Source organism: Ambystoma mexicanum, chromosome 2p (genome assembly GCF_040938575.1).
Source record: "Ambystoma mexicanum isolate Mex_15411 chromosome 2p, UKY_AmexF1_1, whole genome shotgun sequence".
NCBI classification, from domain to species: Eukaryota; Metazoa; Chordata; class Amphibia; order Caudata; family Ambystomatidae; genus Ambystoma; species Ambystoma mexicanum.
This window is the reverse complement of record NC_090923.1, coordinates 1236885163-1236957251: the sequence shown is the minus strand read 5'-3', so window position 1 is coordinate 1236957251 and position 72089 is coordinate 1236885163.

The following is a 72089-nucleotide window of genomic DNA, read 5'->3' as shown; positions in this document are numbered from 1 at the left end:
TTACAGCACTGGAGTCCTTTTGCACCTTGGAATCTCACTAAACGTTCAGTAAGAAACCTCCAATGATGCGCCTCAAGTGGGCGATTACAGGTAAGTTCCTATGGTTGCTCAGTGGTAAGCGTGAGCTGTGCTATAAAACCGCTCGCTGATTCTTAATGTTACTTCTCCTTTTGCTTTACAGATACACATAAAGGTCCCTTGAATGTAAATGAAGTGTTCGCAAGAAAACGCCTTTGTGGTAAGGTTTATATTGCTGAGACAGAAAGTGAACCCAAACTGCAGTAAAGCGCGGCCAAATGATATCTTGTAACTTTTCTACGGTGATGCTCTGTGCACACTATGATCGCCCGCACTTGCGTCCCTTATTGGAATGTTCAATTCTGCAGGGCACAATAAGAGGCAGAACCCAAGTGGTCTATATTTTGCGGGTTTTCAATGTTGATTACTCTCTGTGCGGACGTTAAACAAATGCACACTTGTTGCCCAGTATAAAAGACAAACTCTCTGTACCTTTTTTTTTCTCCATAGGTCATCGGGCTAGGAAATGGAAGGGGAACGTCAGAGTGCGGGAAGCAGCAGTAACAAGGGACTGGAGTTCGAGGAGTTTAACGAAGCCAGCAACGCTGCAAACGCTGCCACAGAACTGGAGTGAATCTTTTCGGATGACTTCTAAGGTGCATAACCTCTACAGAGCTAATGAGTTCCTTTCCGGATTACTTTGATTTAGCTTATAAATGCAGGTAGTGTCTTTCTTCTTGCACACAGGTCAGAAAACAACAGTAAGCATTGCACTACTGACTCGAAGAAAACAAGACAATGCGCAGGCTTGTTCTCGAGAGTGGCTTAAATAGGAAGCCATGCTCGATGACTAGAGCTCCCACTGAAGGTGTTTGCAGCCCACTGGGTGGCCATCTTAGGCATACCAGGAAGTGGCTAAAACACCCTGTTAATGAACTTCTGCGAATGCCAGGAATTCTGCAAATGCTACCGTCAGGCTAATAGCCATCTAGTCCCCACGTTGGTAACGTGGTCCCTCTTGAAATCCTGTCAAGATGTATTACCTGTCATTTTTGTAGTGATCATGACACTCACACCTGTGGTCTCAAATCACAGCAAGGTCCCTCCAGTCATTTCTTTGGTCTCTCTCTCAGATAGGACTCCCAGCTTCCAGGCAAAAGTCCCCAGCAAGTGTCCCAAGGTCTCCTGTCTATCTGTTCTCCTGGGTGTCAGCCTTCCTTTTATCAGCTCTCTGTTGTTGTCAGTCTGCTCTTTCTCTTTTTTCCCTCTGTCTCTTTTACATGGAAAACTGATATTTTATAGCGCTGATGACACTTACATATTATGAATATTCCCACGCTATGGATTGGACATCTCTCTTTCTCCCCCTCCCACTACTCTGCCCACTGTCAGCTGATAGGACAAGGAGTTTAGAGGTCTGTATTATGGATAATGGGGGAGGCGGAAGAAACATAATTTTAAAATGACATGTTTTTGCATTTCTTTTTTTACACAAAATCTCACTACATGGCAACTACCTTCATTTTTCAGATAACTGCATTAACATATATATTTTTGAATTCTACATTTTAAGGTGAATCTGGGAATACTAATTTTATTTTGGCACCACCTTCCTTGGAGGAGCTATTGTTTTTTGCGATTTGCTCCTGAGCCGAAATAGTGAAAAATATGCCACTTCACAATTCAAACATTAATTTCACAATCTATCACCTCACCAACTTTCAAATTCCTCTGAATTATGAGAAGGTCAAGATCATGGTTTTCTTCCTAACTCAAATTCTATACATCACATGTGGTTAATATTCACAGGGATCTGATGTGCTTTTTGTGCCTTTTAATGTGAGTCCTGGATGAGCTCAGTGGGATGCACAAACCTCCTTTTATTCAAGAAAGGGGACCCATTGTTAATCAATAGCAATTCATACATATTGAAGGTCGTAGTTTCATATTGCCAACAAAGCCCCTCCTGAATTTAATTTCTCCCATTATCATATGACCTGAACATCTGCTTATCAGTAGATGCCTGTTTCTACACAGTGTTCGAAGATCCATTAAGGCTCTGAGATTCCATTGATTGGGGACAAGTCGGCCCTAAAGGTAATTTATCTAGGCTGGCTTATCTGCAACCTCCACAATTCTGATCCAATTGTTTATATTTCTTTGTATTTTAAACTGAAAACCAGGCCTGTTTTCCTAGTTGGCCTCAGCCAAAGGTCTTGAGGTCAAAGTTCCAGATGTACAGCAGTTCAGTGGGGGAAGAAGCAGCAGCCAGGTACATGCAGAATTCTGAGAAAGATAGTGTTTTAAATTGAAAAGATATGTTTTAACATGTAACTTTTGGCATTTCACCTGGTCCTGTTGTTCATAACTACAAGCTTTCTTTAATACAATTTTTGAACAGATATAAGTTCACTTTTGGATTTATTGACCCGTAGGCCACAGTTAACTATTGGTGATTTCTACAGCAAGTAGGCCTTTCCATTTAAATGTCAGTTTATTTGTGGAAAGTGTCTTTCTCTGTGTCAAATGAAATATGTCACTTGGCTTCACTTTTTAAATGTAAGGCCCAATTCCTCCTTTTTATTTTTCAAATGTACCCTATTTCAATGTATCTTTTCCCATGTGAACTGCTGCAGTTTTGAATCTGTCAAAATGTGCGTTTTCCAGTTTACACGAAGTCATCATCTGCCGCACCACGTGTCTTTTTGGAATCCATTGGACACAATTAGCAATATTACAGTTCTGAGGCACACTCTCCTTCAGCTGAGTGCCTTCTCATTTTGACAAGGTTCAGGGAGGCCCATTTTCATTCCTTCACTAGGCATCATGTTGGAAAAGAAGTGTTTTGGACTGGGCTGAATATTTCAATAGTACCAACATCACCCAGCTTCATGCTTGTAATGGGGCCTTGCATGGCCTCTCAAACTCTGTACAACTCTGGGGCTGTATTTTCACCCTACAACACTTAACCTAAGTGTTCAATTGTGGACATTTCATTTAATCTCATAGTGCCTACCCTGTCACAATTGCCATTTCCCAGATATGAAACAATCTTCAGCCCCAAAGAGTGATTTACTTCTCAGGGTACTCTCTTCAAAAAAGGCTCACTAACAATGTATCTGGATATACTGTTGCTTCATAAATAATAATAGTAACCATTAACGTGTATTACACAAAAGCAAGTCATTCTGTTTCTTGCTTCACTCATGGCAACAACACTTGCAGTTTATAGGTCTATATTATGGATAATGGGGGAGGAGGAAGATGCATCATTTCAAAATGACATGTTTTGCATTTTTGTTTTACACAAAAGCTTGCTACCTTCATTTTTCAAATAACTGCATGAACATATATATTTTTGAATTCTACATGTTATGGCGAATCGGGGAATACTGATTTTATTTTCGGCACAACCTTCCTGGGAAGAGCTATAATTTTTCATGATTTGCTCCTGAGCTAAAATGGTGAAAAATATGCCCTTATTTTTATTTATTTTTGTTTATTACATTTGTTACTCACCCAGACCCGAGGGTATCATGGCGAGATTGGAGGCATGTTATCACATATCTTATACAATGTTACAATACATCAAAACAGTGAATAGCAGTTCTTTTAAAACTCTTGTTGCAGGCCTGAGGGGCCGCTGGGCATACAAATAGGCCATAGTATCAGCATTTGGTACTGCAATTAGTAAATCAGGTAAATCAGGGGCGTTCTGGTGCTATGGTTAATTGGGAGTAGCTGAATTTAGTATTTGTTGAACAACCATGTTTTCAGCGCTTTATTGAATCCTGTTAGTGTGTCCTTATTTTTTAACGCTAAGTGGTAAAACATTCCAATGAGTCAGGGCTAGGACTTTGAAGCTACTTCCTCCAGCTCTCTTGTATTTATATTGCAGTACTTCCAAGAGAGCCAGTTTATTGGATCTAAGTGTCCTACAGGGAGTTTTTTTCTTGATAGTATTGTTAAGGTAGCTAGGTGCTTTATTTGTGATGCATTTATGAACGACACTAAGTGTTTTGAAAATGATTCTGGCTTCAATTGGCAGCCAATGATTTTGTCGCCTAATGTTGGTTATATGTTCAGATTTCTTTAAACCTAATGCTGCTCTGAGGGCTTTGTTCTGCAGTAATTGTATCTTATTGATGTTAGTTTTGGTTGTTCCTAAAAGAAGGATGTTGCAATAGTCCAGTTTCATTAAGATCAGCGCTCTAGCCAAGGTAATACAGTTTGTAGGTGTAAGGAATTGGCGGCTGAGTGGGATAGGTTTAGCTGTGTGTGCTGTAGAGGAGGAGAGGGCTGATATTTGTTTATGCATAGTGAGGTTGGCGTCTATATATACTCCAAGAGTTTTGACTTGCTTGAGTACTAGAATCTGTGTCCCGTCTATGTAAATGTGTGAATAGTCGGGATGGAGGGTGCTTATTCTTTTTTGTGAGCCCACGATGAGAACCTCTGTTTTCTCATCGTTAAGACAAAGACTGTTTAGGGCCATCCAATTTCGAATTATGGCGTAGACTTTATTGATGGTATGGGTGTCTTGGTGTCAAACTTTACACAAGACTTCTCAGAATCAGAACTGCTTTGTTCCTGAACCCATTCCTCCTCACCTGAATCTTCTGAGGAGGACTTGCGTCTTTGCCCCTTTCTCCTTGTAGCCTTCATTTTTGTGAAGAGGTATGGCCTTCAACGGTTAGAAGCCCCCCTGCCCCCTGATAGAACAGGAAAACAAATGGCCCCTTCCCGAAGAGACTGAGCCGAGAGGAAAAAAGTGGAAGCTTAAAAAAACCTCTCAAGGATGTTGGGTCTTGATTGCAGAGAAAATTTGCAGAAACTCCAGGTACGTTTAACTCCAGGTAGGTTGATGGAACTGGCAATAGGACTCCTGGTCAAGTGATGCGAGGAGTCGAAAGCGGACTGTGTAGAATTCCGGCAAGGCTGGAATCCCGTGGACAAGGGAACCAGGATCGCTACGGGGCGAATAAAGGCAGCCAGAGGTAGTGGACACAAAAGGAAGAAAGAAGAACAGGTAAGAGACGGAAAGCCGAGATACAGAGAGTAAAAGTGGGAGGGGCAGAGGAGCCGTAAGAAAGAGGATAGACACGGCTGGGAGCATAGTTAAACGGAGAAAGAAAGCGAGAAGGAAAGGAAAGGCTAGAAAGGAGGAGCACAAACCAGAGGACTAGAATGCAACAATAAATATGACAGGGAAGGAAAAGGTACTGGGCTGGGACTGCTAAACAACGATACTTGGTAAAGCCAGTGGAAAGCACAGAACGGGTATCGGAGCGTAATGCAAAAGAGTTGCAACGCGCCGGCCAAGAAAAAGGGGCATGGTAAAATACGGAAGCAAGAAACCGGAGGACAGAAAGACTAGAGCAAAACAACAGGAAGTAACAAACAGAAGTGGAACATTCTAATGGTGGCGAAGCTGCCATCGGCTCCATAGCCTCCAGGGAATCCTTCTTAAAGACGGTATGACACTTGGGTGTAGTCCCCTGTAATGGGGATGAGGATCTGGGTGTCATGTGCAAAGTTTGTGTAGATGAAACCCATATCGTCAAGGGCTGAGAATAGGAGTTTTGCATATACATTATAGAGGGTGGGGGAGAGGCAGGATCCCTGGGGAACTCCTATAGGAACTGCTATAGGGTCAGCTGCATTATTTCCGATGGCAACTCTGGATGTTCTATCCGATAAAAAGGATTTAATCCAGAGAGTGGTGTTGTTTGAGAAGTTGAAGTCTTTTTTTAGAGTTTCACAAAGTTTGACATGGTCTACCAGGTCAAATGCTGCTGATAGGTCAAGCAACAATAGGGTAGCCATTTTTCCTGTATCTCTGATGGTGTCTAATTGGATTTTTAGATCCAAGAGAGCCGTCTCAGTACTGTGGTTGGGGTATTACCCAAATTGTTTGTTTACAATTGTTCGAATGAACAATTGACCAAATTTAAAGGGTCACAATTGACCTTTTCACAATTGACTGTATATATATATTATATATATATATCGGTTTGGTAATATATATATATATATATATATATATATATATATATATATATATATATATATATATATATATATCAGGGTTTTGGGGGGTTTGGCGTTGGGTGGGGGGTTGTGGGGGGTTTCCCCCCACATATACATTACAATTGACCTTCACAATTCAGTCAATTGTGAAAAGGTCAATTGTAATTCGAACAGTTATAAAACGAACAATTCGTATACAACCGTGGTTGGGCCTGAAACCAGATTGTCTATCCCCAAGGTGGGTTTGTATTTGGTTGTAAGCTATTTTATCAATGATTTTGAGTAGGAAGGGGACAGTTGTTATAGGCCGGTAATTTGTATGAGCTAATGGATCTAGTGTGGGCTTTTTTAGTAGTGGGGTGACCCACGCTTCTTTGATGCTAGCTGGGACCAGATTAGTATTGAAAGAGGCGTTCACGAAATTAGTGATTATGGGTGTTAAGGTAGGGGTGCACAGTTTAACTAGATGTGCTGGGAAGTTATCTCCTTTACAGTTTGATGCTTTGAGTTTGGTTATAGTACTATGTACTACATCTTGGGAGACTGGGGTGAAATTAAAGGAGGGAGTAGTGTCTCCTATGTGCTTAGTAATTTGGTTCGACGAGGGGTGTTTGTCAGATAGGAGATTTCTTTTGGAGATAATTTTGTTTTGTAATAGTTTGATTTTATTGGCAAGAGCATCTTGAATGGTGTTGCACCATTCTTTACTTGGTTGGGCAGAGTTAATGATGGGGATTGGGTTTTCCAGCTCTTTAAGTATGGTGAATAACTCTTTTGTATCAGAGGAGGCATTTCTGATTCTGGTATTAAGGGCATCTGCTTTATGAGAAATGATGGCTGCTTTATAAATTTTATTTGCGATATTGGAGGCACCCATGGCTTCTGGAGTGTGGGTTTTATTTAGACGGTGTTCAAGCGATCGTTTAATCCTTCTAAGAGAAACTAGTTCCTCATTAAACCATAAGGAGGACTGTTTGTCCTTACGTTTGGTTTTGGTGACACAAGGAGCCAAGGTATCTATTGTGTTAGTGAGGCATTTGTGGTAAGTGTCAGCCAAAGTACAGGGGTTCTAATTTTTGATACTTTTGTCGTTGAGGGCGAGTGCTAGCAATGGGTTAAGGTTTTCTGCTGAGAGTTTACGGATATTTCTGGTTACACAAGATTCTGCTATGGTAGTTTTGGGTGGGTTTGGTTCATTGCACAGGATTGAGAAATGTACACTGTGATGGTCTGACCAGTTCAAACATGTCAAACATTAATTTCACAATCTATCACCTCAACAACTGTCGAATGTCTCTGAATTATGAGAAGGTCAGGATCATGGTTTTCTTCTAATCTCAGTCTATGTTGAGATATGCATACTTTACTGGTCACCTCAAAATAAAATCCTCTATCTGTGCTCTGTGCACCATCCTCATTGTTGCTTGACCACATGTAGATGTTGTGAGGCTGGTAATCGGTGTCCTACATATATGATGGATCTACATGTACTTTGCTCATAGCCTATAATTCCTGTCCTGTATTTTTGCTGGAGCACAAATTGCTTTCTCATGGCTCCCAATATGTATCCTATCTCAAGCCTGGGGGACACGTACCTTGCTTGTGTCTTGTAAACTCATAACTCAAAGCATACACTCTGGTATAGGTGCCTTTTTCATATGGCTACTGATCTGTGTCCTGCATCTATACTGCAGAATTCACACCTTCCTCGTAGCTGCTATTGTTAAAATCTATCCTGTAGCTATGCTAGAGCGCAAGTAACCTTATCATTGACTACCTTGAAATGCCACTTGTTAATTATTCTGAGTGCATTAAAGCAAACAACGGAGGTTGTGTGGTGTGGTGTCTCCTGCAGAGAATTGAATCAGATGTTTCACTTCCTTTACAATGATCCGATGACCAGGCCCACAGCTCGAAGAAAAGGCTGATAGAATACAGAGAAAGTAGTCTTAATCATCATCATCGAGTGGCGCAGGAGTTCAAGGTAGGCTGTTGTGGAGATATAAGCAAGAGGACCATTGAGAATCCAGCAGGTAGGAGAGGATGGATGTCAGACACAGAGGCAAAGGCAGTGGAGTAGCGACAGATTCCGGCAGCCTGGGAGCCACATGAATGGATTCTGGTGACAATATCTGTGGGAGATAAAGAGAAGTGGGTGAACGGCACTGGGAAAAAAGCAAAGCTTTTTGGACAGATACCAGAATCGAGGGGGAGAGACAGGGTCATAGGCCATGGGAGAGAGAAAAGAATCTGCGGGCTCAGCCAAACCTCGATGGATGGTAATAGCGAGAAATTGGCCATGACGAGAAATAACACCATGATGTCATTGAGGCTTGAGTTAATTTGTCGTTGGCGGTGGGAGGTGTAACAATTACCATGCATCTGGCTTCCTGGTTTTGCGTGCATGGGCCAGATTGTCAATAAAACCACCTTCAACTCTGACAGACTTGGAAAGGTCAAGTCAAGGCCTACATTTTAAATATTTTATTTAAACCATCAGTGAGGTAGGGTGCCGGATGGTCTAGAGTTCTAGGGCCTAATTCACAAAGGCTGATATGCAGGGAAATGTATTTTCTGTGAAAGGGACAGTGAGCTAAAGACTTGGTAGAATCTCTCCCAGGGGTTATTCACCCAAGAACAGGTCATTGGGCTGTGTTTGTGTTGGTAGAGAGATTCCCAGGCCCCCCTTTGTTTTGCATAAATTAACTTTGGGTTTGACCCTAAGTTAACAGGACGATCCAGACGTGGACCCCTTGCTCACTGTTCTTAGAGAGGCAACAGTTTCACCTCACTGATGATGCCCAACAAGGCTGAAACACGTGTATTGGTTTACTGATGGTACTCTTGTTCAGAGGAGAATTGCCTTACATTTCGGTGCTGGACTGCCCCTGGGCAGGACAAAGGCTGATATGCAGGGAAATTTCTTCTCTGTGAAAGGGACAGTGAGCTAAAGACTTGGTAGAGTCTCTCCCAGGGGTTATTCACCCAAGAACAGGTCATTGGGCTGTGTTCGTGCTGGTAGAGAGATTCCCAGACCCCCCTTTGTTTTGCATAATTCACAGAAGCGTTTTATAATGGCAAAATGCTCTGCGAATCAGGGTCGAAGTGTTTGGGGTGTCACACATGCTCTTCTCCGCTCAGATTCTTGGCCTGGTGCTTCATGTGCCACTGCGCAGTCATTCTCTTCATGCTACCGTGTTCCTTGTCTTTGGGGTCTTTTAGCTTTAGAACCCAGTGCACAAGTGTTGTTTTGTTAATTACTTTCTCACTGTTCTCTTGGAACTCTGACTCCAAGTTCCAGCACCTAGTTTCTAATTATGCACTTTTGCAATGCTTTCAAGGAACGATGACTACGTGTTCCATCGGGCAGAGTTTCTCTGTATGCTCTTGCCCAAATGTTCTAGGAACTCCTGCTCCAAGTTCCAGCAGGCACAGTTTCTCATTATGCTCACTTTCTCAGGGTTCTCAGGTAACCCATACTCCAAATCCCAGAATTCCGCCATAACAGCAGTGCTCCTGGTCTATGTATTACCTTCCAGCAGGGACACACGTTTCCTTCCCGACATCCTGGGCATATAACGTCATTCTAGAGCTACGAAAACTTACAAACCCTTTAATGCTTTTTAGTTTTGGCTATTAGATGGAGCTAAAATGCCACCTGTAAATCGAGACTACGATAGAGATGCCATGCGAGGAAGGGCACATGGCTTGTGGGTGCAGACCGGCCATGACCATTCTAATCCCTATTGGCATTACCACCCCCTACCTGCCTAAAACACAGCCTCCTGGGATCTTTCTTAGTTAGCTTATTCAAGCATCAACATCAAAGGTTGACCTGCCAGTGTTATTTCTAAGCAATGTTAATGGCTTAAATGCAGATGTAAATGTGCTCTTGGTGTAATAAAATATTGTAACTAAGCATTCAGCTCCTTGATTAATGTGTGATACTTGGCCTGAAGTTCTGGTCAAAACAAGCATTGACAAAGCCAACAGTTTTTGGCTTACGTATTAGGCAGTCTTTAGCTGTTGCCTATACCATACCTACCCAAATGCCCAACCTGTAGGATTTGCCAATGCTTGTCATTCTCTGCCTCCAAAATTGTCTCCAGCTCTGTTGATGGTAAAATAATCTCTGAACGTTTTGTTGCCGCAATGGTGTTGGTAGTACTGGAATGGGCGAAGAAAACGCACCCGCCAATTATGGTTAATTGAGGCCAGCTCTGCAGCTGGGCACCTTTTAGCATTATCCGAGTTCCGTCTACATGAAAGCGAGGCCTGTGGTAAACAGTCATTAGTTTTGCGTTATCATTGATCGCTGTGCTTTGAAAATGAAGTACAAGCCTAATGCTGATCCAGTGGAGGGAATATATTCATGCATTACCGCGGCATGGAAGGAACTAGTGTGTTTGTTGTCCTCTTTTCATGTTCATAAACCCAGTAATGCTGCATTCCATTTTTACGACTCTGGGGGACACGCAAGGCCTGCACTCCCACCACCAGGCACCGTACGTGTACAGTGAACAGTTCATGCAACATTCGGATGAGTGCAGAAGGTACTCGGTAAATTCTAAATTTGACAGCATTTTCTTCAAAGAGCAAGATGAAGGGTTGGGAATGAAATATGGCGCAGGTGTCGGCGCAGACGTGTTTTTGCGCTCGATTTGCACTGCCAGTTTTCCACAGCTTAAATACATGAATCACTGGGTGAGACCCAAATGGGGTTTATGGCACTGAACAGTGTCCAAGTTGTCATTTTACGGCATTCTTCCTTCATTTCTTCTAGACAAGAAAGCTGAATATATACCCGCGTGCAGTCTTTGCAAAAGCACCCTGCATTGGCAGCAGACCAAAGCAATCAGATATGGGACTAGCGGAGCCGCTTTCTTGTTTCCTTTTCTTCTGCGACGTTCAGATAATAAAGATTAATTCTTTTATCTTCTGCGCTGATATTTTTTCAGGCATGCTTTGCCTTTTTCGTATTCTTTTTTCGCTGCACTGCATACTAGTCATTTTTTCAAACATGTGTACTCCCTTCCACATGCGGCATGTGTGTGCAAATCTGGGCTTTAAGTGGACTGGGACTAGCCGGGGCAGAGCCTGCTAGAGGCAAAGGCCGTTTATTCTAAAACCTGAAGCTCTCACACGTGGACAATGGCTTCAGGCTTTAGGGAAAATGCCTTTTCTTCAATAATTATGGTGCAGGCCCCCCCCCCACCTCCCACCCTGCATGGCGGTTTCCAGCACCACAATATGGAAGAAAAAGCAAAGCCTTATTTCTAAAGCGTGACGTTGTTACTCATGCTCGAGAGCTTTGGGCTTTACATAAAAAAGCCTTGGCTTCTAGTGGCCTCTTCCATAATGGTGGTACTGGCCTGGCCAGGCGTCCCTTTAACTAAATGATGTAGCAAAGATGCAGCGATCGCCCAGGGGTGATTTCTGCATCTCTTAGTTAAAGGGATACTTGATGCGGATTGGTGCCACCATTAAGGAAGAAAAGGGGTGGTGCAGACCCCCACAAGGCAGGCCTTTAACGAAGAGAGGCAGGGATCAGCACCCTCTCACCCAGGGTATAAGGGTCATGATCTCTGCATCTCTTAGTTAAAGGAGTGCCTCACAATTAAGGGTGAAACGATGTGGCACAGACCCCCACCAGGCATCCCTTTAGCTAAGAGATGCCGGTATTATCATCCTCACACCTTGGTGAGAGGGTGATCATTGCTGATAAGGGCTCCCTTACAGAGGTCGCATGCTGCCCGTTAAGCCATGCCTCTTTGTAGACCACGCCCCTTTATAAGCCCCAGCTCGAATTCCCATGCCACTTGAAGCCCTGGTGCCAATGCACACACATCTGCTGCTCGCATAGCTCAGTGGGCGATGCACTTGCTATGGAGATATTCGCACTCTAAACAGTCGGCTCATACCCTCATGCCAGTTTTGAACCTAATACCCTGGACAGTCACAGTAGCATGACCACCAGGACAATCGCCATTTGAAGCCATTTAACGGCTATGTTGATCGCTTCCCTCTGGGGACATTTTAATCTCACACGTAAATTGAATGGAGGGGTTACATCCGTACGCACTTTAGCACTGTCCAGGTCCCCTCGGTGCAATGTTTAACTTTTCCACCTTATAGTGGTACAATCAAGAGGAAACCACGGCCGAAACCACCTTTACAATGTACTTTTCCACTACGTTTAACCAAGAAGAGGGGAGCCAACGTGATTCCTCTCACAGGCCGGAACGGGATTGGTGGAGCAGGACGAGGCCATTGTTTCCCATGAAGGCCCGGAGTTCGGTGATGGTCATCTTCTCCTGGACTTTGCCAGTTTACTGGGTGATGGTCATGTGGCAGTATTAATCCAGCATAGCCCGGTCATGAGGATGCGGCTCTTTGTTTTAACGCTTGGGGAAAGACACCAGTGTGAAAAGAGCTGTTAAGCAGTGCCAAACCAGAGGGGACAAGGGTGGCAATATTGACCTTCGCTGTGCTGACTGGGCAAGGTGAAGCCTGTTTAGCCGGCGCATTAATCTTTTTAACTTTATTCATGATGTCAGTCAGCGAGAACAATGCAAGGAAGGGAAGGATGGAATTGGCCCAATGCCCTGGGGAGGGAAAAGGAGGGGGGATCACTTCGTCATCAAATGGGGACTGAATCAATCCAGTTTTTCAGTGAAGAAGGAGGACAGGCAGGCGGTCCACCGGGTAGTGGGCAGCAATTGCCATTGGCAAGTCACTCATCTCACTGCAGAGTGTGACCTTTTCTATAGATTAATTGGTAGCCAGGTCAATTCGCCTGTGCATTAAGGTCTTTTTCTTGTGTTTGATGTTAGCGTGGTGGCCTTTCACGTGACACAGGCAAGCCAGCTTGTCCTCCCTGGATGTAGATTTGCGCCATCGATGCTCCAGCAATCCAATCTCCCTTTACATGATTGTGAGTTCAGAGCCCAGTCCGCCGTCATATTTCTGGGGGCCTTTCTTCTTCTTCCTGGCCACGGGTGCAAGGACATCCATTGTTTTGGAAACAGCGCTGCGGGGGCTGGCAAGCAGAATGTCAGGGGCAATGTCCATGCTGGGCGGAACACGGTTGCCAGCAAATGCATCCATGGACATCCTCTTCGTCGGCCAGAGAGAAAGGGACTCTACCTCAGCAGGCCATGCAGAAAGTAGCACCTTTGTAGGTTTGGCCAACTGTGCATTGGGGAGGGCGTTCAAGGCATGGCTGTGGTGACAATGTTCATGAGCAACAGCTGAGTCAAAGGAAAGGCATCCAGTACATGGCTGCTTACGGGAGTTGGAGAAGACGTTCAGACTCGCAAAACAAGTGCACAGCATAGGTCAGAAAGAGTGCATTGCTTTAGTTACACAGGGTGTTCATCCAGTTATTAAAGTCTCCCTGAGCTATCGTATATGACATGATATGATATGCTAGTTTATTTATATAGCGCCTATAAACAATGTGCTTCAAAGCGCTTCAAGGCAAGGGAGGGAACAAGGGAAAATACAATGCCATTCTTACAGTCCATGAACACTAAGGATGTGAAATTAACTATCTTACTCGGCCTGACGACATTTCAGATAGTGCAAGAGCTAAGACATAGATAAGGAAGGGAGGGGGAGAATGGGAAGGAAAATGGAAACAGACAGGCGACTACCGTACTAGATCTGACGACATTTCTGGTAGAGCCGGAGGAAAACAAAAGGTGAGGGAGAGGGGTGCAGAAAGGGAGGGGAGGAACAAAACATAGTTAAAACAGATTGGATAGTAGCAATGAAGTGCAGCCGGTCTTTAAAAAAAAGGGTGGTCTCTTCTGGTGGCCTGTGCATCGCTATGTTGTTGAGGTCCGTAGAAGACGTCAGCAGGCTATGCCCTCAAAGGAAACAAAGTCTTCTGTGGCAATTTTAGTGGGGCTGATGATAGCAGGAAAAATAAGGGTGACAACCCTGAAAGACTTGTTAGGTACTTGAATAACAATGACCCTGCCGCCATCATGGACCAAGGTGTCAAGAGCGAGCCAAGAAATGTTATCCTTGTGAGGCCTTGGAAGTACATTTCATGCCTCCCGAGTAGGCCATGAATGTTAGAGGCAAGTCTACTGGCAGAGCTATTGGAGGTGTTGACGAAGAAATAGTTAATGAGACCAGAGCAGAGGAATCAGGGAGCCTGAGTGGCTGGCTGGGCAGAAGAGAGGTGCAGTTGGCAGATCTGGACTTGGTGCTGACAGGGACACTGCTGTCAAATGGGTTAGGAGCAGGAAGAGGACACGGAGCAGGTGCCAACAGTGGGCTGGTTAAGTTGGTGCCCTGGGGGATTATAGTTCTGTTTTTGTAGACATTAAGAACCACCTTAGTGTTGGATGAGGGGCCCAATGGAATGTCCCAGCCGGTGCCACGGATTATCCCTGTGGACACATAGGCAGAGAGTCTGGACAACGTGATGGATTGCCAGGCACAAAGGTTGTACGAAAAAATCAAAATGTCTGTCCCTTTTTTCCCCTAGAGGAAAGGTTTGGATAGGTGTCTGCAACAAGCATCCCAGGGTAACATTTGAGGGGTAGCCTTTTCCATGTTTTCATAGCTGGTTTGGACGTGTGACGGGGTAAATGATAGTGTGGAAGTTCATGTAAATGGGTGAGACGGAGATGGTCCCGGTGGTAGATGGGTAGATAGAGACAGAGGAGGATGCAGATCCGGGGCACAGCAGCTCAGAGTTGTTATTTAGGCACTGTGTTGACTCAAGGGAATTTGTCCCTTCTCTCCAAGGGCGAGCCCCTTCATGTGGGGCTAGGGAGGTGAGTCCACTGTGAAATACCCTCCCTAGGGGGTAGAGGCAAGTGGGGCCTCACTGGGAGAAACTCCAAGGACTCCCATTCCCATGAGGAACTCCCTACAGTGACAAAAACTATAGCATATATGAGATGTTCTTAAATTCAGGAAATCTATTGACTGTCAAACTGTAACGAAGAAACTCTACAGGGATACCTTTATTTTTATGAACAGGATGATGTCTCTTTAAATAGAATTTACCAATCCATTGAGATGAGTACGTCTTATAACGTAACCTCACGTAATGGAAAGAGAGAGAGAGAGAGAGAGAGAGAAAGAGAGAGAGAAAGAGAGAGAGAGAGAGAGAGAGAGAGAGAGAGAAGCAAATGTCATCCCAGGAAGCCCCTGAGCGACGCAACACCTACAGAAAGCAGGAATCTGAGAGCATGTGAGTTTTAAGCTCATTCCAGCAGGACGAGTGGAATGCCAACCCAGTGGCATAGCCGCAACAAGAGAATCCCGTCAGGCTGGAGCTGAATGCCAATGGTGGTGGTACCACAGAGGGATGTCCGTGGTGGACCGGTTGTGCAAGTAATGTCACTGAGACCATTGCAGAGTGGGAGCCAGAAGGAGTTCAGTCCCACGTTGCAGGGCCAGAGCACCAAGGCAAAATGAGAAGCCAACAGAGAACGGGAAACCACGAGAAATCCTCTATTCAAGAAGGGAAAACGCAAGCGGTCGATATCCGACAAGAAAGGTCCCGAGGTAACCAACTCCAGAAGATGCTCTCTATTGAAGAGGAAGGTAATGGGGTGCACTGGAGTCGCGGGTGGCCTCAAGGAGGGGATTGTTATGTTGTGGACCCAACTCGTCTCAGTATCAATTCAAAACTACCATTTATCATACACCAAGTTAATAGAAAGAGTGAAAAGCCAAGAGGGGAGATTATTGAGAAAGCCAATTTTGGGAGAAAGGAAATAGTGATTTCCCTACCCTGTGAAAAGGGAAAATACTCTGAAAAAAGTGTAATAGTGTGAAAGTTCAGACCATACCCTGGGAAAAGGTAACAGATTCTGAGGTAAATACAAAGTGGGATAGCACGAAAGCTCAGACCATACCGTGGGAAAGGGGGAAAGACTTTGAAGTAAATACAAAGAGTGATAGCGTGAAAGCTCAAACCATACCCTGGGAAAAGGGAAGAGATTCTAAAGTGAACACAGAGTGTGATCATTTGAGAATCCAAATCCGAGCTAAGAAACTTCTACAAGTTGTGCCACAGAGACATGGTGGGAAAGATCCAGCCGAAATGAACCATAGTCAAGTGAGGGGGAAACCACCCTCCAATCCGGAATATACACAAGTATATAGTGAAAGATACAGTGAAGGAAGTGAAACCTGCCATAACAAAGGAGGTCCCAATGGGAAAAGAGACTTCCTAAACCCGTTGGAAGAATTAAAGAGAGTGATCAAAGAAATAGCCAGAACATATTTAAGAGTCACATGTTAAAGAACAGAGTGATGCTACCAACATCTAAAGGGAAAGGGAGACATTCTCCAAGCCTAAATTAGTTTAAATAGTGATAGGGTTAGTTCGGATAGTTTTGGATAGAGGACTTCTTTAATTTTTTACTTCCATGACAGACTGACAAGCACCATAGTTAGTTTGTTAGGTAGGGAACTCCCATAGTGATAGGGAAAGCAGTGCTGGCTCAAGGGGCGATCAAGTGGCGCAGTCGCTCAGGGGCGCGGCAAATAAAGGGCACCAGCTGGCAGCTAATGTTTTGGAGTTGAAAGAAAAGTTGTATTCATCCAAGTTCGAACTTCTTTGAATGAGTGACAGTATCTCTGTCACTCACTGGAACAGAGTCTTTATGGCCTCCGGGGCCTGGGGTTGACTCCGGGACTGAGCCGCTGCCCCCAAGAGATGGTGGGTGGGGTGGCATGGCAATGGCGCAGCGCCTATGCTATCACGCTGTGTGCCTCACACGTGTGTTGCTACCCTTGAGGTGCCAATTTGACAGTGACGCCTGCATGCGTTCAGGCACTGGGCTTCCAGGTCCCGGTCCAGCGCTGGTGCCGCAGTGACTCAGAGCCACTGACCCTCCTTGCCAGTCCCTGCCTGGAGTCCCTGCAGGCACTGTGGCTCAGAGCGTATCCTCCACCGCTTCCCAGGGCAACCAGCCAACAGCCGCCCGCTGGTGAGGCCCTGCATATAGGGCATGACGAAGCACCCACGGAGTGCCCGCAGCAAGCACGGCCCAGAGGCAGGCAAGAACAGGCGTAAGTGAGCACTGACCTCCCGCTCTGCACAGAACCGAACTCGGCCCGCCCGCTCATCTAACGGTTCACGACCACGCCAGTGATTCCCATAAGTACGTCATACCAAGAAATATTGGGCCCAACATGGCACAAGTAACAGGAATCAGTAGCCAAGATATAATGAACAAGGCTCTCAGACCAGGAATGAACGACGCAACATTTTCATTCTGACTCCCAAAAAGATAACAAGGAACTAACACAATAGATCAAAACAAATATACAAATAAGGAGGATTCGGTTTCACAGAAAATTATAGATAGACAGCTAGACAGCTAGACAGCTAGAAAGATAGATAGTTAGATAGATAGATAGATAGATAGATAGATAGATAGATAGATAGATAGATATGCTAAATAGAGCGGTATCGATCAACTCCCTCCAAGGATCGATAGATAGAGGATAGCTAAAGTGATACATAGATTCTGTCCCCAGGCAGGTTGGATGATAGCTCGCTAGATTACATAAAAAGTCCCACAGTTGACATTGCGTCTTATTTTAGACAGGAGTCTGGGACTGTGCCATGTTCCCCGTCCTCTCTATAAATGAACTTTAGCTTGGACTCTTTTGCAGCAGTGTACACGGGGAGACACGCAGATCCAGATACTATGTGTACATCATAAAAAGCAGACTAGTAGCTGGCCACGACCAACCGAGATACTGGTTTTGGAAAGGTACTAATTCTCGGAGGTACTAATTAAAGACACCTGCAAAGGTGAAGTTGGGTCATATTCAATGGGTCACATCGTAACGTCAGCATTTCAATAAAAATTCTAAACATTATATTTATTTATTTATTGGGCATTTCTAAGGCGCACGCTTATACATCAAGAAATTGTGTTTAAAAGTGATTCATAGTCATTTAAGTCATGTGTGTTCAATCCAATAGTGCAATGGGCATTGCTGTCTGCATTGTTACAATATGCTTAATTACACTCTAAACATTATGTTTTTCATAGTTTAAACTTTCTTAATTCCATGACTTGTGCATGTTGTTTTCTTCACAGTACAGTCAAATTGGTGTTTTCTTGCATGGTCAATAGCTGAAGTTATAACTGCATATATACACACGTGCGTTCATATTGTACATGCAATTCACGTTCATACACAATGGTGCAGATGGCTCCGGATTTGTGGCACCATGGAGAGCACAGACATTTACGTTGCAGGCAGTGGCAAAATAAGTGCCAGGTCTTGTGTCAGCAGTTACCGTTAATTTCTTCACCTTCAGGAAAATGTCCCTTTAGTGAAAAGAAAGAGCATTATTCTTGGTTCTGTTATGCTATTAACAGCATTTTGGATATATTACAGAAACTTTGCTTCGTCGCCAGTGCCACAAGCACTAGGACAAAACTGTCCCTAGGCCAAACGCATATTGTTTAAATGCATGTTTGCCCAGGGCAAAGAACTAAGCCTAGGCAATACATTGCTCTCTGGTTTTCTGCACTAAGGAAATATTTACCCTAGTGCTAATTGCTCATTGTTGCAAACATTGGGAGATATCGCCTTTGGTGTCCCGGATACACACTTGCATGCAGCCCATTTCAGCAAACACCGTGTGCTGACACCTGCTTTGTCTGCCACAGGCCACTAGTATCTAGCTCTAAGCTTTAGAAACTGGCTGGGCACACAGGAAATAGCAGAATATAGAAACAGTTGAAAAACATACATTTAAGCATCTGATGACCATTCTTAAATGTGCCAAAACTGTACATCAGCACTGACAATGCTGCATCGTGTTACCTTTATTGCAGCCATGCATATGGATATATGTGGACAATATTGAATCATTGCACAAGTAGAATGGACAGGCTCCAGTACTGCAGGAAGCAGGAGTGAGAAAGTCAAACCTGAGCACTTGAAGATTCATTTGAAACAAAAGTAAAGGTCAGATACATACGTAAGCACTAATGATTGGTTACCAAGTTCTCTGCTGCCATCGTTGATTAGTTGCAGGCTATAGGTGCTGGACCAGCTCCAAGGCTGGTCCGATAGCACAGCGAGTTGAGCACTCACTTTGACATCTGTGTAGAGCCTGCTGGCCTAGGTTCAAATCCCGACAAGGCCAAACTCAGCAGTTCATCCCTCCGAGGTCAATAAATGAGCACCACACACTGTGGGAAATAACAAGCAGCGCTCAGATGCCTGAGGTTTCGTAGCGCTATATAAATGCTAAATTATTATTATAAACATCATGTTTAACCTGCTATTTGTCCTCGATGTGTCCTAATGCTTATTAATTTTAATTCTCAACCACTCAACATTAATGTAACACATTCATGTTTCTAAGGTACCAGTTATCCTAGGCAGCCAAATGTAGCGCCTGGTAACTGTTGGTTTTAAGCTAACCAGGCTCTCCAAGGGTAGAAGCAGGAGCTAAATAGCTCCTAATGGCTGCCAGCTATTTCGAACTCTGTAGGTTATCTCTCAGTACTAGGCCTTTCCCTTAAACGCACACAATGCAAGTCTGACTTGATGTGGAATGCCATTCAGCGGCAGACAGGACGCTAATACCTCCATGTCCAACTGTAGGTTCTGCCCCTGACTGCTGTGGCGAGAAAGCTCGAGCTGAAGCAAGCGTCCACCAGCATGTCACCACAGATAACGAGGAACTGCCGAAGCAATGTTAGCCCTCAGATGAATGTGCTTTCTGAGGTAGCTGCATGGTTATTCGACTAACACAAAATGGAAACCGAAAGCTAAGGCAGAAGGAAGAATGGGTGGGCTAAGCTGGGCAGTAGAAGGCAGGGACTGGCAATTGGCATGGTGGTCATGGCAATCTAGCAGTTTACTCAGCACTGCGCCTCTCCACTTATCAAACGTTGTTCCTTTTCTATATTAGAAGAATGGCTACTATGTACAATGCGATGTCAGCATTATTGGATTCTTTTTATGTTTCTAGGCGATCGTCCCGTCCAATCATTTCTACTTCTTTCAGATTTACATTTAGCACCAAAAATGTCAAACAATGGTTAAAAGGAACCTTCAGGGCCAGAGTTTAGAAAAAGAAGAGCTCAGAAAGAAGTGGAACTTCAAGAAAGTATTAAGAAATGTATGAACCTACACAAATATTTGACATGAATTGAAGTAACAGTGAGTGAGCATTCTAACCAGGAAAAGCCTGTGCCATCGGGTATGGTCACTTCATGCGAATCAATGATCCGTGCTGGCGATCCTCAGGATGCGGAGGAACTGCACTGTCCTCCTGATTGTAACCAAGAGAAGTCTGTGGCATCAGCCATGCTCACTTCATGCGAAACAATTACTAGTGCCGGAGAGCTTCAAGATGTAGATGAACCAAACTCTGAGCCTTTCCTATGTTCTGTTCGCACCTTCCCCTCTTCATTACTTCTTTCTTTCCTTCTTCGAAATTCAAAGAATGGAAAAGGAAGACTGATCAAAGAAAGCGACTGGCTCCAGCTCTTGACCAGGGTACAGGTCCGCAGAATAGCCTCTACCACGCCCTGGCCACTGTGTGTGAACCAGTGATGGAGCGATTGCAATCGCGAGTCTCTAACGCAAAGTAACCAGCAAAATTCAAGAGCGTTGACCGACCGACCGACCCTCCCTCCCTCCCTCCCTCCCTCCCTCCCTCCCTCCCTCCCTCCCTCCCTCCCTCCCTCCCTCCCTCCCTCCCTCCCTCCCTCCCTCCCTCCCTCCCTCCCTCCCTCCCTCCCTCCCTCCCTCCCTCCCTCCCTCCCTCCCTCCCTCCCTCCCTCCCTCCCTTCCTTCCTTCCTTCCTTCCTTCCTTCCTTCCTTCCTTCCTTCCTTCCTTCCTTCCTTCCTTCCTTCCTTCCTTCCTTCCTTCCTTCCTTCCTTCCTTCCTTCCTTCCTTCCTTCCTTCCTTCCTTCCTTCCTTCCTTCCTTCCTTCCTCCCTCCCTCCCTCCCTCCCTCCCTCCCTCCCGCCCTCCCTCCCTCCCTTCCTTCCTTCCTTCCTCCCTTCCTTCCTTCCCGTATCATGGTATGCGGGTATATGCCAAAGCGAAGAACAAAGAGAACCCTCCAGGTTGAGATGCATAAACAAAGGTTGAGTGTGTGTGTGACGACGATTATTTCCAGGGAAAGGCAAGGAGACAAACATGGATTTCTAGTGAAGGCCGAACCATTGTTGCTCGTCTGCAAAAGAGGGACTTGATGGGCTGGAAGGACGAAGCGATACTGAGTGTGGGACGGTCGCCTTCTTCTAAGACGGTCACCCACTGGACTAAGCTCACTAAACTCCGTATGCTATCGCCGGCAAGACAGTTCAGCGGGTTGAGTGCTGGCTGCTGAGATCTGCATCTGAGGTGCAGGTTGAAGGATGAAACTCTGGCAAGGCCAACTCCTCCTTTTATCCTTCCGAGGTCGACACATTCGAACAAACAATCATTGTATATATAAATGCTCCATGTACTGCACTTTGGCGAATGAGCTATAAAATGACAAATTATGATTTGTATACGACTGAAAAGCCCTTTGCACCCAGAGCTTGTATTTCCTATCCGGCCCATTCTTGTGTTCTTCTATACCTAGCTGCTTCATGCTAGCCCCCCGCCCCTCCCCCACGCAGACACACATGCAGGCACGAGTTTTCTTTTTTCACTTCTATTTCAGCGAGGCATCTGCTTCTTTGATGAAAGAGTTCACGAGTTCAGCCCACGGAACACACCACGCATTCAGGAGCAGAGAGGCACCGCCAGTGAGTGGGTGTGAGATTCTGTTACATGCCTATGGTTGCGCGAGGCAGCACAGGACATGCGCGCCCTCACCCATTGTCTTTACGCCATAACTTGTTCTTGCAGCCTGTAATCCGACGACGGTCACCCCCTGCCTTCACGTTTGAAAGGGTGGTTTTAGGTTATCCGCTCTGTGGGGAGATGTGTTACTTCATTGACATTCTGCATTGGCGCATTGTGGCATGGGGTGGGGGGTTGGGCGATGTATAAAACAGGGCTAGAGCAAGCATCAAAGGAAAGTATAACCTGGGCACTTGGCCACCTCCTGGCCCATAACCCATCCTTTACAGACAGCCCATACCAGGACCTTCCTTATAGCGCTATACAGAACTGTCAGTCATTTGATTCTTTGTGGCTTAAAAGGCCGCAGGTTTGTTACATTTACAAAGCAATCCACTAATTCACATCTGCTACATGAGTGTCATCACTGCAAAACACACTTTGGCAGAATTGTTATTCTTGTGTGGCGACCAGCCAACTAAATCACAAATTCCTTGCTTTCCCCGTATTTCCAACCAACTCCACTTTTTTTGTTAGGCCAAATCTCCCCCAACTGAAAATGTCCTGAATCCACCTGCCCTCGCAGGAGACCCTGGGCTGGGGGAGTGCCGTTCATGAGGGGCGAAGCTGAGCTCTCATCCTTTCCTCAAGCCCCCCCTCGCCGCTGGGCCTCAGAGTAGGGCTGGCCAACGGAGGAGCAAAAACCCCTCCTGATTCCTACCAAGCTCACTTTAGAGTCTTTACAGTCCAAGTGGTTGCTTAGTTACCTCCACGCCACAGAGGGGTCTACCCCCATCTGTGGCTCCCCCCAGCTGTGACATATCATAATTCCATCAATTTCGTGCTTATGTTCCAAAAGAAAAGATAAATGCCGCTCTTTGACAGGTGTACTCCATCACCTTCATAATAGTCTGGTGACGTTAAATGAATCACCCTGTGGCGGATCTGCCCGTGCAAAACTTTGCTATTGCTCCATTCAACTTCCTTGAGATTTCTCGATTGCCTGATGTAACTCAGCGCCCCTATTTATCCTGGTATAATCTCTGACCACATCATTTCTGTATTTCCCAGGCGGGCACCGAAACTTTGAAAGGTTCCCATTATTTCTATAAGTAGCATTCCTCTCCCAAGGCTCGTAAAATCGTTGTCTCCCAGCCTCTCAACATGCTCTTCTAGCTGTGCCCATCTCAGACCTGGAATTCCCCGCCATTCGACCTTGAAGTGTCTTGCAGTCATTTGCTCCCTTTGCATTGTCCACCTACCCTTGGCCCTCGTCACAAACGAGTGGCCCACTACCCACACTGTTCTGCTCTCTATTGGGGAAAGGAAAAGGGGGCTGTAACGATGAACATTGTCGTGTCACATTTTTACAACCTCACAGATCACTTAAAACAGTTTGATTTCCAACTGCCCAATTCTTTTAATTGCTTCTGGTGGCATGTTTGGCCCTGCCACCGATGTGGCGGCTGCAATCCTAAAATAGTGGGTGCCGAAAACCTCCTCCGTTACCCCTTTGTGTTTCAGCACCAAGTCCATCACCACTTTAAGTTGAAACCTGCTCAATGCTGAGCCGCCTGCGCGTTAAATATGTTGTGAGGCAGCACTCCAGACAGCAATGACTGTCCTTCATGCAGTGTAGCACTATTGCCCTCCCTTTCCCCATCTGGGGACCTTTGCAGGTGCAGCCGCGCTGTTTCGCCTTACACTGCTATGTCATCCATCCTGAGGAAGCCTATTCCTCCCTCTTCATTGTTGCATGGTACCAGTTTGCCGATCCTGAGGGCCCTGAAGAACACCATGGAAAATGCTGCTCCAAACATGGTAGCTTCAAAGCGGTCTCTGCATATTCCCTCCCAGCCCTTTGAGCATGTCACACAGTTTTACAATGTCTATGGGACTCCTTGCGTCTTCTTTCTTTCCTGTTTGTCTGGCCATCCCCTCATTGCATCCTAACATAATGATCCTTATTTGGATCAGTACTTCCTCCTAACTTATGGTAATGGGCAAATACTGCCAAATGGTATTGTAAAGGGTTTTGACCCATGTTGAACCAATAGACTGGGTAGATGTGGGGATGAGCTGTTGCCGCCCATCATTCCATCCCAAAGTCCAGGAGAACTGCGCGGTTGTGCGCACACCAAAATAATCGGCTGACCTGCCACCCACCAGTGCAAGCGTGCTGGGTCAGAAGAGCCATGGGTGAAATGGGGTGCCAAAGAGAAAAACAGCAGTGCCTGTTAGCTAAAAATCACTTTAAAAATCACCCTTTGTTTCTCTGAATGCAAGCTCAAAATGCCCATTTCGAACATTGCGAGATATCCAAAAATCTCACTGAACACCAGCAGACATGTGGCAGAATGAATTCTTGCGTGCATACTAAATCTGGAAAGATGAAGAGCCCAAAACAATGTTTATAACAAAACTGGCTGAGCTGTGGCTGTCAGCAGCTTAATTGAAATTGGATTTAAAACCACTAAAATCGAAATGTTTAAATTAATGAGTGACCTACTTTTGAGTGTCACATAGTTTGCAACTGTTAAATGTCATGGTTTTGAGTTTAGAATCAGCATTCTAGCTGCATGTGTAAAAATTGTAAGTTTGATTTAAACTGTGAACAAACAGGACATTTAGCTAAAGCTTGGTTTAAAGAAATTGAATTCTGCCTGACAACTACCCCCGACAGGAGTTGAACTGGCTCAACAACTCTTCCCAGGCCTGGCTGCATCCTGCTGCCCCCACCAAAAGGAGATCACACCTCTCTGATTGAATTAAGGGAGGGGTACCTGCAGACTGCAGGAAATTGAACAAAGCCTTGTCCTGGACTCAGGCAAATGTTATATTGGGGGGGTCGTAAATGGCTTCCTCTTGGGAGAAACTGGGAGGGGCAGTGCCTGTGAGAGCCAGCTGAGCTTGGGGGAAGTGGATAAACCAGAAATTCCACCATGTGCTTGGGGGAAACCACACACCTTTGGGCGAGAGCATAATTTTGAAAAAAGATGGATAATTCATAGTACGGACTAGTCAGAATTATATAAGTAATATCATTATTCTTGTGATTTTTCTGTGCACGTTTTAAGAGGTGTTAGGACCCTGTGGTGTATTCTGGGGGGTTGCTAGTGGAAAATAGGGTCTTACTCCAAATGTCTGCATGTTAAAAATCTGACACTTCATCAATTAATGTCCACACTCCTTGCGCACATTTGTGTAATTTTTGGTAAATGTCCGATATTGATAAACCGACCAAAAAGCGCAAAATGTTGTCATTTCTGAATCCCAGCTCGCAGGAACATGGGGCTTGAACAGAGACCTGTTTTAATTCATCTGTAATATGTACATGTAATGTCAACCACTTGTGTATCTGGGAAATATGTATTTGAATCAAATATAGATTTGTGGGCAAATTGACCAGGGGAGGATCCTCTGACCCATAAACAGACCTCATCATGATGACAATCCATTTCCTTCCCCCAATCATGGGAGAGGGGAGAATTGGGCCAATAACAAGTAGAGAGGGGCAGGCTCAGTTATGCCACGCACACACCCACTTTCTAAACACATAAAAGCAGACAGTGCAGGACAGGTAGGGACATTCACTTTCCACTTTCTTGCGGGACGCTTTGCCGGGAGACTTCAGACTTCACATCCAGAGATCCAGACTTCAAATCCATCAATCTCCAGAACCTGTAGCAGAAATTAACTCCAGAATTTGTAGCAGAGAGGCCTGAATCCACAAGCTGAATCCTCTTCGGCAGGCCTCAAAACCAACCAAACTATTCAACAGCCGGGCAAGCTGTTTGAAATTTTTGCCAAGAACTTTTGCAAGAACCTGTAGCAGTATCCAGAAAGCAGTGCTGTATCCAGAACCAGAGAGAGCCACAAACCAGACCGTTGTGAGCAGAACCGGTGCTTGACAGACCCAGAGAGCAGAGCTGACCCAGATAGCTGGGAGTCAGAACCACCCGCCAGAAGTCCCGTCCAACCTGACCAGACCTTGACGGCTTATTTCAAAAATATAGTGTGAGTACTCACTGTGCCAAAACCAATCTCTTAGTTTAAAATAATCTAATCCAAACTATTTTAGCCTATTAGAACTGCCTCCTAGAATCGTGTCATTCTGTCATCTTTAAAACTGAAAACTGTCCTCTGTCATTCTGAGCTTTAAAATTTAAAATCCGAAAAACTACCTTGACTAAATCGGCCGTATCTCCGGAACCGTTTTTGCTAGGAGCGAGTTTTAACTATCATCTTAAAGCTAAGATTCTAGGCTTTCCAACTTGCTACTCCTTATAGGGCCCCCGTAATTATGCTCGATGCACGCAATTAAATTTGCCACGATTTGACATTTTGCACAATTTCAGCCACGTGTAAAAATCAGCAGCTCCTTGCTTTCCTTTGCTAAAATTCATTTTAACCTGCTAGTTACTCATAGAGCATTGCTAAAGTGAGCCTGAACTAATATAAACTAGATATCACCCACCCCGAACCCCCTATGGGGAATTAAAAGCCTTTTTAGCATATTTTTCACTGAATTGCAACCACATCAAAGTATCTTGCCTGTGTTAAAACTCATACCTGTTTTCCTCTAAGCTTGCTAGGGGGGAACTGAATTATATTTGATTGCATTCCTGAGAACTGTGTGTCTTCTTTCCATCTCCTTATATTGCATAAAGGGGGGGAGTGAATTGTCAAGGAAAAGTGATTACATTGTCTTTTGTTGAAGCCATATCAAGTTATTTTCTGTACTGCATTTCATTCATCATTGCGTTTCCTTGAACCATATAAAGCATTCTTTCCCACCTCATTCTTCTGCTCTTATTCATAAGTAACCAAGAACTGTGCTACTGTAGGATTACCTCTTGCTGATTACTGCTCATATTCACAAGTGTACTATCCATTATCAATTTATTTATAGAAGTGTGATATATATATATATATATATTGTTTAATTTTTCAAATAAACCTTTTAAATTTGCAAAACAAGCCTACTTCTTGGCTCAGTGGTGTCAAGGGGGATTCTAAGAGAGGGGTGTTATACAAGGGTTCATCATCCAGATTATAACTTGCCATAAAAATACATAAATAAGGGCTTCCCTTGGGCATCCCAGACAAGGCACTGACTTAGTGGGATTGCTTGATTGGAGTCACTTACAGAGTGGGGGCTCGTAGCCAGGATATTCTGGATTAGAATTACCACTTGTGCAGCTTAATACAGTGTGTCAACTGACCGGATACACATATCCGGTTAGATCACCACGCTGTTTTACACTATGAAAGCACTCCTCAAAGGAACGCTCTAAGGAAACGGTCTGTTTCGCAAAATAAAATACAAACTTCTGTAAGTCAGGAAGGAACTCAAATTCCAGAATGACGACACTGGTAGACATCAAAATAGCCAGAGAGCACTTCTTACATAAGCTATTTGTGAGAGGTGAATGGACTGAGCAGGGCCAGGATGCGTGGTTGCAGGCAATCACATGACAGGTCACTGCAACTGGGTTAGATATCTGGAGAGATCAGGGTCCCTTACATGTGGCCCTGAGTGAACTATACATGGCTCTTAAAGCTAAAGATGAACACGACAAGATGGTTAGGATAGCAGCATATTTGTATCTATATATGGGAGCCATGCAGGACAAATGTGCTGAAGGCCAAGATCTGGCAAATATGCAACAGATCGCGTTAGAGAAGGCCCAATCTGACCTGGTCTCTTCTGAGCAGAGGATGCACAGAAGCCAGGAGTCAGAAAATGAGAGCAGAGAGTATCTCATTAAAATCAAAGAGGACATGTGTATCCTGCAACAGGAAAAGTCTGACCAGGATACCAGATTTCTGGCCTTGCAGAAGGAGTACCAAGAAGGTTTGGACTCCCTACTGCAGAGCCAGAAAAAGCTGGAGCAACAAATAGATTTCAATAGGGCATGTGCTGAGCAAGTAGTCACCCTGCAAAGCCACCTAGATAGGGAAAAGGCAGAGAGCAATAAACTGATCCCGAAATACCTGGATACCCAGGCAGAGTTTGATCAGGAGCGCCAGAAAGCTGGTGCCCTTCAAAGGCAAAGGGACGACCTGGCGGCACAGATGCAGACTCTTAGTCAGGAAAGGGACACCTTAGGCCAGGTAGTCTGCCATTTAAAAAGAAAAACTGAAGAAAATCACTTGGCCCTCCAGGGGCTGGGTGACCTCCAAAAAGAGCATCAGAGCCTGTTAGAGCACACCAGGAGGGTGGAAGAGGCTCTGGCAAGAAAGGAGCAGGCCAGTAGGGATGGAACGCAGGAGGTAACCCTCCTGCAGCAAAGACTGGCCCAGTACTCCATGACCAATCAGGAGGCACATAGAGAGAATGAGGCTCTCTTCCAGCACAATGATAGGCTCCAGCAACAGGTAGCCATGCAGGAGAGATTGATAGAGTCGAGTAAGGCCTTGGTTGAGGAGCTGAAAGCCCAGGCTCTTGCATTGCAAAAGGGAGCAGGGGCTGATAGAGATGAAGTTCGCTGGGAAAGGGAAACGCCTGAGCATAACCTCAGGAGCCCTAGTACCAGAGGCCTTCATCTCTACCAGTCTCTGGACTCTGCCACCCCCATGTTCCCTGGCGCACATGAGCACGGGGCCACAGGGATGGCAGATTACTATCCAGCTAAAAGTATGGGGCTCATAGGCCAGTACCACCCAGGAATGGAGGGGCGGGCATGGGCACCCAAGCACAGTGCAATTTAGTGGGGAACCCCAGGAGAGTAGGCCCACTAAGGGCACCCTGAAAACCTCTGCCCAGTTAGGTCAGTGGGGGGGGGTACCCATCAAATCCTGGCAGCAAGGAGGGATCTGAAGACTCCTCTGAGCGTCACAGGACACAGGAGACCAGGTTCCCACATTCTGCCAGCCATTCCCAGGCTCGCAGAATCCGGGAAAACCTGGAAGATCAGATGGGCACCTCTGGGAGCAGTGCTTCAGAGTCAGAGGATGAATGGACCAGGGTGACCCGAACCAAAAGGGCCAATAAGGCAAAAAGGGCCTTGCTTAAGGACCCATTGAAACAAATAAAGGCAATAAGGAGTGTCATCACACCTTATCATAAGAACGCCAAGTATTCTGTTTGGGAACACTTGGAGCTCTATGAGCAAATGATGGAGACTTTCCATTTGAAGGACAGCAGTAGCTGCATCCAGTACGTCAAATAGACATTCTCCCCAGAATACTCCAGTTTCTTTGCAGGGCTGGAGGACCAAAACCATTCAAGATGGTCCGCATATAGGGCGGCCATCTTGAAACATTTTTCTGTTCATAGAAATCCTCAAGAGGCTCGCAAGGCAGCCTACAATTTGCAATGTGGGGAGGATCAGGCCCCACAAGAATTCGTGCAAGAATTGAAGCGTGCCTTTGCGCAGACCACCAGAAGGGTGCGCACGGACAGCAGAGAATTTGTCAATACTTTTTTCCATGCCTTGCCCAAATACATCATGACCCAGCTAGTGAGAGATTTTCACGAGAAGAGGTCACTAGACTGGGTCATTGAACAGGCTACCCGGATCTATGAGGTGCAGAAGCCATTAGAAAATAAAAGTAATGCGCAGAAAACCCCCAAAACCAACAGCACGCCTGCTGCTGCCAAGGTGGCGGAGGTAAAGGTTGCCCCCGTTTTAGATTTGGAGATGGGGGGGCCTAAAAACCTGCCTGCACCAAAAAATTCACAGCCCAGAAGGCCCTCTGGCCAGTCACAGACGGGGAGCCGAGGAGGTAGTCCGACAAATGGGGTCCCCCGCTCCCCTGATTATGTAAGTCCCCGCTACAAGGGAAACCGACCCATCCTGGGTTATGTGTGGACTTCTCCAACCCAAGGGGGAGGATCCAGCCAAGCACCTGACCCAGGGAACTTCCCTCCTAACTTCCCCCAGGAGGGCAGAAATTCAACAAATCCGGGGCAGAACTTTTTTCCCAGGTATCCACCCAATTTCCAGCCCCAAAATCATCCATCCTTCTTTCCCCAATTCCCTGAGCCCAGACAACCTAATCCGGGAGAGGGGAGGCCAAGGGTGGAGGGGTACCCAAATCTTCCCAATCCGGGGTATTACCAGAGAAGGGATAGCTACCCTTCCCGGGATCAGCCCAGGGGAGAAAATAGAGCCCTGTATCAGCCTGAGCGGGTTTCACAACTTGAGCGCCAGGTCCAAAATATGGCATGGGATCTGGGTCACATACTGAGGGCTCAACAGAACCCTCAGATGAGCATGCCACCGCAGAATGCCCCAAACTCTGGGCCTGGTGCTCCAGAACAATGACGGGGGTAGCACCCCGATAACCCACCGGTTCCCAGGGAGGAGGCACAAGGGGAAGGGAGGTGTAAAGCCTTGGAGGAAGCTTCCTTCCCAACTTGTAAACAGCCCCTGGAAAACCAGGAACCGGAAACAGAATCTCCTACCCCTGAAAGTCTGCCACCCAAGGAGCAGAGAGAAGGTAGGAGAAACAAAGGACCCAAACAGACCCATTTTGTGGAGGAGGTACAGGTCTTCCAATTTGAGGGAGGGGGATCCTCAGAGGACGCTGGGAAAAGGATCTTCTCCTTCAGAGATGGGGGAACTCCTCCCAAGGAAAAATGGGTCCTAAGAGATTCCAATCCAGACTGGGTAGATGTGGGGATTGACCTGTCGCCGCCCATCATTCTATCCCAGAACCAACAATACCAAAATCCCACTGGTCAAACCCATCCTGATGACTGCCTCCAAAAAGGGGGGGCGGCCCAGAACCCAAAACCATTTCCAGTTGCCAACTTTTTCTTTCAGATTCCCCAGACTCTTCACAGAATTCTGCCCAAATCTCTTCTCTTGCAATGTCCAAAACCAGAAAATTGGCCCACCAGTTGTCCAGAAATGTGCATTATCTGTGCCCCCTTGAGGAGAAGGAGGGAAGATATTATGCCCCGGTACAAGTACAGGGGCAGGGTACAATTTCAGCGCTGGTGGACACTGGATCTCAAGCTACCCTTCTGTCCAGAAGGGCCTTTGATGAACTGAATTTAGGAAGGGGAGAGAATTATTGTATTCCTCTCACCTCTCTTCCTGGACAACTCCAGAACTTTGACGGGAAGGAAATTCCCATCGACATCGAAGGGACTGCAGATTTGGACATCAAAATTGGGCGACACGAGGTGAAACACCCGGTCATAGTAGTGACTCCAGAGGGCACCCCTTGCTTACTAGGGAATGACCTCCTGAGAAGGTTGTCACCCCTAATAGATTGCGTGAACAAGGTCCTCTGGACCCAGACTAGCCGACCAATAAAATTAAAACAGAGTGTCAACCATGTTAGTTTAAACGGCACCTGCCACATGGTTGAACAAAAATCTGACCAAGTAGAATTTCACTTCCAAAACAACCAAATTCCAGACGTGACAGTAATAGCAGTAGGGCAACAGACTGGTGATGGGGGTCCTCCCTATTTCTGAAAATCAACCTTCCTTCCAGTTTAAGGTGGTATTCCACACTGGAAGGAAACCCTCTGAAATTCTTTACCAATCCACAATCAGACACTCCCACGCCTATAGTCCAGAAAGATGTGAAATCAGCTCAGAGCCTAGCTGATATTCAGCAAATTGGAGAGCAGTTGTTCATCCCTATTCAGTTAAATGATGGGAAGGACTCTGTTCTCGCTCGAGTGTGTGTGAACAACGGTAAGAGCTTCATCAGCGAAGCCATGTTCTGCCAACTCCAAAAAGATCCAGCCATTCCCACATTCAAACTGATAGACAAATAGGAAATGGATCTGGAAACACCCAATTCCAAACATCTCCTGCCAAGCAGGTGTATGCTCAAAATCTTCATTGGCAACAAGAGCATAGTCCATAATTGTTGGGTCGTGCGAGACGTCACTGCCGCCTTTTACTTAGGCAGTGACATTCTCAATCGCTTTGCCATTAGTTTGGGCCTAATAAACTTCAAAGCTTGGTCCCCATTAGCGGATAATCCCATGGGATTTGATGATCCAGAAAAAGCATTTAGGTCAGCTCAATTGCTACCTTATGCAGTGGAAATTCAGATTAAGGAGGAAGTCACCATCCCAGAAAGGACCCGACAATTCTCCCTGGAAGTGAAAGTTAAAAGAGGACAAAAATTGAAAAACCCTGATGCTTATATTCATCTAAATGCTTCACTCCAACAGCAAGGGTTGGGGGTAAACCCAACACCATTAGTCAACATAGAACATGACACCGTTCCAATAGAGGTGGATAACAGTGACTTAAAGAGTATTACTCTAGCCGCAGGCACCATCATTGGAATGGCAGTTGATGACCGACATTTCTCCATTGATTTAGGAAATGAACTGTTAGGACAAATCCCCAAGGACTGTTTTGACAGTGAAAGTGATGACAATACAACACCAGAGAGGATTTTCACCCGGCATGGGGGGAACTTCCTGGTGTACACTTCTTGCCCTTATGGTAAGGAAGATGTGACTTGTGACTTCAGGAGGGATGAGGTGATGTTCCAGGTCCATGAGGGCTTCCTTTCCCACCTGAAGCCTCCAGTCCAAATCAGCACTCTGACCAGGGACTTCTCCACCCAGCTGGAGGAGGCCGCTGAGATAGCAAAACCAGAAGTCTTTCCAGGCTTCAGGCAGATGGTGGAAGAGAGAGTCAACCTAGCTGATGCCTGTGTGATTCTGGAACAGAAGCAAAAGTTGAAACAAGTTTTCTTGGATTTCCAAGATCTCTTTGCGGTAGACTCATATGACTGTGGTCGCACCGGCATCCACACAACAACAATTCCCACAGACTCTGGAATGACTCCAGTGTTTGTGAAGCAATATCGCTTGCCTCTCGCATCCATAGAGTCCCTTACTGAAATAATTAAGAACCTTGAGTCCCGGGGAATAATCCGTCCAGTACACAGCACCTTCAATAATCCGGTGCTGGGAATATTGAAGCCAAACGGCCAGTGGAGACTCTGTGCCAACCTTATGGAGCTCAACAAACGGGTCCATACTTCCCGATGGCCTCTGCCCTACATTGACCAAGGGCCGGCCCAGATTCAGGGGTCACAGCTATTCACTGCGATTGACCTGACCAATGGATACTGGACCGTGCCTGTCAGTAGGGAGGACCAATACAGACTGGCTTTTACCTTTGGCTGCCAGCAGTACACATGGACCCGGACTCCCTTCGGATACCTCAACTCCGGCAATGAATTCAACATTTTCCTACATAAGGCCATGCCCGACCTGGGTGCGAGGGGTAACCTGGCTTATGTAGATGATGTCATCATCAAAAGTTCATCTGTGGAGGAACACATAGCGGAGATCCGTTATGTTCTGACGCAGTTGAGGGCCGCCGGAGCAAAACTTTCCTTTCAGAAAGCACAGTGGTGTAGAACCCGTGTTAATTTCTTGGGGCATGAGATTACTCCTCAGTGTCTCTGTCCCCAGGAAAAGAAAGTGGAAGCACTTCAGAAACTGAAAGACCCCACCACTCTGCGGGAACTAAGGAGCCTCCTTGGACTGACTAATTACATCAGAAAGTTCATTGAGGGCTACGCAGAGATCACCAGACCCTTGATTCATCTCTTGAACGGGGGGTCAAGTGGGAATGGGGCTCAAAACAATCTGAGGCAGTAAGACAACTCAAGAGAAGCCTCTCACAAGCCCCTTGCCTAGCTTACCCTGTCAGAAACAAGGAGTTCTTCCTGGAGACAGGGTTCTCTAATATGTGCTTGACTGCAGTATTATACCAAAAGCATGACAAGGTCAATAAAGTAATCTCCTATGCGAGCAAAACTTTATCCTCTGTGGAGGAAAAATTCAACGATTGTGAGAAGGCACTCCTGGCAAAGGTGTGGGCATTGAAGAATTACCGCCCGTTCATCCAGGGGGAACACATCATAGTGGAGATTCCACACCAGCCTCTGCCTCTCCAAAGTGACAGAATCCGGGCCGGAAATGTGAGTAATTCCCGAATTACTTCCTGGATTCTGTCAATGCAAGGCTTTCCTGTGGAGGTCAGATATAGCCAAAACAAGAAGAGTCCCCTCGCGCAAGGTCTGGCTGACTTGCATGATTGTGCCAGAGAAAACTGTCCCGAGGACGAAAGTCTAAAAATCAAGGACAACATGGAGGCATACCTTAATTCCCGCCACAAAGTCTTTAAAGAAGACAAGTGTGAGGGAATGCCCACTGTCTATGTGGACGGATGCTTGTACCATGTTGACAACAACGGGGAGAAAGAACTGGTGGCCGGCTTAGGGAATGCATGGGTGAAGGAGTTTACAGAGCCCTCTGCTGGGTACAAAATTGGTCCCCGAAGTAGTCAGGTGGCAGAATTGATGGCTGTGCATCAAGCCATCCTCACGGCTGTCCAACATCAACTCCACGAACTGGTCATAATCACAGATTCGGATTATGTACGGAACGGGTTCGTGGAGCACCTGGTTAATTGGAAAACCAGAGGCATGTTATGTGCTAATAACAAACCCTTGAAACATGGGAAGTTAATTCAAAACATTGATGATCTGGTCACCTCGAATGGGATGACCATCTACTGGAAAAAGATCAAGGGTCATTCCAAAGTAGAGGGACCAGACAAAACTGGAAATGACTTAGCTGATCAGCTGGCCAAAAACGGGGCCATCCAAGGGGAGCTAATAGAAATAGAGTCCCTCTTGGGGGAAATCCAGGTCACTGCTATCACTAGGTCCCAGACAAATGCTCACAATGATCTTTCAACTGCCCAATGGAGTAAGGAGACCCCTGATGCTGATTTAATTACAGCTCAGAAGGGGGATCCAATCATTGGTAAGTTTTACCAACACCTTCAGGACCCTGAGAACTTTCCCCTGACGGATACCGATTACATTGGGAAAGAGGACCTAAGAGTGTTGATGAAATGTCCAAAAATGTTCCGAATCCAAGACGGTTTGTTGGTAAGGAAATCCGAAGCTGGCCATGATCAGTGGGTGGTTCCTACCTCATTCTGAAGCCTGATGTTAAGTCACGCCCATGATGCGGCCACCGCCGGTCATAGGGGGTTTCATACAACACTTGAAATCTTAAGAGAGGTTGCATACTGGCCACACATGGGGCAGGACCTCGACCAATACTTGAAGGGGTGTCTTGTGTGTGCACAATTTCAGCTATCATCCCTCACACCGTGCGCCTCTCCAAAAGAGGGGGATGACACTGCCATGGTCAGATTTGCAAATCGACTTTGTAGGCCCTGTAATTTTCTCATCTAGAGGAAACAAGTACATGTTGACCGTTACATGCTTGTTTACCAAGAGGGTGGAATGTCTCCTGGCCCCAAACTGCAAGGCAGAAACAGCAGCTGCCCTGATGATTAACCACATCTTTTCCCGTTTTGGTCTACCTCAAAGGATTGAGTCAGACAGAGGTAGCCATTTCACCAGCGAGGTAATGACAAAGATGTTGGAGATACTGGGGGTCAAAAGGAAGTTACATATTGCTTACCGGCCAGCTTCCTCTGGGGCAGTAGAACGCTACAACCGAACCATTGTGAGCATCTTAAAAAAGTTTGTGGCAGATTCTGGGCCAAGTTGGGATATCCGACTACCTCTGGTCCTAATGGCCATGAAATCTACCCCTTCATCTGCAACTAAAATGTCACCATTTGAGTTGATGACCAGACGCAAGATGGTGCATCCCCAGCATTTGCTCTACAGGACCCAAGAGCAGACGTTGATAAATGCCTCCACAACTCATGAGTATGTGGAGAATTTAAGGAAACACCTTCAACATGCTTTTGCCTATGCTCAGCGGAATCTAGAAAGATCAGCTGATAGCATGAAAACCCACTACGACCTGAAAACCACCAGGAAAGTATACGAGGTGGGGCACCGGGTCTATCTATACAATTTACAAAGGAACCAGGCCAAAAAGCAAAAATGTTTGCCTACATGGAAGGGACCATTTGAAATTATAGACAAGATCTACCCTGTAGCGTTTAAGATCCGCATCCCCAAAGGTAGTCTGGAGGAAGGGGAAGACAAGTGGGTACATATAAATCAGCTAAAGTGTTGCCATCCCAGGCACACTCTGCAGCAACTGGAGGAGTCCTCTGCAATACCAGAGGGGACCGCTCCAGATTAATTCAGTTCCCATCCTAAAATATCCCACATATAGTCTCTAAAATATTATGATTGGAAAAAAAAATGTTTCATGATGATATCATGTTTTTCAAAATAAGAATGCTATGATCTATTCTCGTGATTTATAAAATGTATATGTCGCCCCACTATATCAATAGTGGTGGAAAAATGTCTATGAATAGGTATTGCCGCTTTTGCTTTGTCGTCCTAGGAGAAAGAAAACCTGGAGACTGGCCAAGGAGGATGACCGGGGACCAGGAGCAAAGATCCGAGGGGCCCGGGGATACTGCCCAATATTCCCATCAGGACCGGCGAGGAGAACCGATCGATCAAACTGGGTGGAGGAAAAGATGCTGAACTGTGCCATCTACAGAATTGGAAGAAGATAATGCGGACATACCAGCTCAGGGCTCAAAACATCCTTTGCACCCGACTTCCCCTCGACTCAATCAAAGCGCAGTCGGGCGGGGTGGTTTGTCAAGGGTTTTGACCCATGTTGAACCAATAGACTGGGTAGATGTGGGGATGAGCTGTCGCCGCCCATCATTCCATCCCAGAGTCCAGGAGAACTGCGCGGTTGTGCGCACACCAAAATAATCGGCTGACCTGCCACCCACCAGTGCAAGCGTGCTGGGTCAGAAGAGCCATGGGTGAAATGGGGTGCCAAAGAGAAAATCAGCAGTGCCTGTTAGCTAAAAATCACTTTAAAAATCACCCTTTGTTTCTCTGAATGCAAGCTCAAAATGCCCATTTCGAACATTGCGAGATATCCAAAAATATCACTGAACACCAGCAGACATGTGGCAGAATGAATTCTTGCATGCCTACTAAATCTGGAAAGATGAAGAGCCCAAAACAATGTTTAGAACAAAACTTGCTGAGCTGTGGATGTCAGCAGCTTAATTGAAATTGGATTTAAAACCACTAAAATCGAAATGTTTAAATTAATGAGTGACCTACTTTTTAGTGTCACATAGTTTGCAACTGTTAAATGTCATGGTTTTGAACTTAGAATCAGCATTCTAGCTGCATGTGTAAAAATTGTAAGTTTGATTTAAACTGGGAACAAACAGGACATTTAGCTGAAGCTTGGCTTAAAGAAATTGAATTCTGCCTGACAACTACCCCCGACAGGAGTTGAACTGGCTCAACAACTCTTCCCAGGCCAGGGCTGCATCCTGCTGCCCCCACCAAAAGGAGATCACACCTCTCTGATTGAATTAAGGGAGGGGTACCTGCAGACTGCAGGATATTGAACAAAGCCCTGTCCCGGACACAGGCAAATGTTATATTGGGGGGGGTCATAAATGGCTTCCTCTTGGGAGAAACTGGAAGGGGCAGTGCCTGTGAGAGCCAGCTGAGCTTGGGGGAAGTGGATAAACCAGAAATTCCAGCATGTGCTTGGGGGAAACCACACCCCTTTGGGCCAGAGCATAATTTAAAAAAAAGATGGATAATTCATAGTACGGACTAGTCAGAATTATATAAGTAATATCATTATTCTTGTGATTTTTCTGTGCATGTTTTAAGAGGTTAGGACCCTGTGGTGTATTCTGGGGGGTTGCTAGTGGAAAATAGGGTCTTACTCCAAATGTCTGCATGTTAAAAATCTGACACTTCATCAATTAATGTCCATACTCCTTGCGCACATTTGTGTAATTTTTGGTAAATGTCCGATATTGGTAAACCGACCAAAAAGCGCAAAATGTTGTCATTTCTGAATCCCAACTTGCAGGAACATGGGGCTTGAACAGAGACCTGTCTTAATTCATCTGTAATATGTACATGTAATGTCAACCACTTGTGTATCTGGGAAATATGTATTTGAATCAAATATAGATTTGTGGGCAAATTGACCAGGGGAGGATCCTCTGACCCATAAACAGACCTCATCATGATGACAATCCATTTCTTTCCCCCAATCATGGGAGAGGGGAGAATTGGGCCAATAACAAGTAGAGAGGGGCAGGCTCAGTTATGCCACGCACACACCCACTTTCTAAACACATAAAAGCAGACAGTGCAGGACAGGTAGGGACATTCACTTTCCACTTTCTTGCGGGACGCTTTGCCAGGAGACTTCAGACTTCACATCCAGAGATCCAGACTTCAAATCCATCAATCTCCAGAATCTGTAGCAGAAATTAACTCCAGAATTTGTAGCAGAGAGGCCTGAATCCACAAGCTGAATCCTCTTCAGCAGGGCTCAAAACCAACCAAACTATTCAACAGCCGGGCAAGCTGTTTGAAATTTTTGCCAAGAACTTTTGCAAGAACCTGTAGCAGTATCCAGAAAGCAGTGCTGTATCCAGAACCAGAGAGAACCACAATCCAGACCGTTGTGAGCAGAACCGGTGCTTGACAGACCCAGAGAGCAGAGCTGACCCAGATAGCCGGGACTTCAGAACCACCCGCCGGAAGTCCCGTCCAACCTGACCAGACCTTGACGGCTTATTTCAAAAATATAGTGTGAGTACTCACTGTGCCAAAACCAATCTCTTAGTTTAAAATAATCTAATCCAAACTATTTTAGCCTATTAGAACTGCCTCCTAGAATCGTGTCATTCTGTCATCTTTAAAACTGAAAACTGTCCTCTGTCATTCTGAGCTTTAAAATTTAAAATCCGAAAAACTACCTTGACTAAATCGGCCGTATCTCCGGAACCGTTTGTGCTAGGAGCGAGTTTTAACTGTCATCTTAAAGCTAAGATTCTAGGCTTTCCAACGAACTTGCTACTCCTTATAGGGCCTCCGTAATTACACTTGACGCACACGATTAAATTTGCCGCGATTTGACATTTTGCACAATTTCAGCCACGTGTAAAAATCAGCAGCTCCTTGCTTTCCTTTGCTAAAATTCGTTTTAACCTGCTAGTTACTCATAGAGCATTGCTAAAGTGAGCCTGAACTAATATAAACTAGATATTCCCGGGAGATTTACCCCCCAGCTCAGAGCTGGGGTAAATGCTGCCAACCCCGTGATTTGGCGGACCCTTAAATGCGGCGGTAATAGCATTACCGCCGCATTTAAGGGTTACCTCCAAACTCGTGATGAGGCTGACTGTGTTTTGCCTCAAGTGATTAAAAGCATTAATATTGCCACACAACAGTTGGCCATTACTACCCCAACCCGATGCTTGCAAGCACTGCAATACAATACCTTTAATTTGCTCCAAGGAAGCTGGTCCCTCTCCTACCTCCGCTGCTGTGATGGATGCATGCATGCTGGGCTCACTGATGCTCTCCCTTGGGCCTCCCCTTACTGGTGCTGTTGTGGTGGCTGCAAAGCCCTGCTTTCCTCCTCTGCCTTTCCATCCTTTTGCTTTCTTCTCCGCCTCTCTCTTTTTTTTTACCACTTCCGCCTGTTGCCTCATTGCCATGGCCGTTGCTGTCAAAGTCTTCCTCCTTTTGGCTACTGGGTCTTCCTCCCCAAGAGAAATCAGTTCCTCCAGCACCTTCTCTTCTGTTGAAGATGGATAAAGGAGTGGGGATTGCAAGCCACTCCTTGATGATTCTGCTGGGCCCCCATCAAGTTCTGCTGCCACCCTCTGTAACCAGTTGGGGCCATACCTGGATGCAGCTGACCCCGGCATCTGGATAAACTGTCCAGCTCCAAACCTGCTTTTCCTGCCCTCTGTGCCTCCATCCTCCTACTGCTCACCAAGGACTTCACAAATCACTTCTACTCTTGACATTTTGTTTTCTCTGCGATTTATAAATAATTTAAGTCTGTTTGTGGCTTTAAATTCCCCTGTGCTGTTGATTCCTGCAGTGCTGCGTGTTACGACAGTAGTGCTTCTCAATTCCAATTCAGACTTTCTGATGCAGCGGCCCTGCGAGAGATTTACAAATACTCTGCACTGCTGTTCGTTTCAGCGGGGTCCTTAGTTTGCCTTGCTTATGAGCATGTTCGCTGCCATCCGTGGCCCTGCAGGGGAACGCACGCGCGGTGGGCACTCGCTGCTGGTGCCTTTCCGCCTCTGTATTCAAATTTAAGCTTGGTCTGATATCTCTCACTACCGCCAGCAGCCCGAAAGCAAAGAAAGCCAGCCTTCCGTTGCAGACACACGCTCTCACTGCCACTGGAGGGCCCATCCGATAACCGCAACAGCCCACACTAGGCCCGTGTGCCCTGCTTGTTGTAGTGCTTAGTTTGCACTTCGACTCGATTCCTACCCTGCATTCCCCTCTCGCACATGTCCCCCTTGCCTTGCCCTCCACCCCCCTTGAAATAACAAGCAGATTCTCATTGTGGATGGGTAGGCCGCAGTTGCTTTATTAGGCAGGAGGTATCTTACAGGTGTTCCGTTTTGGCAATGCAGCTCAGGATTCTTCGCTGAGCTGAAAGCCCTGACACTTTCTAACTTAGAGGAGCAGTATCCTGTTTCGAGCGGAGCTGACGCCCTTACACTTTACTAACTTTCAAACACACCCCACTTTGATCCACAGCTTTTCCAGTAGCCAACTTCGACATTATCACTTTTCCCAGGTGCAGGATCGTTAAGCGGCTCTTTAAACCTGGTGCACGACCCCTCGCATGCTCCCCTGATGACCAGGTGTCCTGCACTCTTCACCTTTCCAATCACCCAAACCCCTTGGTACCCCGACCCCCAGTTTCCATGTCCCTAACTGGATTCACAGCCATAAGGACCCTCCAGTTGGTCCCGGGTCGAATACTGCCACAATGTCATCCACCAAGGTTGTTCCTGCGGGCCCGCTGTGTTTGCGGTATGCCTCTGCTTCACGCAACTGATCAGCACTCATGCACTACTCCGGTCACCCCGCTCCAATCGCCACAGCGCAGACACGACAGTTGGTCAAGAAATTAAAGCACAACTTTGATGCTTCAAGGTCTTTGATGCATCCAAGCTGGTGTTGTAACTGAAAAACAAAAATGCTGCCCTAATGCAATCACCAGGGCGGATCAGCCACAAAATGTATGATATTGCCCCAAACAGTGGTCTCCTTTTTATGCCCCTGGGAGGACAAGTCCCCGGATGGCTCGTCCCACCTCCTTTCTGGAGGCCCTCATTATTTTTTCTGAGGCTTGCATCCTAGCTTCGCAGGCTTCTGCGCCCACCTCTGTATTTTTGTAGGCTTGAGGCCCGAATTCTCGGGCTTCTGCCCTCTCCTTATATAGCTGGGCCAAGGCATGGGTGAAACTTGTGCCTCCTTGAGGGGAGGCTTTGCTCCCTCGTCGTCACTGCCATGGCAAGAGGAATACAATTATTGAAACAATGGCAGAGGACACGGGACCACGAAACCTACCTGATCTATACAGATCCATACAAATCTCATAAAAGCTTATGAACTGTTTGCTATTCTGTACTCAGATTACCTATGACTAAAATGAATTGTTGGCATCCCCATGGTACACGTGACGACCCCAGGCCTGTAACATCATCCCGGCTTGCGCTTTGTGCGTTTTCTGTTGATATCCTATACCGTTCTAATGCTGCAGCAGGCGCGCAACACCATTGTGCTAATCGTGCTGAAAATAGCTGAGGGGCGGGGCTGAAGCCCGATTAGCTCAATGGCGTTGTATGCCATCGTTTTTTGTTAGTCAGAGAGGGGAATGAAGCCTTTTGTGAAACTGGCAGCTTTAAAGTGTTACTGTGTTCGTGCAGATACATTTATTTGCAAAAACACAGCAACACCTTAAAAGCTGCTAGTTTCAAGAAAGGCTTCCTCGCCACTCCGCCTAACAGAAATTAAATGCACATATCAGCCCGCTCCCACGGATGTGAGAGAACATACAACAACGTCATATGTTTTCACAGCTATTGGGAAGGGGCTGATGTGCGCACTTGCTTTTTGTTAGGCAGAGAGGCGAGGAAGACCTTTCTGAAACTAGCAGTGTTAAAGGGTGTTGCGTGTTATCTCATAACGTATGCATGTGTGCAAGGAGTGTGTATGTAATGCATGTGTGAATGAGTGAGTGTGTGTGAATAACTGTATGGTGTATGGGCGGATGGGTGTGCATGTAAATGAGTGAGTGTATGGTGAATGGGGTGTTTAAGTGAGTGGAGGTGTAATTGTCTGTGCGCCTATGTGTAATACTGGGCTGCTACCATTTGATACTTGGGCCCTGTTCTTCCAAGTTTGACACGCCCAGTTTAGAAAGTGGCCCCTAACATCACCAGTTAGTCCCCCTGAAATGTAGGTTTCGTTACGCCCCTGCTTTGGAGTAACATCATAGGCAGTTGGCACTTTATGAAACTATGGGGTTGGGGGAAATCTGCAGCTATTCACATTTGTGAAGAATCTAAAGAAAGTATTTTACTGTCATTAAAACATTTGTGCTTATTGATATCATTTTTTAATGTCATCATGCTTCAGAAAATAGTCGTAGGTACTGCTCTGCGAGACGAACACGGCTAAATGACCTGTTCGTTGGGAAGGTACCCGCTTGAGAGTCCGCAGCCACACTTTAGCTCACTGTACCTTTCACAGAATGGAAATATCGATTTGCATATCAGTCTTTGTCCCACCCACATGGGCAGTCCAGCACCAAAATGCTAGGCAATTCTCTTCTGAACAAGAGTGCCAACAGCAACCCCAGACACGTGTTTCTTCTTGTGCACACTGCTTCGTTTGCCAACACGTATACAGTGTGCGAATGTCCAGCAAAAGTACATACTGTAGAGAGATGAAATATCAAGATAGCCATGAATAAGCTGGGCAGATCTGGCTTTGGGCCATAGACCATTAGGAACATTTTTAATGTGGATAGTGAAGTGGAGACAGATTGTGCATAATGGAGTGCCCTTGCTTGTGGACTCATTCTGCTGAAACCTATCTTTTGAGGTCAGGCAATTCCTCTTGGATTCTCTGTGTGATCCGCACACCATAGACACGGAAAGGTGATTGTTGACAGTGACCATTATTTTGTCTTAAAATGACCTCACTCATGGGCATTCATGCATATTGTGCCAAGTATGAGGTAGCCCAGAAGATGCACGGGCATACTGCTGATAAGTGGAATAATCTTCACTTGTGTGAGCTGTGTGATCTACATGCAGTGTTCTTGCATGCCTTCGGTGCTGCAGGAACATCGAACGCGGAGCCCTCGCATCTCAGGGGTTTGCCGATGTGAAAGAATCCCTTTCGCCAGTTTTATTTTACCTCCAACTGTCGTATAGAGAACAGAAGACGAGCAAAACCAAGTGTTAAGATGAACGTCCTAATATATGACTCTGAGTTGGATGGCTTTTTTCCTTTTCACTCATGGTTCACCAACCTCTTTTCCCCCAGTATGTCTCCATCCAGGTCCTCAGTAGTGATGTACATCAGTGTTTGTGTCACTGAGCGTCGTTAGGGCTCCCAAGTCAAGGTGACCCAAATACACCCGATAGTTAGTTTCGCCAAGTAAGTTTCCCTCCATGGCTTCATGTGCTCACTCACTTGATGGTGTCAGCTGTTTGTAATTGAGAGGTGCATACTCTTGCAGCTAATCTCTGATGAAGGAAAAAGGTTTGATGGATCCAGGTCCCATTAAAATAGGGATCTGGATCTAGAAGTACAGCCAAACTCCACCGCATGGCTGTGTTACCTCGGAAAACCTGGATACAAGTGCACATTGTACATGAGCATGGCCTTCCAGAGATTCCAGGCCAGGAGCTCAGGACAACCATGACCAGATCTGGTTGGATGTATGAATGGGCATTTTGGATTCACTCTGAATCCACAACCTAATTTTTTGCCTGGGTAATAAACCCGGGAAAAGACAAATTTGGTGCCCTTTCTTGATTGCGTCTGGCAAATATTTGAATGGTGCAGTGTCCTCGACTTGATGCTGGATATGCATGTAATCACCCAAATATGTATAAGGAAAGGGGTATCTGCACCATAACTTTGTCAATGCCAAGACACATTCTAATTACATTGGCAGACAACGCAAGTGGATGTCACTGTGTACTGCCACAAGCCTTTGTTTCCGAATGAGGAGGTTCATTACAGAGATAATTCCCTTCCGGTATCGAACTCACGAAAAGGCACCCACGATTGACACTCTCCTGTTGGTGGGGCCATCAGCAGTTTTTACTAGGAGCAAATCCTTGATCTAATTCACAATGTTTTTATCAACCTTGTTTGGCCAGCTATTACCATCTCATTAAGAACTTCATTTGCCCTGATGAAGGCTTGGCATTAAACATCTCTCTGGCCAACAGGAGGCGAAACTCAAGTAGCTGAGACAAGAATGCTTCTTAGACCTCTTTGTAGTTTTTTTTTGTTCAGTAACAGCCCAGGGATAGAGGTAGATTCAGTTGCCAATGTCTACCCTCTTCAAAGATAGTCAACAACCTGAATACGTACTTGATTGCAAGGACTGTCATGTTAATGCAACCCTAGTTGTATGACCCAACGTGTCTTAGGGTACAGTGCAAGCCTTTTTTAATCTACATGTTTCATCTATATGCTTTCATTTTACATGTCACGTGGTCTTGTGATGGTAGCACTCCTTGGCTGGTTGTGATTTTAAGGTGGTTATGTGGTATTAACAAAACTATGCCCCAGCAGGTGTTTGCTTTAGATTAAACACTGTTTATTAGGTTCATTTTGTATTTGGTTTCACCCAGCATTGTGAAATTGTGTTTAGTCGCCATTTATGTTTTGCACTGGGTTTTGTCATAAGTGAACTTTGGGTTTATCCATTCATAAAAACTAATTTAGTTTCCACTCCTTTTTTTAATTAAGTTAAAAATATTGTTGACAGGAACTCTACTTTCGTTTGTTTGTTGCAGACACATTCCAAAGCAGCTGGAACAAGGACTCACCTAAGGAAGCAGGTCTAAGAACCCTGGCAGTAACCCATTTATCTCATGGAATTGCCATAAATCACTTTTGTAGGGCTTATAACTGGATTTGATTGGCATACAGTGGGTATTACCACATTATTCTCAATGGGAGCCTGTATGGGGTTTGCTGACAATCCTAATCACTTTTTGTATGTTTTAAAAAGCCAAATGTGGTCCATTCCTGAAGGCATTTTAGGACATCATGTATGGGAATTAGAAGCCGCAAACCTATCTGGGAAACACCATAGTGTTGCACATATGGGATGGACCCAGGGAGACTAGGGTAGAGGATGGTGAGCTCTGGAGGAGGAGAGGTAAGGCTGATTGGAGCAATCAGAAATTGGCAAGATGCTCTTTGAAGAGTAGGGCCTTCAGATCTTTCTTGTCTCCCATTTTACTCTCTTGTTTTTGGGTCTGGCGATGTCATGGATTCAGATGGCACATTGGCCTCTGGAGATGGTGAGTTTCTAAGCCAGTTAGACAGGCGTTTTGGTCGTGATTGCTTTGTAGGTGATTCTGGCTGCCTTGAAAATGATGCATCTTTGAGAGGTAGCTAGCAAAGCTCCTTGACATCTAGTGTAATGTGCTCATGCTCACATTTTCTTAGTCCTGTGATGAGGCTGTGCTGCAATGTGAAGGATGGCTTTGAGAAGATTCATGGCAACATCCTTGAAGGGGGAGACCCAAGTGTGACCCTTGTGACCCCCACCAGACTCGCAGCCCAAAGGCCCTTCCTCACCATCGTTGATGTATCGCAGATGTGAGAAATGCTATTCGCTCAGACAGCCATTCAGACCATACCTCACTGACAATATGGAGGAGATACGGTTGTTACCAATCGAACAGGTTTATTTACTATAACCTAGAAGAAGCTGATGACATCACTACTGACATCATGACATAGATGCATTGGACATAAAGCATATAGGCACCCACGAAGAGAACACAATATTATATTACAGATAGACATGAAAAAAATGCTGATGACTCACATAGATAGAGGACTGACACATACACAAGTAGATCCTGTGCTAAGCGGAACCTGCAAGATGCCAATAATACCTACAACTAGCTTGTTCAAACTTAATTGCAACTAATATGGATGGCCCTAAGAAGAAAGATGGAAGTCATAGGTGCATTGAAGTGAATGGTGAAAGGCTGACCGAATGATCCAGTTGAAGCAGACAGACAGAGCTTCCAGCGCATACACGGTGCACATCTTCGCCAAGGACGAGTAGAGATGAGAAGTTTCTAGTTAGCCAAGGCGATAAAGCAACTGCGAGGGGTACAGCATAAAATCCTCATAATTACAAGCAGAAGAGCTCCATTTCGTGGTCCCTACACATGTGACCTGAAAGCACGGGACATAGCCTATTCATTGGTGGTGGATGGAGAAAACTGTTCCCATCGAACCAGAGGTGGAAAAGATATAACTGTTATACAGGTTCAAAGCTGAATGTTCTGTCTCACGGCTTAGGCGATCAGAGATGGCAACTTGCTGGTAACACAGAACACCTTCGGGATTGTTCCCAACCTTGTAGAGTTTCACTTGGCCTGGTAGCTGTCCAAGGTCCTAAGGGTGAGAAGACCTGGTGTGCCCAATCCCTGACTGCCTTTCACGTTAAGCACACTATGTTGCGTGACCCAACTACCTTCAGGGTAACTTGCAACTTTGTATTCCTGACATTTTGAGGTGGCCCTACGAGGAGCTACCAGATATGCCGATCCAATAACCAGACTAACCCCTATAGATTGCATGTATAGTTTTCCTCGACTAACCAATTCCCTTCTCTGATAGGTTTTTTGGGATGCAACTTGTTTTTATGAAGTCACTAGCAGTTAAAATAGTGTGACACACGTTTGGAGGATGAGAACTCATGGAACGATGTACTGTTCTAGTGTGATCCCTGACATTGTGATTGATAGTAAAGACAGTAAACCTTGCCCTATTTTTGAGTCTTGCGTTTTTGCGACAGGGATTTTGATGGGGCCCAAGTACCCTCTTGCTGGTAATCAGGGTAGCTGCTAAGAGTGCCCCTGCCGCTCCTTTACATCCAGAACTCCTGCAAGTAAAGCATTGTCACAGTACAGGTAGGGGGTGACAAGGATCTGGACAAACTTGGAGCGGAGATGAAGGGCTTGACTTTGTACAGGAGCTCAAGTGGGTACAATGCTGTCTGGGTCTTCTTTGCGATGTGGGATTTTAATGGAGGTCACATTTGCTGGTAAAGCCATTTGCACTGAGTAAGAGTTGAGGCATGAATCTGTTGAGCTTCATATCATGTCATCAGCCAATTCTGTATTTTATCATGCTTGATGTGGATTCCTATGAGGAGAATTTAGTCTCTCTGTGGTTGAGGTCCAAGAAAGCACTTAACATCCAGGCTTAGACTTTGGACCGACAGTGCTTGAGCTGATTAATTTTGTTGATGCGATTGATCTTTAGGTATAGCTCCTTATTAGTGTATCTTGATGTCTGCATTGAAGAGGAGTTCCTTCAGAGGTCACATGTACAAGTTGAAGATGACAGGGAACAGTATGGTTCCTTTTGCAACCTGGAGAGGTAGGAGTTGAACGACTGCAGGACCATTCCACTGATGTTGATGGGCATGGTAACGATTTAAGGAGGGCTTCATGGGTAATGCCAGTGAAGGCAACTGAGAGGTTGAGTAAGGCGAGTAGGCAGGGGTCCCCTTTGTTCAAGATGTGGAGAGCATCATTGATAACCTGGATGGTGGCAGTTACTGAGCTGCATCGTGATCAGGATACAGATTAGAAGTCCTGTAGCAGATTGTGGCAAGTGATCCTTTCCACCAACTGGATGGCGACAGTCTTTTTGTTCACTTGGCTGAGGAAGGGGAGATGCGGAATGTGGGAAAATAGTTGGCTAGGTCGTCTGGGTGGAGTGTGAGTTTATTCAGCAGGAGAAGCATATGTCAATTTTTTCTAGTGCTTTTGGGAAGGTGCCTATCATGAGGTAGGCGTTCATGATGTTGAGTAGTTGTTTCAGTGCTATCCCTGTGATGACGTTGACAATGGATGGGGCAGGATTTCACCTTGGCAGGTGATGGTGTTGAAGACTGAAAGAGTGTTGGTCTGGTCTTCTGGGTCTGAGCTTTCTGAAGCCTCATCATTTGTCTCTCAGGACAGTCTGCCAAAAAGCAGTTTCCGTAGTCCAAACGAGAATTAACTAAAGCTCCCACTACCATAGCCTGATCATTTGAGATATAAAAGGCAGGGGAAGGCGCGATAGGCACTACTGCAGAAAATCTCAAGGTACTTCTGAAAATAAATCACAAGGAGCAATGATGCATTAGTGGGGTTTAACTGTGTCATAAAACTGTCATTTCTGGAGCCGGATATACTCAGTTGGTGTACTGCGCAGAGAAGCCCCACCCTTAAATATGCACTAAGTTTAAAAAATGATGAATCTAAGTGCAGCCATCACGTTTCCCTTTGGATTTAATATCCATGGATCCAATCTAGCCAGACACTAGGTTTTGCCCTAGGCGGACACAAATTTAAGATGATGGATTTTGCCCCCACCCAGGCAGAATCACACATTTGGAAACAGAGATCTTCTCTTTGAAACTGCTCTAAATGTACCGCTCGAAGACGGGCACTATCTTTTCCACCAGTGCTAAACAAGCAACCCACATTCATGAAGTCAGAAGCACTATAAAATCCTCCTTAACTACAAGATGGCCGCCCCAATAAACTGCATCAGGGAAGCAGTTCTTGGCACAGGCTAATCCTACAACTTTGGGTGAGATAAGCACGTGGATGATCAAATTAGTCCCCCGCAGTAGCAATTTATTTGTGCTGTTGAACATGTATCACCTTGTCATTAAGTTATTTCCAGGTGTGTTTACCTACAAAACTTAGTAAGTTTCTAGAGAATCACTAATGTTAAAAAATGATGGATTTGTTGTCCTAAGTACACAAACATTTCACAATTAGTCAACCCAGATGACTTCTGATACTTGCAGGACATAATTAAATAAGGTGAGAAATGTGGTCATTGTGCATGACAATGTAGCAGTTCTATGTTCTTTCAGCCCCAGTTATTTTTTCGATGAGGCTCCCCATTTATTTTATTTACTCCCTAATCCCCCCTAACTCTTATATGCCCTTAACCCCACACCCTATATTTTCCGATTTGTTTTTTAGTAGAACATTGTTCGGCAAAAAACAAATTGAAGAATACGTTGACAATGTAACAACGTTGTACCAATATCTCACATGTTGCTCTAGCGCTCTCAAATCATTTTACATGAGCCTTTTTGGTTCACTCTAGAGTCCCACTGATGCATCAGGCGGCTGCAGCTGCTACCTTTGCAGTAACAAGGAAGCGCGGGGAAAAGATTCAGACCCCCCAGAGGCTTTGAGCCTTGTGTGAGTGATCCACGTTGAACACTGGGACATATAGATTTTACTTTTATGAGTACAGCACGAAAAGGGTGAGATTAATGTACAGCATGAGTATGTTGCCACAACTTTTTGTAACACTCTGTATGGCCTCATATAAGACTTTCTTTGTTCCAAAGTATGACAGGCATGACGAGACTCTGCATGACACTTATTATTCCCACCTTGTGACAGCCACTGATTGATCAGGAATGAAGTGGGTAGTTGCCATACATACACCTTTCGAGATTATTTGTTTAAGGTTTTTCTTAATGAAACATTCTCTTTTCATGTGACTTTCTGTTTGGAAGATTCGCCACCTATGCGCCCGTAGACTTGGTGACATAATTGGGCCTCTTCCAATTATTAGAAATTATGTTGGAGGGTGAAGAGGTCTAGTGGCAGGCCTGCTGCCAGGACTAAGATTTGGGCAGCATTGTCCCCACTATCAACCACCTTTAAGGATGACCCATGATGGGTAGGAGAGGAGGAGGGTTCACTTTTCCTGGAGGAATAATTGTGTAAAGAAAACGGTGCAGTATAGAGAGATTTTGAGGCTTACAATGGAGATCATTGTTGATGTCCTAGGGTGTCACAATGCCCACTCCAGGGTGTCATCAGTTTCCCTGTCATTGTCATTCACATCCTCTTCATCTGCTGTGTCATTTGCAATGGGACATGTGACAATCTGGGCTCCATTATTAAATCAGCTTCTTAAATACTGGGGAGCAATATATGTAGCTGACTTGATGCTTCTTTGCTGGCGTAATGTGTACCCACAGCTATGGGCATGCGAATCTGTGAGTTGGCCATGTGAAACAGCACAGTACGAGGTGCCAGCACAGAATTCGACAGGTGTGATTATACACAGTGTGGTGAAAGACACAATATGGAAGTATTTCTTTCATGTTTGTACTATGGGCTTCAGATAATAGTCCCCATATGCACAGCACCCTGTGCAGTTCCTCATTCTTTTTGGTGACATTACTCCAGTATATGCATCCACAGATTGGCCATAGAAAAGTGTATCATGACTACCCCTATTTGCCCTACACTCTACTGTTTGGATGCCCACATATCAGTGTTGTCATGCTGCATTAGGTGACTCCATGTGGTCATAGGCCGCTGTTATGCGATTTAGAGCTTCATCACGAGTTGGGCGGTATCCTGGAAGTAAATCCATCGGAATACTGCCCAATGCAATTACCGTTACTGACACTTAGTCCAGCAGTATTATAGTCAGATTGCAAGTGGCAGTGGCGGAGTAAGTCCATAGGACTCAATGGGGAATTTTCAGAGTAATTACTGTGGCAGTAATTGCCCTGCAGTAATTACGCCGAAAATGGGTGGAAAGTCAGTGGATTAACCTCCAGCTGAGAGCTGGAGGTGAATCCTCTAACTTTCCCCCAAACTCGTAAACTTCTGTGAGCCAACCCATTGCTTTGCACATTGCACATTGAACATATATGCCCCTGAGACTCTGTTCTTGCCTTTTGTTGCAGCATGTTGATAGTGAGTGATGCAGTTGGATAAGCACTGAGCCATGGGCAACACAAGTCACAGATGTCAATGGTGGAGTGATGAAAGAGAGTCAGGGAATGGTGTCTGTGCTCTGATGCGCACCTCATTCATGGCATCTTACGTGCCTACAGCATATGTTCAAATGCCTGGCAGATGTGCTGTGTTGAGAAGTGCGCACAGGAGTGCAAATCATCTCATGTGGTTTTCATCTGCCCATATGCCATTGGGAGGTATGGTATGGTTCATGTCAGGTCTTCCAATTTTGGTTATAGAGGGGGGTGTTTTGGTGGCACATCTGCTAATTCTGGGTCATAGATTGGTGTGGTACTCTCACACACTTTAACCAAGAGCCATCGCCTGACAATGTCCCATACATGCATCTGACTCACCCTCAGCCTCAGTCTCTACACCTCCAATTCCCTCAAGCATGCTGACATCCATGGCAGTCAGTGTATGCTCCTCTCATGACCATAGGTCCTCTGCACATGCACTTCCTGTATTGTTTAGCTATCAGCTTTCAGGCACACCTCTTCAGGTACTGTCAGCACCTCTACATCTGGGCCATTTTGTGAGGTATTGTAGCTACAGCATTGATATTTTACAAGATGGCTTTCCAGATCTTGTTGCAGTGGCATAGTGGGATTTCTAAATATCTAGGACCCACGAGGTGGTCAGCTTCCTTTGTGGCATCCTCCATAAGGGTCATCAGCTCCTCATCAGTGTCAAGTTGGTGCAGCATTGCTACGACGTGGTCCTGGTGTGTGACCAGGGTGTTGGGCAGGGAAGTTGGCACACCGATTGGCCAGGGAGTTGCCGAGTGGTGGTGTACGCAGGGCCAGTGACATAGCCGATGGGTGGATTGAGGGACAACATGGGATGTGTTGTGGCGACTTTAGAGAAATCTATACTGAAGAAGAGTATACAGAGAAAGAAAAGCAACAATTTAAAAACAAACATGTGAGCTGCAGCCTGCGCACAGCATCTGAAAAATGACACAGACAAGGGAATTTGCAATGTTTGCAGCCAATCTAGAATACATATATATATCCAAAGTATCTGATAAAACCAAGAAAATCAGCTCTTCCAATTACTTCAAAGCATCCAGCAACCTTTATTAAAATGGCAAAACAGTCCAATCTGGTATGAACAGTACAGCATTTCATAACAGAGCCAAACTCAAGAAACCTTCTGGTGTTTGTTCTGATTTATTTAGAGGACTGCAAATTGCTTTGTATCAAGAAACATTCAGAGATACAATGTGTTAATGAATGATGTGTTATTTATAACACATTTCCGCCAAAGTGCTTTACATAGAACATACTTACATACAATATCACTCAACCGAAGTTAGTAATCATTTATCGACCTCGGAAGGATGAAAGGCTGAGTCAGGATTTGAACATGCGACCAGCAGATCACACACAGATTGCAGCAGCGAGCACTCAATGAGCGCTTAACCCGCTGAGCTATCTTACCCGCATATCAAAAATAAGTTGGGAACAGAGTTTAATTCTCAAGAAAATGTTCTAATACTTTTCAGTTTAAAATGTAGAATCCACATATACTTGATGCTTTGGTGAATAAAGCCACTTTGGCTAAATGGCATTCCTTAACCCAAACCACAGAAAAACACAAAAAAAGTGGGTTGGCTTGCATTTCTATGAAAGAAGTGAATAACACTAACTTTTGTATGAAGTGGACCATAAAATGTTATGACTGTCCCTTGAGTTGGCACTCACGATATAGACCTTGGAAGCAAAACAAATGTTCCCCATTTACAACTTCCATCTGTCTCTGAGCTTAGGCTAACATCCTTAAATATACACTGAATTCATTTTAACTGGTGGTCTCCTCTCAGCTTATCTGATCTTTCAATCAGCCAGGTCTCTCCTGAAGGAAAATGTGTACCATCGAAAACGGAGAGTCTGACTGAAGTGATAGAACATGGTTATAATAATTCAATGGGGGTGGGACTGAAGTAGTAAATGGCCTTGCTAGCAGCCTAACTTCAAAGAATTTGCAACATAACAACAGCATTTACAAGACCCATAAATGCTGCATCTCTGAAAAATAGTATAGGACACCGGGTGATCTGTTAGCAATCAGAGAGAGACTGGAGATGCCATGTACTATTTTGGAAATAAGAAACAAGTGCCTTTTGAATTTTGCAATGAAAATTACATTTTCACTTGTAGCTATTGAATAAAATGTCATAGAGAATTATTTTTTAAAACAATGTTCAGGGTAAAAAGCTCTATTAGCTGAATGTAAAATGTGAAATTATGTTCAGTATGTAAATCCGGCAAATATGGCTATCTATGTGAGAAATCGGTGCATGCAATTGATTTATATATCATAGTGTCCATACTCGATAGCTGTTATTGAGAACTGGAAATGGAATTGTTGTTTCAAAATATTAGTTAGAAAATAACAAAAATCTGTAACACACCCTCTAACTCTGTGTTGAAATGAGAATTACATCAATGGATGTGGCTGGGTAATAGCAATCTGATGAACCCATTAGTAACATGATAATATGTGAGGCATATGTTGTTCAAGAAAGATATAATTGTAAAATGCCAAAATCTCAAGTCACTTCCTTTAGGCTGCCCTCTTCACTAAAATGACCAATGACTATGGAGGGGTTGGTTTAGTGTGATGTCAGTTTTGGAACACTGTCCAATCCCATATATTGATCAATTAGATTCGAAAAATAATACACACCTTTAAGAGAAGTGGTTTCTACTCTATAAAATAGATAGTTTCCGGAGAAACCACTTACTAGCTGAATGACTGGAAGAGAAAGTAGAATTCATAACAGCAGAATGAAGAATAGCATAGATTCCTTTCCTTTTGCATTTCTTTTTGGATTACTAGCAGTAGACTGCAAGAGGGGCCTACCTTGTGTTAAAATCACATGGCTCCTTTGATAGGAAAGACAGCAAACAGCCCCAAATACAGAAATGAGGGAATGAGGCTAAGGAGGGAAGATGACACCAATTTGCTGACTGATGTCGTACCGGCTCCTGAGTGGGAGAATTAAGCCAATCCTTAAGTGGGTGCCCACCTGCCTTTGAGACAGCCAAATGAAATTCATATGTAAGTACAATATTAAGGGTAAATAATATGATGGGGAGCAATACTCTAAAGGGGAATTGATTAAATCCTGGCCCCTGTTATTTGTAAGTTCTGGTGAGTGGGATATATCCATTTACTCTACATACTGAGAAGTTAGGGAATATTTCATAAATGTATGGGTTTCTGCAATTATATATTTAATAAAATAGGTCTGATGGTGTGTGTTCTGGGAGATCCCCTGATTCCTTCTTTGCGTAGTGTGAAAATACAGTAGAAATATTCTGGGAGTCTAAAGGACATCTCACTGTGTGCAAATCTAGAAGAGAAATAAGCAAATTAAAGAATTTCCTGGTTACATCAACAACCTGAGTCCTGTTACCAGTCCTAAATCATTCAAGAAAAAGGAGAAAGGTTTATTGTTCCCTACCCACTTTTAAGTTACCCTTATAAATTGAGAAATGTGCACTTTGACATGTTCACGCAATAGAAACACCATGGCAGGGAGTTCAGCAAACATGCACTTTCATTTTGTAAGTGATTTGCATGCAGGAATGTTAAGTAGCTTGACATTTCAACTGAATTTTCTATAACTCTGTTTGTCTATTGAGTAAGGGGGTATCTATTTTCAATACAGGAGAAGAAGCGAGGTTTAGATAGGTAGGGATGTTTTGACTTAATTTGTTTTTGAACATATGAAAGTCTTATCCTGGTGCCTCATGTATTGTTCAATCCATGGTACATGTGCGCTCATGGTAAATAATGTGTATACACACTGATTTGTTTGTTACAAAAGTCCACATTCATGTAAAGGTAGCATAGAAAAGTGAGGCAGCTAATGAATGTATAATTATTCCTTGAAGTCATTATTGTTATTAGAATTTCATATATGTATTACTTGTTTATGCTTAAATCTATTTATTCATTTTAATTTAATTAATAAATACACTTTCTGTGCACCCCTGCATGTTTCTTGTCCCGAAAATGGAGGGAGGCTGTTGGAAATCAATAATATTAAATTGGGGGTCCCAGGTTCATTAAAAGAATTATATTAATTAAATGAAAATTGTGCACGCCTGCTTTGGGGTGGGTGGAGAAATCCCCCAAACTAGATATCACCCGATTAAAACATCCTACATGAATCTGGGGCAAACAAGGGAGATTGGAGGTGGCAGTGGGTAAATGATGCTGCCCGAGGCATGAGGTCAGTGTCTGTTTAGGAATGGTGGTGCAACAGCAGTCATGTGGTCCGATGGGCAGGTGTGGGTGCTGTGGGTTGGGGGCCAAGGGGTTCTGGGAGCAAGAGCAGCCACAGTGTCCTGTGGGAGAGGTAATCATGGGGTACTTTGGGCAGGGGGCATCAAAAGGCCCTGGGAAAACAGCAGCCAGAAAGTCCCGTGGGCAGGGTGTCAGAGGGTTCTGAGGGCAATAGCAGTCAGGGACCTGTGAGCAGGTCAGATCAGTGGATCCAGGGGGTAACACCAGCCAGTTGGTCCTTTGGGCATGGGTACAGGGGATCATGTGGGCAGGGAGTCAGGTGGTTAAGAGGGCAATATCAGTCAGGGGGACCTGTGGGAAGGCCAGGCAGTGGATCCAGGGGATAACACCAGTCAGGGGGTCCTTTGGACAGGGGGACAGGGGGCCCTGTGAGTAGTGGGGTTCAGGTGGTTCTGGGGACAACAGCAGTCAGGAGGCCCTGTGGGCAGGGGATCCAGGAGACAACAGCAGTCAGTGGGTCCGGTGGGCTGGGGGAGTCAGGAGATCTATGAGGCAGCAGTCTGGGGATCCTTTGGGCAGTGGGGGTCAGGTGGTCATGGGGCTCTGGGGGTCATGGGAGTAACAGCAGTCAGGGGGACTTGTGGACAGGGGGATCAGTGAGTCCTGTGGGCAGGGGGTTGAGGTAGTCCTGGGGGAAGGGGAAATGATTTTTCCCAGTCCCAAAGTTCTTTGCCTCTGCTTGGGCATGATGCTGTGGGGCCGGGGAGCGTGTGGGAGGGCCTTGGGGGGTGGATCTGCTCTTCCTTCTGCATACTTCTGATCCAGGTCTACACAACGATCTGGAAACATATGAAGTAGCACGGAATACTTGCAAGGCATAAATGCAAGGTGTATACTCCTCACTTTTATGTCTTACACAGCCTTCCAAGGCAGTCCTGCCATTCTACTTTGGAAACCCATCCGGGGCGTACAGCTAAAGCTTTTTCATGGTGAATGATATGCCATGGCAAAAATGTGCTACAATTAATGTTTGTATTATTCTTGTAATGTTATACTAATGCTTCCACATTGTATCAATTTGTATATTATTTCCTCATCCTTAATGCTAATTATTATTTATCTTTCAAACTTTGTTTATAATTTCAAGTATATAGTAACAAGTAATAAATGGTAAAATGAGTACAATGCAGTTCTCTGCAATGCAATATAAATCTTAACATGAGATGTATTAAGAACAACCAATCAATTAAACCAGTATATATCGGAGACGTTTATTTTCCAAAACAAAACCACAAAATAAATAAATAAATAAAAATAAGGAGAAGAAAAAAACCTCAATAATTTAGAACAATTTCTGCAGAATCAGATAAACAAGAACAACATCTCAATTCTCTGCCAGAATCACCTGTACAAGTCATTAAAGGATGTCCATATAGTAGCATAGTATTCAGGACAATCCTTTTTCTTATACAGCACCTTCTCCTACGTGGACAGTATGATGAACTCATTTAAACAAGTGTCAATTTGTGCCTTTTTACTTGTTTTCCATACTTTTAGGATTTGTTTCTGAATGATTACCAAAGCTCTAATAGTCCACATTTTCAAGTAAAAGTTTGTTCCCTTGCTGTACCCATTTAACAATAGTAACGTATCTTTGGGGTATTTTGAAATATCTGTGTTCACAACTTACTCAGTTCGGTCAAGGACTTCTCTCCAAAACAATTCAACATTTGAACATCCCCATAACATGTGCAACAGAGTGCCCCCACAATCACCACACCCCCAGCATCATCCTGAAGACCTAAGAAACACATTTTCTCTGGAATCCAATACAACACTGTGACAACTCACAATTCAACTCAGTAGACCACTTTGACCTAAAACAATCCCATCCATCAGTAATCTCAGACCCAAGTGGCATGAGTCCAAGGAAAGTCGATTCCATCTGATAAGGTAATAAATCTTAAGGAGCCCATGTCCATTAGCCAACGGGACATTAGTCATACTCACCCTTTGACACAAAAAAGATTTCAAATCTAAAAACCTCTGTCTATCCCTCCTAGGCAGTCCATACTTTTTCTGCAATATCTCAAAACGAATTATCTGATCTTCAAAAAAATCATCTATACCCATTATACCCTTCAACACCCAGCTTTTCCAAAATATCATTTTGTTATTCCACTGAAGAGCTTGCTTGTTCTTTAAGGAAGCCTACTCATGTAACCAAACAACCTGTTTGTTCTCCTTTAACCTTTCTAGCAGTGTTTTACTAGTCATCCATATAGTGGGCAAGAAATTAATAAATCGCGGCATCCTTCACATAGAATAAACATTTGCAAGCCGGAAGGGTGATACTGCCCAAGTCTCCGTAGCCACCTAGATTGGTACATTTACATCAGGTTGTGTAAAGTACAATGCTGCTTTATTAAGAACAAAGCCTCTACAATATTTACTCAGATCCGGATAGCCAAAGCCTCCATGCCTGATATCACGATACAAGATGTAATGAGGAATACTTTTAGTCTTTTTATCCTCCAACAGAAAATCCTTATCTAACTTTTTCAGTAATTTCTTTGAGAAAGGCAGAGGTAGTGACTGGATACTGTGTAAAATCTTTGGTAATAAAGACATCTTTATTGCACTAGTGTTGCCCCCTATATTTAAAGAGATATTCCTCCATTAACCAACATATTTTTGTATAATAGAAGTCACTTTCTCCACATCAATCTCCACAATCTTTTTTAAATCCCTTACCAAGGTAATCCCCAGGTATGTGAACCTTTCATCTGACCATTTGCAATTCGACCCTTCAAAATCATTCATAGAACAACTGTCTGTTAACGGAAAGATTTCACGTTTCATCCTGTTAATCTTATGGCCAGATATCATCCCGACCTCACCAAAAACACCCCTTAGAAATGAACAGGACACCTGAGGGTGTGAAAGTGCAACCACCAAATCATCTGCATACACCAACACTTTAACCTCAACAGGCCCTATCTTTAATCCTTGATGGTTCATATACTGATGAATAAGCATAACCAATGGCTCTAGTGCAATATTGAAAAGAAGATGTGATAAGGGACAGCCCAGTCTCGTTCCGCTATACACATTGAAAGCCTCAGAAATATTACTATTAGCCCAAATCCTGGTCGAAGCATCATAATCCAAACAATCAACAATATTTATAAAAGTATCACCAAAACCCATCTTTTTTAAAGTAAATCCCAAAAAGCTCCAGTTAACTCTATCAAAGGCTTTCTCTACATCCCAAAAAATCAACACCACGTTTGATGTTAGGTCATACTTATGTCCAATCACATTAATAAAGGTCCTGATATTATCATATCCATATTGTTGGCTAATGAATCCGGTCTGCAAAGTATGAATCACCTCTCCAATACAGCTGCTTAACCTATGTGCATACATTTTTGCAAGAATTTTCATATCAACGTTAAGAAAGGAAATCCGGCGATAATTTCCATGATTAGCATGGTCTTTGGCTTCGGGATTAACGTAATTGAAGTTTCCTTCCTAGTTGGCTAGCAAAAAATTATAAAAATTACAGTATTGGAGAAAGCTAGATTGAGAAAGATCGATAAAACTCTACAGGCAACCCTTCCAAGCCGAGCAACCTATCCACTTGTAATTGATTAATAGCCACAGTAATTTCTGCCTCCATAATCCTGTCTTCCAGCTTCAGACAATTAGCCTCAGATAATACAGGCAACTCAATTTTGTTGAAGAACGAGTCCAATTCATCATGTGTACAACATACATTTTTGAATAAAGGGACTCATAATAAAATTTGAAGCACTTGCAGATCTGTTCACTAGTTAAAAGAGACAAACCATCATCACTCAGTATATTTTTTAAAATGGATCGATGTGAATATCCCCTGGGCTTCTTATCCAAGAGCCAGCCCCCCACTTTTCCATTCTGCCAAAAAGCTTGTCTGGCATTAAACAAACCTTTCTCATTGTTACAATTTAGCAACTCCTTCAGCCTACTCAGTTCAAGCATGTCACTACCCTGCTTTGGATTTGCATCATGACTCTGTACATTTACCAGTGAGGATTCCAAGAGTTTGAATCTGCTGGACCTTCTTTCTTGAGGTGAGCAGTCTGACTAATAAATTCCCCTCTCATCGTGGCATTAAAGAAATCCCACACAATACTGATGTCTGCAGTATCCAAATTCTCAATAATAAATCTGTCAATATAGCTTTGCAACCCCTGTGTAATGGAGTCATCCTTTAAAATGGATGTGTTCAATCTTGATCTCCTGTAACCGTGGCCTATTTTGCTAACAAACTTCAGACAAACACTAGCATGATCCGAAATGTTCCTCTCCTGGATGTCTACATCTGTTACCCCATTCATCAACGTATCTGATATTAAAAAAAATCGTCTAACCTTGTATAGGAATCATGTACTGGTGAATAAAAAGTATATTCCCTAGTATTAGGAAACCTAGCCCTCCAGACATGCACCATGTCAAAGCTCTCAATCATACGCTTCAGACTATTCGTCACACTGGGCTCTGAGTACTTATGAGACGCAGACCTATTTAACCTGTCATTTCAGACACAATTGAAGTCTCCCCCCAAAATCATGCAGTCACCAGCCATGTTTTTCATCTGTGAAGCCAAATTCCTAAAAATAAATAACACCATTACCACAAGGACCATATACTGATTCAACAGTGACCTTACTATTATCTAGAATTATGTTGGCTAATATAAATCTGCCCTCTACTTCCTTAATGACCTTTTAAATTGCATAATTGAAAGCTTTTTGGAATAGAAAACATAGCCCTCTCGATCTGGTGGCATGGCAACTAGACAAAACTCGAGTGTCCCTATAATTTATCAACATGTTATTAATGCTAATTTTGAAGTTTTCCTTTTGTAATATATTTTTCTGACACTTACTGGCTCAAATCATTGCATCTCTCCAATTGCCAAAGAACTGTATCGTAGGTCTACTCTGCTAGATCCTCAAAATACCTTTGTTCTTGCCAGATTGGTCAATCAAAGTTACACACCTCAACAAGGCCACTAAGATCTGCCCAAGTCCATACTATGTCCATCCCGAGATTCAAGCTACAGAAATCAGGGGGATCCAGCTTTCCAGTCCTGACGGCAAAGCTTTGGAACACGCTTCCACCATCCATTAGGTCTGAACCCTCCTTCCCTTTCTTCAAGAGAAAATCCAAACATTGGTTGCATGAATTGGATCTTGATAGTCAGCATTCTTATGCTTCTCATTAGTTCTGCGGCGGCTACGCCATGGATGCCACCTGCCCTTTTACTTGCTTGCATTCAATACTGTGTCTTGCCTACTTATGTTGTAACCTGCATAATGTAGCATAACTGTATAACCTTGTATAACTTTACTTGTTGTAGGAGATGCGCCCAGTTGCCCCAGGCCCGGGAGCACTTTACAAATAAATAAAATACAAATACAAAATACAAATACATAATGGCTACAATTAATCTAATGTCCAATCAATCGTGGGTCATAATCACTATCGTTCTAGGAATAACACATGTACCAGATGCTTTTCCTGCATCACCCAATTGATGCAGTAAGGGCACAAATTTCAAAGCGGCACCTTTGTGTTCAGCATGGTCTGATCACTAACTCCCTGAGGGCACAGTAAAGTTGAGTACAGTCTAAGCGGGTCATTCCAAGTTGGGCGGTAGGGGCTTAACGGCACCGTTAAGGATGGCAGTGCCGTTAAGCCCCTACCGCCCTATTCCGAGGTCCCTTAGCGGGTCCCAGCAGGAACGGCTGGTCTGACCAGCCGTTCTTAGCGGGACCCGTTAAGGGACCTTGGAGCTAATAACGGACCCGCAATTTGTGGGCCTGTAATTAGTGCCTTCCCCATTCCCATTGAGCCCTATGAGGGCTCAATGGGAATGGGGAATGGTTTACTGAATGGGGATTTACCGTGTCCTCCAAGGTCGGAATGACCCAGTAAGTCCCCATTCAGTGAGACCGGACCCGGACCCGGGTTTGGAGGCAGCCATGGCGCTAATAGCGCCATGGCTACCTCCAAACTCGTAATGACCCTGTAAGTCTTCTTTATGCTATGCATATAATGAGATCTCCCTTCATCAAATTCCAACTGATATAGCACGGTGTATTCTCACAGAGGTCCTGAAGCCGGGTATCAACTATCTAATACCTGCACACAAACTGGCAATGGGGAAGGTTGCAAGACTCAGAACTCGACATGGGGTTAATCAAGGTGCCCAGATGCCTGAAGGTTGCCGGCGCGTTTGAAATAAATAAATAAATCTATAAGAAAACAGATGGCCAGCTAATTGCACCCCGCTAATGAACCTGTATCAGCCAACATGCCATAAAAACAGGTGGTAGCATTTTATACATTTTGCATAACCTAAAATAAAATAAGTCATCAGTTCACATTACTTACACTAGCAGTACCCAGCATATGATATGCTAATCTAGCGCTCTCTCTTAATCTTTCCCTGAGCTCTCTCTCTCTCGGTGTCTCTGTCTTACTAGGTCTCTGCATCTTTGCATGTGGTAGAGAGTCACGTAGTCGGGTGCATGTTTTCTAAAGTCACGCCAGCCATTTCTGACAGCTCTGTGACCAGAAGGAAAATAAGATATCATAGGGGAAGGGAGAATAAGGGAGATGCAAAAGCAGGTATTTAAAAAGGAAATTATTTAACTGAACTAACATTATTATATTTTTTTTTAATTGTACAATGTTTACTTCTAAGCATCGCTTTCAGTGTATATCGTAGTCATAATAATTAAGAAAGTGTAATTTGTCCTATTGTTTTACTGAGCAAATCACAATATCAAAACCTCAAATAACCATACACATTATTTTCTGAGAGGAGGTTATGCTTCTATGATATACAGTCTGGAACACCCACATTGTACCTTTCGAGAGACCCCTTTGATAAAGGGGTGGAGGACAAATAGCACCAGTGAGGGTTCCAACTTGTTTTGCATGAAATGAAAGAGTATTTTTGGGAACGAAAGAAGGACCATAAATCTTTATATTTGTTAAATGTGTCTGTCATAAAAGGTGGGTGATATGCTTGAATCGCTAAGTACATAATGAACACTGTAGTTGGTGCTCATTGAAATGTTCATGACACTCAAACTAACATTAGAATGAGTGCAACATTGAAGTATCTATACTGAATCTGACAACTCCAGGATTTGAATGTCAGGATAAAATGGCTGCAGGATCAGCTGCTCGATTGGGAGTCCCTCCATTTGGGTGTAAGTGGAAAGGATGACTGTGTGCATGATCATCTCCCTCCCAATACACAGACATCATAAGTACATTTTATATATACACAAGTTAGGAAGATTAAAATGATGAGTAGAGTCCACTCTCTCATCTCGACTAAGCTTTGCAGCAGACCTTGCCAGGACATTCACTGGTGGCATTATAGTTTGTAGTGTTGGTCAAGCAATTGTTTGAGACAGAGAAAGAGAGACTTCATTCAAGACTCCAAATACTACTCCCCGTCGGGGCCACAGCAATCACTGTTGAACAAGAAAGCACACTCTTGACATACAAGTAACGTGTAATTCTGTACAGACTCGTCAGGATGTCTTTTATAAAGAAAACGCTGTGCTTTATTGCTTGTGAGTGTGGAAACTGGATGGAAGATGTGGAATAAATCATAGCCACTGGCATTGCTTTGGCAACAACCCTAAACCAAAGCCATTGTTTTTCAGCCTTCTTTGCCTTTACAGATGGGGAAAGAAGGCATTCATATCAGGCTTAGTCTTAACCCCAAAGCAGGGACGTTTTGTCTGCATAAGGCCAAAAGTGTACCTAGAGATGTTTCAGACGCATTCGTAGTTGATGAGCTGTAGTCTTGGACTCTAGGCAGAGTTACCTGTGAACCTTTGTCTGGGTGCCCCCGTGCCACCCAGGGAGTCTTTAGGATTGCTAATGGCCTTATTTTTGGGGAAGGTCCAAGACAGAATTTCATGTGATGCCTCCTATTTTGCTGGCGCAACAGGCCGAAAAAATGATTTCATGGAAACTGCTCCGAGCAATTGCCAACGGTTATAAGAACATTAAACAAAAGCCTGGGCTTTTTCAAGTTGTGACTGAATCTCTACATGACACTGTGTCTGGACTTTTTAAGATCTGAGTGAATGTGAGCAGGCAGACAACATCCACGAAAGGCCAATCTAATCGTGACTGTTACACTTCAGAAATGCAACATAACCTAACATGCTGACACTGGGCTTTCTCAAGAACTGAGAACATTATGACTATCCTGATTAATACGGATTGTAATATATTGGTGAAGATACTTGCAAAGAGGCTGGATCCGGCGATGCTATCTCTAGTACACGAGAACCAGGTTGGCTTTGTCACCGGAAGATCGGTTGCTGATAACATGAGAAGACTGCTCCTGACAATTGATGAGGGAAGTAAACAGACGTTTCCCGTTGCAGCGGTCTCTCTTGATGCAGAGAAGGCTTTCGACAGTATTGAATGGTCCTACATATTTGAATGCTTGAAGCAGTTGTATTCGGACAAAACTTCAGGTGCTGGGTGGGGCTTCTGTATGTGGACCCTACTGCAAGTGTGCTTACTAATGGCCTTGTTTCTAGTCCATGCCGGTTGAACAGAGGGACCAGGCAAGGTTGTCCACTTTTGCCTTTGCTGTTTATTCTGGCAATGGAACCACTGGCTATTATGCTGCGCACAGAAGAAGATATCCACGCCCTTGGAAGTAACAAGATCTGGCTCTATGCAGGTGACTTACTAGTGGTTGTGCGTGACCCAAAATCTAGTATTACTCATTTGATGAATGACATCCAATGCTTCTCTGGAGTCTCTGGATAAAAGGTCAACTGGAACAATTTAGAGACGCTTCCCATGACAGGAACTTGCCTACGAAGCATGTTTGATCAACTGGAGTTTCAGTGGCGCCCTAGGAGGATAAAATATTTGGGGGTTTGGATTGGTCCATAGGTGAAGGACCTGCCAAAAATGAACTTTGACTCCATTTTGCCTAAGCTAAGGTCTGATGTGGACAGATGGTCGCTTCTGAGACTCCCTGTGGGGAAAGATTAACATAAAGATGAATATGGCACCAAGAGTCAACTATGTCCTTTCAATAATTTCACTAAAGATGCTGAAATGTGTGTTCAAGGAAATTGATGCGATTATACAGAAGTTCTTATGGGATGGCAAACCACCCAGGCTAGCCCTATGGAAGATGCAACTCCCACTGAAGCAAGGTGGTATGAATTTGCCAAACTTCTTTGAGTACCTTCTCACATTTGCCATTAGACACTTGTGTCGAGGGGCAAAGACTACCGCAAATGAATGGGATGAGTTCATGATGGAATCTAGGAATGTATCTCTCCTCCAACCTAGGGCCATTTTGTTAATGGTGTGTAAACATTCTAAGCTGATGAGTCCACTGCCAGCTTTTCTGCTGGATTGTTGGCGCAGCATATCCCGATTGCTTGGCAATGATCTGTACCTTTTTGAAGATGCTTCAATTTGGCTGAATACGGTGCTCACTTTGCAAGGGAAAGTCATCTTTTGGCCGTCTTTGTTTGTGGGTGGTATTCGATACGTCAAGGATCTGTTCGAGAATGGAACATGAATTCTGTTCACATGTTTGTGCATGGTTTTTGACTTGAGAGACTGTACCTATGCGAAATACTGGCAACTGAGGGCGGTCATTGCAGCGAAAATTGATTTTCACAACCATCAACATTAAAGAGTGTGGCGTGGTCAGCATTCGAACTTTGTGGCCATGCAATCCATTGAGCTGCGACAATGTATATTATTTTGCTGTCTAACCGTAGAGGGTACTTTGAGCTTGCCAATGTGTGGGCTAATGATTTGGGTGAATCAATTGACCCTAGTTGCTGGCAGAGATGCTGTAACAATGTCCGTTTGGTCAGCATGGACTGGGGTCTGAGGGCATATTGGACTCCGGAACGAATGTTTAAAAGATGTCTTTCAGGGAGTGACTTGTGTTGGAAATGCAAGAGGTAGTAAGGATCACTGAGTCACTTAATCTGGTTTTGTGCAAAGACCCAGGAATTTTGGGAAGGGATTTGGGAGATATTAAGTCTAGTGTTGAACTGTGCTATTGAAAGAAAAGCTTTGCTTCTGATTCTTGGGGATTTGTGCTCTCTGGAGGATGTTCCATTCTGCAGAAAGATCTGGCTGCTCCAGAGCTGTATTCTTGCTAAGAAGATTATCCTAAGGGCATGGAAATCGTCATCCTCCTTCCGTATTGATGATTGAGTTGAGGAATTACTAACAGTGTCCATGTGTGAGCGGGCCATTTTCAGACCTGGTGATCCCGATATGTTCAACGGCATATGGGGTCCATTCCTTGATGTGTATGGCTGATCAACCTGTGATGTGTTTCTAGACATGATATGTTCTCAGCCATGTCACTCTGCACTCTACTTGATACTGTATATATATATATATATATATATATATATATACAGTGAAAAGAACTTTGTTAAAGGGACGTTATGGTTAAGTTGTGCTACTAAAAATCCATGAAATTCAGTGATAAAAACTTTGATAAAGGAACGTTATGGTTCCACGTAAAAACGAAAAACCCTTGAAATTCGCCAGTTATGGTAAGCTAAGCAACCATAACTCACGCCACCACCGTGCACTACTAAGACTAACTGTCAAGCTGAGATGTTCGTGATGATTGTGTACCTGTTTTCCTTGATGTGGATCTTGTTGAGGCCGCCAGACTGCAGTCTTCCGAACGATGAGTGTGTGACTCGGGGAACCCGCCTCTCCACCACCCAAATGGCACAGGGTGGAGGATGGGCAGACTCCCAGCGCCACGGAAAGCACTCTCCCGATTAACGTGACGATGGGACTGTGCAAGCACAGACAGGAGAGGCTACGATCAGTCTGAAGTGTCGTAACAAGGCGAGATCCAAGTAGAAGGTCGATGCACCAAGCTGCAGGCTGACTTCGGATAGCTGGTAAGAAGATGGAGCACCAATGCACCAGGCTGAGACTGACTGGAAAAGGGGAACCAGATTGGGAACGAGCCAAAGGTCCCAGGGGAATTCAGGGGGGACCCTTGAACCCGCAAGGCGCAGGGCAGAGCTAGGAACCGAGGTACTGAAACAGGGACCAGAGAGACCCAAAAGACCTAGAGCTAACTGGACCCCACAAGCAGACAAAAGGGTAAGTAAGCAATAGGGCCCTAAGTGGAATAGGGTACCAGCAGGACAAGTAGGACAGGATACCCAGGAAGGCAGTAGGCAAGGCAAGTAGGACAGGCAGGGCAAGTAGGTCAGACAGGGCAAGTAGGTCAGGCAGGGCAAGTAGGTCAGGCAGGGCAAGTAAGTCAGGCAGGGCAAGTAGGCAGGGTGCCCAGGTTGGCAGTTGGTAGTAGGCTGGGCAAGTAGGTCTGGCAGGGCAAGTAGATCAGGCAGGGCAAGTAGATCCAGGCAGGGCAAGTAGGTCAGGATTCCCAGACAGGCTGTAGGCAGGGCAGGATAGCAGGAAGCTAGTTTTACAAGAAAACCAGGAGCGAGCAACACGAACGAAGCTTCCGCGTTGAGACGCGATTTGCTTCTGTTGCCGCTTCCTTTTATGGGCCGCCGGCGCCCGCGAGGCCTGAAACGCAAGCCGTTTCACCCTCGAGCGCCGGCGGACCCAAAACGAGGCTTGGAAGGCGAACCCTTCCCGATGCACTAGCCTGATCTACGGCGCATGCGCGAGACTGAGACAGTGGTCTCCCGCGCATGCGCCGTAGCCCACCAACAGCGGTTCCTGACGCTCTCCTCCTGGCGGCTCCCCAGACGCGAAAGCGCGGGTAGATCCGCCAGGAAGGAGAAGGAAGAGCGGTCGCCCTGGACCTCGGTCTCCCCCGAAGTGGCGTGACACTATGTTCCCTCCCCGGAAGACCCGGAGCCCCGGGTTTCCAAGGAAACCGATCATAGAACTTCCGCACTAAGCGGGAGGCATGCACATGCTGATGAGGCTCCCAAGTGCGATCACAAGCTGGATACCCCTTCCAATCCACCAAGAATTGGAGCACCCCCCTATGATAGCGGGCATCGCAAATCTCTTGTACCTCAAATTATGGAACCCCTTGGACTATGACAGAGGCAGGGCGAGGACAGGACCGACCATAGGAATCTGCTACATAGGGTTTCAAAAGGGAGACATGAAAAACAGGGTGTACATGCCAAGAGGGAGGTAACTGAAGACGGAAAGCCACAGAGGATAGCCGTTCGGTTATCGTGAAAGGACCAAAATACCGGGGGGCCAGTTTAACCGGTAAATTGCGTAAAGGCAGATTTTTGGAGGACAGCCACACCTTATGCCCTACTTGTAAATCTGGTTCCGGACTCCTTTTCCTGTCAGCCTGGGCCTTCATCCGTTCCTTCGCTCTCTTCAGGATATCATATGCCAATTCTTGTTGTCGTTGTATATTGGAGACCAAGGCATCAGCAGATGGTACGGTACTAGTGGGCACAGGATGGAACGGCACCAATTTGGGATGTTGACCAGTAGAACAAAAGAATGGACTGATTCCGATGGAGGCATGAATGGTGTTGTTGTAGGATACTTCAGCGAGATCCAAGCATGCCTTCCAGTTGGACTGAGTGGCGTTGGAAAAACAACGGAGATACTCCTCCAAGGTCTGATTAGTCCTTTCTGTAAGACCGTTGGTCTGTGGATGATAACCAGAACTCAACGCTCTACGTACACCTAGATGATTACACACCTTGTTCCAAAAGGCAGAAAGGTATTGAGAACCACGATCCGAGATTATCTTTTCTGGAAGGCCATGTAATCGATAGATTTCGTGGAGAAAGACGGAAGCCATCTGAGCAGCCGTAGGGATTCTGTGGAATGGAATGAAGTGGGCATATTTAGTAAAACTGTCGACCACAACCATGATGCAAGTGTACCCGTCAGAGGGAGGTAGTTCAACCACGAAATCAGTGGCGATAGTATGCCATGGGTATGGTGCCAATTCAGTGGGTACCAGTAAACCCAGAGGTCGTCTTCTTGGAACTTTACATTGAGCACAGACGGGACAACTCTCGATGAATCCCTTAACCTCGGTAGCCCACCTTGGCCACCAGTATTGTCGAGAAATCAGTTCACATGTTGCTCTCACCCCTCGATGCCCACCAATGGGAGAGCCATGTAACCCATGTAATATGCCTTCACGAACCGAACCCTCGGGAATGTAAAGCCTCTTCCGAAAAAACAGGAGTCCATCATGTTCCGATACGAACTTGCGCCGAAGAATGACCGGTCTTTCAGGATCCGTCCTGGTGGCGTCAGCGATGGTTTGTAGGTGAGAGGACAAGGTCAATAAGAAATGTTGTGGGGAAAGCAGAGGCTGATCCACACTAGGCGTTTCTTCCCCTTTCTCCAGGGATCGTGAGAGAGCATCCGCTTTCAGGTTAGCTGTTCCCGGAATGTAAGTGACGTGAAATACAAAAGGGGAGAAAAAGAAGGCCCACCTAGCCTGTCGGGGTGTTCGGCATTGCAGGGAGCGTAGATACTGCAAATTGCGATGATCGGTACGTACTTCCACCGAAAAACGGGCTCCGAGTAGATGATGCCTCCATTCCTCGAACGCGGTTTTTATAGCCAACAGTTCTAACTCGATAACTGCATAGTTTCTTTCACTGGGACTCAGCTTGCGCGAGAAGTAGGCCACCGGATGTTCAACTGAGGTTTCTGGATCTTTCTGCAGAAGAACTGCACCCACAGCAAAGTTCGATGCGTCCGCTTCTACGATGAAAGGTAGATCGTCCTGAGGATGGCGCAGAATGGGGGCGACCATAAAGGCCGACTTCAAGGTGTCGAATGCCTGGGAAGCGAGAGAATCCCACCTGAAAGTGATCTTACTGCTGGTCAGACGGGTAAGGGGCGCTGAAATTTGAGAGAACAGTGGTATAAAGCGCCTGTAGAAGTTTGCGAATCCCAAAAAGCGTTGCAGAGATTTTACATCATGGGGTTGAGTCCACTCCTGTATGGCTTGTAATTTCTTGGGGTCCATTTCAATCCCATCCTGATTGATCACAAATCCCAAAAACTCAATGCTGGACAAGTGAAAACTGCATTTCTCAGCCTTTGCGAATAGGTGATTGGAAGATAAGCGTAGAAGGACCTCACGAACATGTTTTACATGGTCTTCAATGGATCTGGAAAAAACCAGGATATCGTCCAGATATATCCAGACCGACAGACCAATGAGATCGCTAAAGATGTTGTCCATTAACCGTTGGAAAACGGCCGGGGCGTTGCACAAACCGAACGGCATGACTTTATACTCGAAATGGCCAAATGATGTCTTGAAAGCCGTTTTCCATTCGTCCCCGTTCTTGATACGTACCAGATGGTACGCTCCACGTAAATCCAGTTTAGTGAAGATCCGGGCAGTATGTAAAGTATCCAGGATGGTGCGTATCAAAGGGAGAGGATACCGATCTTTAGCTGTTATTTCGTTGAGTTCACGATAATCAACACAAGGTCTCAAGGTGCCTTCCTTCTTCTTCACAAAAAATAAAGGAAACCCCGCAGGAGACTTAGACGGAACAATGTACCCTTTTCGTAAGCAATCCGATAAGTAATCCCGTAGCACTTGTTTCTCCTCCCGTGTTAAAGCGTATAGTTTCCCATGAGGCACCACGCAGTCAGGTAACAACTCGATTGAACAATCAAACGGGCGATGCGGTGGTAGAGGTATATCGCCCGGTTCAGAAAACACATGGCCAAACTCGGCGTAGTCCTGAGGAACATGAGAGACAGAACACACACGGACCCCGTTTCCGTTAGGATTCAAGGGGGTCGATGGAGCCCGAGTTGGCGTAGGCACACAGCATTTCTGAGTGCAGACAGCAGAGGAAAAGGTCAGTGTGTGCTTTCTCCAGTCGATCACCGGGTTATGGTATTGTAACCAAGGTAATCCCAAAACCACTTTGTAGGTAGGAGACTTTATGACGTCCAAAGCGAGTTCCTCAAGATGGTTGGCGATCCGAAGAGATAGACCCACTGTGGATTGCAGGACAGGGCCCGAGGACAGAGGATTTCCGTCGATGACTTGCACGGACAGAGCAGTGGCTCTGGACAGGAGCGGAATCTGATTCACAGAAGCAAAAGTTTCATCTATATAATTGCCGGAAGCCCCGCTATCCAGCAGAGCAAACACCTCCACACTTCTGCCGGGTAACTTGATTCGAATCTTCAGAGTCTGTAGTACCGCAGGTTGCATAGGATGTAGAACCGAACAAAACGCGGAAAGGACTGAAGAGAGAGAGGGACCTGTCGCAGCCTTCCCAACACACGACAGGTCCTCTAGTTTTCCGCCTTTTTCTTCTGAGACCGTAGAGGGCATGTACCCAGGAAATGCCCAGCAGCTCCACAATAGAGACATAGACGTAAAGTTCTTCTCCGTCTTCTCTCTTCCTCTGATAAAGGACCTCTCATAGCCCCTAGTTGCATAGGTTCTGGTCCAGGTTCAGTAGACCCGAAGGATCCGGCAGGTAAACCGGTTGTCCTGGAACTGCCCCTCTCGAACCGACGTCTCTCTGCCTTCCGTTCCGCCAGTCTCTGATCAATACGAAGCACCTGCTCAATTAGTAGTTGAAGAGTCTCGGGTTCGGGTATATGGAGTAACTCGTCCTTATACTCTTCCCTCAGCCCACGGCGAAACAGTGTCTTTTGTGTGATTTCCGGCCATTGGGAATCGGTTGCCAGCAGACGGAATCGACTGATGTATGTAATTACGTCGACGTTCCCCTGTTTTAGATCCATCAACTGGTTCTGCGCAGCGGAGGCCAGGTTGGGGGTCTGAAAAACCTCAAGAAATGCTTTTTCGAAAGCTGCAAAGTCGTTCAGGATTGGGCTATTGGTAACCACAAACGGAGTTGCCCAGGCCAGAGCATTGCCCGTCAAATTACCCAAGATATAACCAATCTTGGCCTTGTCGTTATTGAAATGCGTCGATCTAAAAAGAAAATGGATTCGACAATGATTACAGAATTCTGCTACTCGTCGTGGGTCTCCGTCGAACTTGATAGGCGTTGTGTGTGCCAATGATCCTTCCACCTGTGAGGTACTTGGAACCCCTTGGGTTATCATCTGGCGTAGGGTCTGGTTCTCCTGGCGTAAGGCGATCATCTCTGCCCTGAGTGCTTGTAACTCATTCCGCACTTCTTGCGAATCTTCCATCTCAAGGTCTGAAGGCAGGCGTCTCAATCTGTCAAGCTGAGATGTTCGTGATGATTGTGTACCTGTTTTCCTTGATGTGGATCTTGTTGAGGCCGCCAGACTGCAGTCTTCCGAACGATGAGTGTGTGACTCGGGGAACCCGCCTCTCCACCACCCAAATGGCACAGGGTGGAGGATGGGCAGACTCCCAGCGCCACGGAAAGCACTCTCCCGATTAACGTGACGATGGGACTGTGCAAGCACAGACAGGAGAGGCTACGATCAGTCTGAAGTGTCGTAACAAGGCGAGATCCAAGTAGAAGGTCGATGCACCAAGCTGCAGGCTGACTTCGGATAGCTGGTAAGAAGATGGAGCACCAATGCACCAGGCTGAGACTGACTGGAAAAGGGGAACCAGATTGGGAACGAGCCAAAGGTCCCAGGGGAATTCAGGGGGGACCCTTGAACCCGCAAGGCGCAGGGCAGAGCTAGGAACCGAGGTACTGAAACAGGGACCAGAGAGACCCAAAAGACCTAGAGCTAACTGGACCCCACAAGCAGACAAAAGGGTAAGTAAGCAATAGGGCCCTAAGTGGAATAGGGTACCAGCAGGACAAGTAGGACAGGATACCCAGGAAGGCAGTAGGCAAGGCAAGTAGGACAGGCAGGGCAAGTAGGTCAGACAGGGCAAGTAGGTCAGGCAGGGCAAGTAGGTCAGGCAGGGCAAGTAGGTCAGGCAGGGCAAGTAGGCAGGGTGCCCAGGTTGGCAGTTGGTAGTAGGCTGGGCAAGTAGGTCTGGCAGGGCAAGTAGATCAGGCAGGGCAAGTAGATCCAGGCAGGGCAAGTAGGTCAGGATTCCCAGACAGGCTGTAGGCAGGGCAGGATAGCAGGAAGCTAGTTTTACAAGAAAACCAGGAGCGAGCAACACGAA